Source organism: Athene noctua, chromosome 8, assembly GCF_965140245.1.
Source record: "Athene noctua chromosome 8, bAthNoc1.hap1.1, whole genome shotgun sequence".
Lineage (NCBI taxonomy): Eukaryota > Metazoa > Chordata > Aves > Strigiformes > Strigidae > Athene > Athene noctua.
The window spans coordinates 16,882,873-16,943,820 of NC_134044.1; the positions used below are offsets into that span (position 1 = coordinate 16,882,873).

Sequence of the window (60,948 nt, forward strand, 5' to 3'; positions counted from 1 at the left end):
TAGAGAACACCGGATGGAGAGACCCAACCTGGCAAACGCCTTTTGGCACTAACAGAGTTATTAACCATCAGTGATTTACACCACAGGGATCTCAAACATGCTTCCACTCCTCCTGCCCCTGCAAGCATGCTTTTCTATGCCCTCTCAGGATCTTACCTTTACCTTGGCTCTGGCCTAATTCCCTGTTCCTCAAGCTTCTAAGCGCAGGGTCAGTCTTCTCACCCAGCCTGCTCTGCCCTGCTCTTCGCTCTGCCTAGTCAGTCTCTCAAGAAGATTGATTAGATCACACAGAAGGAGATAATCCTGTTTCCTAATGGGCTCTTCACCCCAGTTTACCTGGCCAGCGTCAGTACTTGCTCTGCCCCAGGTTCACTCCAAGATCTGTCTCCCTTCATTATCCTTTCCGATCCCACTAATTCTCCATCCCAAACCTGCACTCAAATAATTTTCAGAGTCTTTCTACCATGCACTGCAGCTCCATTTCCAGATATCTTACCAGTACCTTGTACAGGGGCATTAGAACATCACTAAGTCACCCGCCTAATACACCTGGATTGTGTACTTACATTGGCACAGTACAGCCACCCTATGACCACCAATATTTGAACATCCAAGGCTGCACCACTGATGTTTCAGTTCATTTAAAAAATGAGAATTTGTTAAAAACTCAACCACATATAAATGATTGCATAAAGATTCTTTTCATACTCCTTTTTCACTCCTTCCCATAAGTTCACTACAGTGGCAAGGTTTCTGATATGGACACCAGCCCTTTGAATAAAACTTGGCACCACTCATTTCTCTTAGTCCAGCACAGTACTGCATGATATTAACAGCTTCCAGCCATACCACTGACAAGAGGAAAATAATTCCTTCTGTTAGCAATGACCTTCCAAGGTAGTGTGCTTACAAAGCACACTAAGTGCTAACAGCCTTTCTTTACTCCATTGATTTTTTCCCAAATCATTGTCAGAATTTCTCGTAATAGGTTCATTAGTCTCACAACAAAGAAATGATGAACATATCCACTAAAAAGTAATCACGAGGAACTGCAAAGAACTCACAGGACCTGAGAATGGTGTGATGTAAATGATAGATCAGCTTGGGGCACAGATGATGCTGCACAGCATTGCTCTCCCCTCTGTGCTGTTAGGAATTGGGATGCAGTCAGGTTCACTCTGGTCTAACTGCCTAGACCCCAGTCTGGTCATGGACACTGTCCATTTCTGGGGTCTGTGCACAGAATCTATTCTTGAAGATCTCATGGTTTTATCACTTATCTCTACATAGGTCAGCTTTCCGCATGCTGTTGACTTTCACCCAAGCAAGCTCAGTTACTTTTATTGTCCACACTCATCTCTACTGATCAGTACTGTCTTTACCACAACTCATTCATACCAAAGAGAAAAATGCTCTAGGATGTTGGAGGCACGTCCATGTGGGGCTACACAGCTGCACAGTAGATGCCCCTGAATGTGGAATAAGACATCAGGGCTCTAGTTCACTTGGGCACAGCAGTACTTCTGAAAGATATGAAGCAGCCCACTGCAGGGCCAGGCTAACGTGGCAGAGCGACAGGCTCCATGTGACACTGTGCTGTGTGATACAGGTGTAATAGGTCATTCAGAACTAGCTCGGGTCTCTCTAACTTGGCACTACTCCACATGGTACACACTAACCCATGCAGGTGCTTGGTAGTATCCTCCAGTACTAGGGATGTTACGGGAATGATCTATTTTGACTCAAATTCCCTATGTGGCTAAGTTCTCTCTCTCGTTCTGGGTAATCACCAGGAAACGGACATAAAGGCAACTGAAAACTTGCCAGCCTTCGCATTATCTGAAGTCACTATTTTACCATTTTTGTCAACTCCATGTCATTTCCCCCCATCCTTAAGTGGCTATACTAGGAGAGGAGAAATGTCTTTTGATCAAGATACTTGCTTATAATGTAGAACAGTAAAAGCACATGTTTGTAGAAATTGTCTTACATTCTCAAGTAAAGAGATAAAAATTTAACTACAGTTACTGTCAACAAAAAAGACAATAAAAATGGTACCATAATAACAATTGCTCATATCACTGTATTATAATATCTTTAAGACCTAGACTGTCTAATACTTGGAATTTGTATGGAACCAACCTCATCTAACCATGCTTTAATTCTTGCATATTTCTTGTTTCACTCCCCTGTAACTATCTTACTGGACTGTGAAGCTTCAAGTGTTATTTTTCAATTTCTCTTACATAATTGTAGAAAACATGAATTACAACAAACTCCACTCTTTATCTCAAAACCAGAAGAGGCAGGAGTGTATCTAGAGTAATAGAGCCCACGTTCAGGGGATTCAGCAGTAGCTAGACCATCTGTGCTACTCTCTTCTCATGTTTAATGCTTTTGTGAAACTACACCTGCATATCAAACTGGACAAATTCACATCCTCATGACCAGAGAGAAGCACAGTTTTAACACTCTCGTGCAATATTCTCTGGCTTGCTTTTGCTATTTGTAGTATCACTAAGGAAACCGAACGTGAGACTGGTGATCTTAATTCAACATGTGCCTTCCCCAGACGTGATCTCAGCTAACTTATGTATCACTTAACTCCAGCCTATTCTTTCCTATACAAATACTCATGAAATCAGGTTGAACTGGAAGGTAAGCGATGATAACTATGACTGAGTAGATGTTTATGTCCAGTACATGAAGAGCTACAGTGACCTCTAATGGCAGGCTGCCAAGCCTTTAGAACTACAGTACCTGTGATGCTGAGCAGAGCACATTGTATATTTGCTATAAAGATAATGAATCACATCCAGCACTCCCTGGAAGGTCTCACAGCACTTTACAACGGTAGAATGTAATTACCTACTGGACACGGAGGCAGAGGGATATGATGTGACTCACCTAAGATCATGCACCCGCCCTAGAACAGCCACTAAGGATATTCAGGGCTTCTGTATCCCAATCCAATGCTTCTTCCAGGTGAACCTGACAATAAACCATACTGGACTAGATACAAATAAAGCCAATTCTGTCTCAAATATAGGTTCTGCTCTACCCTTCTGTGGCAGCTAGCACTCCCTTTTCAAAGCATTCACTTTCATTTCTGAATAAAATGATCACTGTGTGCCAGTGCTTGCTGTTGGATAGTATCTGTGGAAAGGAAGAGTTTTAGTTATAGAAAAATCAGGAGGGGGTAAAAAAAAATAAATTAAAACTCTTTACTTTTGATCCAAATTACTCCAGGCGTGACCCTGGTTTCCTCCTTAGCATACAAGCCAACATGGGTATGGGATGAATTTTTCATTACAATAACAACAGGGTATGACTAGCAGTTCTCTGATCTTGATTTTTTATGCACTTATTTATCCTCACAACTCAGCTGTTTTCTCAGAATATGTGACCTTCCTCAATTTAGAGGTGGAAAACTGACGCAAGGTTTCACACTCAAAGCCAAGCTCCATGATCAGCCACACAGCTACAACTCACACTGGATGCAGTTTGAAGTTAACCGATTCACACAGGCAGCGAAACATGAGGCACAGGAGCAAGACAGCTTAGCATGCAATAAAGGAAGTTTCACTAGGGCAGCATGACCTGACATGAAGAGAGAGCAGTGCACCTGCATTGAGACAATCACCATGACTCAGATGACATGCAGTAATTTGTTGAGCCACAGACAATGTGAGCGTTCATTCAAATCCAAGCAATTTTCCCATAGTCACAAAAGAACCACAAAGCACAACAGAATCCAGAATTTAACAGTTTCCCAGAACCTCAAATACTAAGCCCATGTTCCCCTCTCTCACTTGATAATGAAAAATAACATTCAGAATGGCAGTATTTCTCTAATTGCTGCAACATGACATGTTTTAAAGTATTATTCATTTAAACAGCTCCTGAAAGAATCAAATCTGTACTAATACAGATTAATAGAAGATTTGCAATAACAGAGCTTGGAAAGATGTTATTTTCTTAAAAGTATTCTTAACAAAAATTAATTTTCAGCTGTGTGTAGCTAATTCCAGGGCTGTTCACCGCAGGATTTCTTGGACTTCAGAAGTAAATATATTGTAGGCCACAGTGTACAGGACTAGACAGGACCTCAGTCTGGCAGTTCCTACACAAGGCAAAACTTCCCCATCATAGGATTTTCTGTTGTATCAAAGTACTTATTCAATCTCTTGAAAGGGAAATATAGAAGAGCTTTACACAACTGAGAATCATTATTCAACCTTGCAGCATAAAGCTGTTCTGCACAGGTAAGTGATCAATGGGAAGAAAGCAAGCCTGAGATTTCTGGTGACATTTGGGTTCATAATGCTCATTCCATAGCATATGTACATCAAAGCAGGAGATTGTCAGTCTGAGCTCTATGTCAAGCACTAAGAGAGCTGTGATTTATATCAGTCAGAAGTCAGATGCTTTCATCACAAAATTATGTGAGGCCATGGATTGTCTGGTGCCATGAATTGTCTGGTGCCAGCATTTAGAGCACACTCTAAATAGTATGCTACACCTTGTTATTTACGTACAGTCCTTAGTGTTTGCAGGAATTTAGCACTTAAGAACTCCCAGTGAAATTCAGCCATACTGCAGAGTGTGTCTGCCCTTCCTATGAGTCAATTCCCTGGTCAAAGCCGAATATTAGATGTTTTCTCAGCCAAAATATAGCCATCACTGTTGAATCTTCCAGAAATCAGAACCTGCAAGTTTCCACAGATCTTGCAGAAAGTAAAAAGAACGATGGTAGCAATCCCAGCATTTGCCAGTTCCAGCATTCATCCATACTGCTTTCCAGTTTGCTCTAGCCCAGCAAATGTGTGTACAGTGCAGTCTGGTTTGAGTCAGCCCTCAGCCTTTGCTAGGAATAGGCAGCCATACTGTCAAAATATCATTCTGCAGGCAACATCAGAGCATGCTCCAGTTAAAAGCTCAATCTTACTTTCCCTATATGCAAAGCTAGTGGGTCTTGTAGCAAACTGTTACCCTGAGCAGTAGGTAGCGAGTGGCTAGCAAGGACAGAGTGGAATTAGTGCAAGTTTCTATAAAATGTGTTTCTGTTAATATAGTTTTTTGTGTGCCTAGAGATGTCACAATTTAATCCCCAGGAAGCTCTGCCTCAGTGTCAGGTAGTAAACCCTACACAGCTGAGAAAGGACCTGTGACAGTGGAAGGACAGGATCCTTAGCTTTACAGAAAGGGGTAAGCAACTTTAGTTCAACAGCACTACAAGGGAACGGGGTGACTTGGACCAGAAAGTACCCATTCCACTTTACACTGCACACCCAGAGCAGCTACTGCATGTGATCATGCAGCCACATAGTGAAAGACAATACTCAGAGAAGCCTACCTCTGGGTTTCAAGTGTGCTCTAACTACAGAGATCCTACACAAAGCAACAACTGCACAGTTAACACCCTTTCAGGTATTCTGCTCAAGAAATCCAGGTACAAATTTTGAGATACAGCCTGAAAAAACAAAGAACCCCTAGATATTAAAGGTGGAAGCTGATTTCCCTCCATTTCTCTTGTTACAGGGGACAACTCCTTTCCAACAACAATTTCTCCCACATCTTGTTCTTGGTCTGGCTGACACTTGCATCACTTGGCAAGTACCCACAGCTGAAGAGGTGCATCAGATTCCATGGTTATCAATAGGCATACAATCATTTTCACAACAGTGAGGCTGACAAAACGCCCTTAGTAACTTCTGGAGTACATGTGCGTTGATGGCACTCTGACACTTTTAGGCAGTATTAAATATCTCATAGAATTGGGCCAATAGCCAGGGCACAGATCTGGCACATGGAAAATAATAAGTGGAATATCTCCTTGTTACCACAGCAACTTGAGAAACACCGTGAAAACAATGCATATCCCTGCAGAATTACTGAGGATAAACAGACATACGCTTTTGAAATATTGAAACAAATATTATGATGCTCCAGAACTGAAGAATAAATCCTACTTCATGCAGATGTGAATGTCAGAAAGCCAGATGTTGTCTACTGATACTGAAACTTCTTATAATTCCCTAAAATATGCTGGATAACATACATGGAACTGATTGTGCCAAAGCTTAAAAGAACAGCACTGAGAGTTACACACTAAACATGGGGAAATACTGACTGTATTTCATATCTTATTCTTAACCAAGCTTTTGTACTTTTTTTTATTAGGTGTATTTATTTACTTCTATGGATTGTGTGGTAGAGACCTCATCCTACCATCTTAGCAGGCTTGATTCAAAGGTCATTAAAGCCAAAAGAAAGAACTCCATTAACTCTGGTGAGTTTTGGCTCTAGGCTTCAGGTAAGATCACAGTTGAGCCAAGGGAGTCAATGAATCCCTTCTATCTGAAGTCAAAGAAGGATCAAAGACAGTAGTTTGACAACCTCTTCAGCTGCACTCTTCATGGTCCAGACTTAAGTGACAGTACTCTTTGTGGAAGACCAGAGTCTTGCAGCCTCTGCATTTATGAGAGATATTACACAAACTTGCATAGGATCTAGGGGGTTTTCATATGTTGATATCTGCCTTCTCTTTTACTATAAGATATTCCAGAAGTAATTTGTTTATCTATAAAATGATCTTTCCCTTAAATAAAAATACTTTTCATGCCCATTGAAACTTTATGATAAAACTGGCTAGTATTGTAGACCTCCCTCTGATACCTACCACAGAGGACCAAGGTTTCAGACTCTTAGTTAAGAACAAATTTTTTTTTCCTTTGGTCTTGGAGCACCAGCCCTATTCTCTGGAATTTAGCAACAATCACAAGAAATCACATTTCCCAGTTTAAAAATAAAATAAGGCTAATTACTTATAGAGAAAAGATCTTAAAACTAGAGATGCATTTTATTAATATTGACATAGTATCAGATTAGATTTTCTTGCATTACAGAGGTTGTAGAAGAAAACATCTGAAGACTATGAACAAGAACAGGCTATGTTCACACAGCTCCACATTACTATGTATGAAACAAAAAGCTCCTAATTTCTTGGTGCAAAGATGTTATTATCCATGCTCTAAACATGCTATCCCTCCTTATTCATATTACGAGAGCTTGCATCAAGATAGATATGGATTTGTAATGTAATACCAAGAGAGAGAGGTAGTTGAGTGTCTGGAGATAGCAGCTGTGATGCAGAAAATCTGAAATTAATACGCACTCCAGCAAGTTCATCACAATGACTGCAAAGTAGAAACTATAAACTAACTCTTGGAGGTAAAAAAATATAACCGTAGTAAAAAATACAGTAAGAACAAGAATATCTATGGTCAGAACCAAAGTGATGATGTATAGTGCAAGACTTTTGGCTCTTGCCTCCACCCAGTGATGAGGCCAGCTTCATTTTCTGGATCAATAGATACTACAGCAATAACAAATTCAGTCTACCAAAAATTCTCCACTGAGATAATCTGACTTTTATGTCATAGTCAGGGTGGGGGCACATTCAATTAGAGGGCAGAGCAGAATCGCTACCCAAAACTTGAAACAAAGCTCTGGGAGTTCATGGACTATCCATTAATATTTTCTTCCCCAATAGCTAAAATTGCTGTTTGCATTTGACTGACTTCAGGTATTGTTGTTATTAAAGGTAGCTATTACCCAAAATCCAGGATATAAATAATATCAAGCTGTGAAGAAGTCTGTGGCCCTAAAGAGTTCTTAAACCTGTGGCTATCCCCAGTGATTGAAAGGAGTCTCAAATAAGCATAAAAAACTAATGATGATAAATAACCTGCGACAGGTTCCGTTTACAAGAAGAAAAGCCAATATTTCAAGGCAATCCATCTATGAACTGTTTCATGGTAATGGTAAGAGAACCTGATGGCATAGCATCATTGTGCTTATTGCTATTTGTCTTGATTTCATAGAATCCAAAATTAAACAAGGGCCAGAAAGGATCCTAGGAGGTCAGCTCCATCCAGACAAACACAATGCTTCAGATCCCAGACCATTCTTGTTTAATCCATATCTGGGCTTTGCTGCCTTTCCGTAAGAAACCTTTGCTGGGAATTGCAGTTAGGCACAGAACAGCTGTTCCCACATACTCTTTGCTGTTTCACACTGGTGAATCCATTCCAATCTCCCCAGATGCTTCCCAGAGGCTAACAAAAGAGGATGGAGATCACTGCAATAAGTGGAAGTGCAATAAGGGGAAGTGGACCACTGAGAGATCAAGTGAGATGCCCAAAAGCAAACACACAGTCTGCAGCAGAGCCAGAAAAAGAGTCATTGAATCTAAGCGTTGTCAGGTGCATATTGAAAAACTGCAGTTGTGTTTCCCACTGGAGAGCTTCTGATCATAAACCAGTGATCTAAGAGGAACGTAAATGCCACATGCTGTTAACAAGGTCTGTTGCCATCACAAACATACATTTATCTAATCACCCTTACTCTCAGACCTGGATTTTTTCACTGTATGTCAGTAACATGTCACAACAATTACCAGAATTGATGCCAAAGAAAGTGTTGCTTGGGATTGCTTTGAATAGCTCAAAGCTCTGCCTTGCTTTTTCTTTTATTATTTTTTTTTTTTTTTAAATAGCCTTTACCTGGTAGCTTTTGCCTTAGACTTAGCAGTTCAGTAAGAAAATACACTAAAAAGAGTTTATTCTAAGATACACAATGAAGTCCTTTTTAATTTAAATATACTGATTCTTTAAGCAAAATAGCAGAGAAGAAAAAAAATATTTGTTTTTGTCATAGACGAAAACTGTGGTGACAGTCACACACCTCAGGGGAGTAACTCTGAGACAGGTCTTGGTTTCTTGCAGAAGCACCTGAGCTGGGAACGGGGAGTGCCTGGTACACAACATTCTTTCTCTGCCTCCAAGGAAAGAAAGCCAGGACAAGGTTTCACTCTAGACTTCCAACAAGACTCCACTTCTTCCCACTGGTGTTGGAGAAAGTTCTGGGCCTCCAAGACACTGACCCTACTGCATTCAAGGGTCCCGGGAGCACAGCATCACCCTCACCTCAGATCATCAGAGCTTCCTCACCAGCAGGGATCTGTCAGTAGAGCTCACTGTAATGAGTTAAACCTGAGAGCAGAACAGCACGGGACATGCTCAACACATCAGGGGGGGTTTTAAAGCAAAAGAAAATAAAGCAGATGGTGAACAAGGAGGGATAACTGTGACCAATAGAAGGAGTTCAAGTTGGCACAATAGGCACAAGGAGCAGCTTCATGCAATGGAGAGTAGCAGTTTTTCCCAAACTAGTACTAAGTGAGCAGCCCCTGGTGCCAGATCTAGTCAAGCCACAGTCTCAAAGTGAAGTCCCTGAACCTCTTGCTCAGAAAGAGGATGTCTAGCTTTGGGCTGCACATCAGAGATAAGACCAGGTAACTGGCTCGAGCCAGCACTAACTGCAGCTCCTGAGCTCCACCATACAGCGCAAAACATCCAACCTGAAGAAAGGGATTTAGTGAACACAGTAAAGGGAATCAGAGCCATGAACTGAATCCCATGGAGCTGTAGCCAAATGGAGTCAGAGGAAATTGTGCAGCACTTTACATCCACGGATCTCGCAACATTTTGCAAACCTTCATTAACCCTCCACGCTGCTGGGCTATTCACTTTCAGGTATTCGTTCCCCATGAAATTCAGGGGTAAGCAGCCTGCTGTGGGTGGTGCAGAACGAATCACTGGCAGAGCCCAGGAGACAAAACAGCAGCTCAGCTCTGCTGACCAGACACATTAACACATTTTACCTTTCATCGTAATATCACAAGGTAGAATGCAGCTTACTGTCAGCCTGGAAAAGAAGGAAGAAAAGTTTTCAGTGCCTCTGCTGTCTTGAGACAAGCAAACACAAAAGGCCGGTAGAGGCAACCTGTATCAGGCAGCAGGCAGGTGTAGTTAATAGCAAAAAAATCCCTCCATATGGACACAGGCCTGAGCGTGCTCCTTCCTGAGAAAAGGCCAAGAACTGCCTTCAAACATTTCAGCAACAGTTAACAGACTTCCTGTTACCATTTGCCTTTTTTTTTTTTCCTGGCTTATCTTCTTTTAGACTGTAAACTTGTGAGGCAAGAATCAAATTTAAAGTCCATCTGAGGAATTCAGTTTATCGGTAGGGAAAAAAGCCCCGATAAACAATAATCCCACAGAATAGCTTATTTATATTCTAGATAAAATGATACTAGACTAAGCAATGACTATCCAGTAATTTAGAACAAAATGCATCAGAGATATATGGTAACAGTCACCTAACCAGGTACTAAAACAACAGAAAAAGAGTACAGCAGTGATTTAACAGAAAAAACTTCCTGACACATGAAAAGCTGAAAATGTGCAGTTTAGGGGAAAATGCCCCCAAACATACCCATGGTCCTACATTAAATTAAATGGCAACAGAATTGTTATTTTTCCTTTTATTGATGCTGCCATTAAAAAGGCTTGTGGACCAAAGGGGAACTGACTAGTCAGATTTTGGAAACAAAATTGGGTTGAGGCAAACAGACCACAGAGATGGTAAAGACTCAGTGAGGCTTAAAGAGAAAGACCAAAAAGAGTATTAGTAATACAGGTTGGGAATGTTAATACAGATAGATATCTCCAAACTAATATATATAATGATTTTTCATGTTGACAGCATCTGTTTAAAGATGACTTCATGGCTGCTAGCCAAAGGTTTGAAAAAGTGTTATTTGGCCCTGTAAGTCACTATTATGGAGACAAACCACACTCTTTTAGGTTAGTTGGTGTACATGACAGCACAGATGTGATTTTTGCAAGGCTAGCTCTGTCTTTCTAATTAACTCCACTCTCTCCAGTACAAAGCTGACATCTGCCAGTGCCAGGTCTCCTTCTATTTGGTTGAATCCCTCTCAGAGCTGATCTTGGCAAGCAGCAAATTCTCATCTTGCTGATCCCCCCTTAAAGCGTTTCTTTCCTCTGCCTCTCACCTATGAGCAAAAGGGGAAACCTAAACCTTTCAGCTGCCTTAATCTTGCTGATCTGGTGGAGTGCTCCATCACTCCCAAGCACTAGCAGATCTAATAAGCAAAGCAATGCCAGTCCTCTGGTGTGATAGTAATCCTTCCCACATATACATTTTCCAAGACTGATTTTTCCATCAGGTTCTTGATCCCTTTGGCATGAATTGTTCTGCCTTATATGAAATTAAATCTGAAGCACGCTGCCTCTTAAGGAAGAACAAGATTTTGCACACAACACAAATTACTATTGTTGCAAAGTGGTGGCATCTGTACCTTCATGCATGCACCTGTATACATTTCTCTCTGCCAGATGGTAGAAGGAGCATCCAGTAAGGAGCTATATGTCAGAGATCCTGAAGTAGCAATGAGAAATATCCAAGATATCTAGAAACTTTCTGCAGCTGAAGAACCTGTATTTTACTCTCACTATCCCTTTGAAGTTTTAGGTGTTGTATCCGTGTACACAGATGTTCAGAATCAAAGGTATGTTTTGGAGCCTGAGTAGCAGCAGGAGGAAGATCATGAAGGACTGTCCCAGCTCTCTGTAGGTGGGACAGCACAGTCACCCGGAAACTCTGAATTGCATACCTGCTATCTAGCTGTGGTGGGGAAGGACTTGCAACCAGAGCTGAGAGCACAGGCGCAAATAATTACTTTGTGTTGGTACCTTCTGGTAAGGAACACAGGAATTGCCACACCTGATCAGTTCAATGGCTAATATCAACCATGACTAGCAGGCTGGGTCAGGGGCCTCCATTGTGGACAGTAAATCACTAACCAGTCTAGAGATATTTCCTTCCATTATTCAGAAGAAAGCCTGAAGAACATGAGTTTATTCCCCTTCTGTTTTTCATTTTCTCTGTGGTTAGCCTTGAAAAACTAATAAACATTTAGTGTGTCTACCGCATAATTCTATGTTTGCCTGCATGCGTAGTAGCTGTAGGACGCAAAAACTATCACTCACAACAACAGACCTTAAATCAAACAGACAGTCCCTTGTCTGCACTAAAGAAATATTTTTTTCCCCCACTGGTGACACTTTTCAACCCCTAATAAATTAGAAATCCATCATAAAAACCTGAAAACAGAAAAACGAACATTTGCTAAAATATATGTGTGCTTATACACGCAGATTCAATACAGGGTGGAAAATCTTCCCACAATTCATTCATTCTAGATGTTTTCCAGTTTTTAAGAATGCTGCACATCCTCTCCTCCTGCAGCAAGTCCAGCCATGCAGCAGAAGGCTCCTGGAAATACACAAGCCTATTTCTGATCAATTCACACATATTGATACCTGATACTCTTAAATCATTAAGACTCTGCTATTTTTAAGTACTCTGTAGGTCTAATGTCAGCCTAACAGCTTGCCATTCAAGTGATCTATACTTAAACCCATTACCAGCCAAAAGCCCAGGACACAGTTTCCCTTGGCTTAATAACTTTTCACATTTCCAGAACTTCTCTTCCTCCATCACTCATGTGCCTAAATAATACATGACAGCTCACATTAAGCTGCCTTTGTGTGACAGTCCTGAGATGATTTGTCAAGAAGCTGCAACTCCCTTTTTGCAGCAGGTTCTTAATGAGCTTCAGGAAGGGCTTTACAGCCTCTCAGAATCAACCTGAGCCCTTATAAACATTCCTCAATGACCTGCTCTTCAAATAAATTCTTGTGCTTTTTCTTCTAGGAAGCTACAGGCCAGTGGCAGTTATCTAAGCAGTTGCTGCAGACTGAGAAGGAGGCATATAAACTCTGCCCCAGCCTGAGCAGCAGCACCAGGCCAGCTGTGGAGCATGGCACAGAGGGCTCAGTAGGAGACAGAAGCCTGAACAAGGACAGAGCCAGCACACAAGCTCATGAAGGCTAACTGACATCCCAAGATGTTGCCGTTATCTCCAGTTTCTGATGAAGATGTGCTGCGTACATACGGGCTGTGGAATATCCTGAGGTTCTGCCATGTGCCGTGCAGGGAGAGGGGCTGGTGCAGGAGGCAAGTAACAGGATACAGAACAGTTTGTTCTAGAGTCCTGTTTTGTGTCCGTCGCATCTCATTAGAGGTCTTGGGTGAAATTACTTCTTTGCTGACGTCAATGGCAAAACTCCTGCTATTGTTAGCCTGGGTCAGGATTCCCCCACAAGTGTTTCTGGCACATGAGAAAAAATTCATAACCACACAGGTGGGTCTTCTCTCTCATTTGCAGCAGACGGTTCACTGTCACACCCAGCACAACATAACCCTTTGCTAACTGTTATCTGTGTGAGAGGCCGAGGTGTGAGGCTAAAAACTACACAATGGTGCATCAGAGGGGACAGACCCTGGTAAAGTGCGTACACACAGATAAATTGCTCTGTCGCTGCTATTGTGGGGATAGCATTCTCTAGAGCTGCTTAGGGCAGAAATCTGAATGAAGTCTAGTGCCAGCTGAAGGAAAAAAATCATACCAAAAGCAGCTTGGCTGAATAAACATTGAATGAGTATTAGAATTTCACTAAGCACTTATAAAAGATTTTGTTAAAAAAACAAAACAAAACAAAAACCAAAAAAACCCACCAAACAACCAAAGCAACAAAAAACCCCCAAACAAATAAACCCACAACTCAAAAAACCAAAACCAGTGTTTTCTGTGTTTTATGCGCTTGGAAGAACTAGTATCCAAATAATTCCCCAATAAATGAGCTGCCCCCCTCTCTGCTGAGCAATGCCAACCCTCTAAAGCACCTAAGCACATCTGTGCTTTCATCTGATTTTGGGCACTCCTGCAAACATCAGGGACGCAGGTGTCAACAAATGAACCTGCATGGTCCTATGCTGTGCCATGCTGCCTTGCTGGTTGTCCCTCCTCTCATGGAAAGGAGAGCTGCCCGGTGGAAAATCTTGCTTTTGAAAGTGAAGCCAACAAACCGAAACCACTCAAAAAAAATCTGAAAACAAAGCTGTTGTACTTGAGTTTCCACCACTGTAACATTAAGGGCATTTGTCTGCTACTATGTGTTTCAAAGTCTAAGGTATCCACCAAAATAGCAACCTGAACGTTAACACCCATTTGCAATAATTGACCAGGCTTATAGTAAGTCACTCTAACAACCTGAATATTGTTACAGCAATAGAAGGCAATTGTTGCAAATAGTGTTGCACGTTTATCAACTAAGCATGCACCTGCACCCAGTCCCAGTGCCCATCATTCACTGGAGCTGGATGGAGGCAAAGTCTTAATTACAGTGTTAGATTAGAAGGTCTGCAGGTTCCTAACTTGCTGAGAAAACATTATGCTTTGTGTAACTCAAACTGATACAATTGACACACATTACAATAGACTATTGCCATGCAGAGATAAGGGCAAGTTACTCACAGCTGTAACTACTATTCCATTCTGGAGTAGGCTGTCCAGCAAGGCAGCAGGAAAATAGAGCTGGATATTTAACCAGTCCCCAGTTGGATATATTTACAAGGTAAAACATCCAGAATGTTGCTTGCAGTGTTAAAGCCACAGTGTCCTTCCCACAGCTGACAGTTGCTCTGCCTTAACGCACAATAGATGTATGCCCTGCCTCAGTTTCCCTCACGTGAGATATCTAATAATAATGAAGCTTGTTACAGACAAAAGTGCATGTAGTAAGTTATTGCCTGATTTTTGTGTAGGGTTTAACACTGACTATCTATAAAGACTGCATCTGAAATTGGTCCCCAAAACAAACCAGTATGTTTATGCTGCATGTAATTCCTCACTGCCTGGAATTTTGCTTTAGCAGTTATATGTATGCAAAATGAGGACAAGTCAAGCACATAATTTGGGAAGGGTTGTAAAACTCTGATAAACTTTGATCCATATTTCACATAACTGCAGAACTAACTAACATTAAATGTAAAGCAAAATGATCCCTGAAGGATGTTTTTCCTACAGAAGATGTTTACAGAATAAGGACTCAGGTTTGAGTACCAATCACATCTTGCACAATTTAAACCTACGTTTTACTCCAAGTGCTCTCAGCAGACAGCTGAGCAGTGAGAGCTGCATAGGTTTCTCTCTCCACCTCTTTCATGCATACAGACACTTTAACATGGAACTGCACAGCAAACTTCACCCCCTGGATTTCCACTTTCAGAGTTATAATCTGAGATCACTTTAGAAAAAATATACAGAGGAATTAAACTCTAGACTTGTTGGACTGCTCCAGGAATATTTCTTTCCTGACAGCTTCCTGTGAAGTAATTGAAAACCCAGAATAACTGTGTCTTGTATTGTCACGTTAGGATGTGCCTGATTTAAGTATTAGTGCACATGTTGTCATCAGCCGGGAGATGGTGAATCCCAGGGCTCTCCATTTGAATTCTGATGGGCAAGAGCACCTGAATTTGCTACATCCTCTACAGCCTCTCTGGGATTACACAGCTCCTGCACTTTTGATTCCCAAATTACATCAACTGGAAATACACGGATGTCTGTACCCTGCTGCCAGCGAAGAGTAAGCGTCAGAAGGAACACAGCAAGGGCAATCAGCAGGGGACAGGCAGAGCAGGGCAGTCTTTCCCCTTCCATCAGACAGTTCTCCCACTAAACTGGTATCTTGTTCCACTGCAGCTCTGCCAGTTTCAGAGCACCCTGGTGACGTGTTAGAGTCAAAGGCAATTTAAAACAACAGGCAAAAATTAATGAAATAAGCATGCTTGATGTACAGCACACTGAGGTGAGAACAGCAAAGAACAGGGCCTACATCAATTAGATTTCCAGCTCCCAAACACATTTGTTCTGCCCTACTACATTAAACAATTACACTTTGTAGCACTCCAGCAAGAAGGCTTCAGTTTTCCACAACTGTTACTGTGTCCACTAGCACTTACATGTGGTATTTCTGTCATTTCTGTTGATACTTAAGGATCCAGCATCCCACAGACTGCTTCCAGGAAACATGTGTTTCTGTCTGTCTGTCTGCAAATTAAAAGGGGGTCCCAGAACAAAAGAAACCTGATCTCTGAGGAAATTCAGATCCGGATTTGGATTCAGGTCCAAACATTACATATGGTTTAAAAAAAAAAAAAAAAAGAAAAAAAGAATTATCACGCACACAGAAATCTGCACTCCCCTGGGGTTCCACACCAGTGGCTAGAATCTATTTTACCTTTACCTGATAGTCTTCCTAGATAATATATTTTCTCTTAATTCCTTTCTTTACCCACCATGGTTTCAAAGAAACCAGGACGTGTGTTCCTGGGGAAATCAGGAAAAAGCCATGGGAGTTTATACACTACAGAAAGGACTGCCCCCCTCCACCTGCTGCTGCAGGGGTCCAAGGCTGTGCCTTCAGAGCTCCTGAAGGGGTTTCCTTTCCCCAGGACTTTCGCCAGGCTTGCTCATTCCTCCTACGGCCACGTAAGACAAAAGCGTTGTTCCCCCGAAACCCGCTCGCCCCTGGCCATAGCCCGCGGACCATGGTGGCTGCCGAGCCCCGCGCCGGGCTGGCCCGTGTCGCGCCGCGAGATGGGGCTCTCGGCCCACTGACCGGGCAAGCACGAAGCCTCCCAAAGGACACACAGAGGCTGGTGGCAAGGCATAACAGTGCTGAGGCTCACATCCCACATACACAGACAGACTACCCTGAGCACCTTCAAAACTGCCCGAGGACGCATAGAGGTGGCAGTGCGTTGTGCATGCCAACTGTGCAGCCTCACTGCCCAAGAAATAGGAATCCAGGGTCAGACCTGTAGCTGGGAGACTGGCAAACACCAGTTTTCCTGCTGAAGTTGTAACCAGGAAGGGAAGATTCACCTGGGAGGAGAGGTAGACAGAAGCTGGCTACTAATGCTGAGACCTTCCAGCTGAGCCCTGTCAGGAGATGGGACAGATGCTGAGCAGGCCGGGGTGTCCGAGGTGTGTGCTTTAGTCAGTGAGCCACAGCATAAAGTGGAGGATGAACATTTCCTGGCTGTGTTTTGAAACAAAAGAGAGCATCTCGCTTTAGAAACAGAAGAGCACATCAACCAGTAGCAAATGCTGGAGACAGAACCTCTGGATGGGACAGCCACAGCTCAGAGAGTTGGGACTCAAGACCTGCTCAGCAAAGGGGAACAGTGGGTCTTGCCCAGCTGGGATTCTACATTGATGCATGCCATGGAAAGCAGTCTGATCTAAAAGCTGCTTTTTGCATAACGGAGGGAGCAGGATATAAGTTATGCTCTTTCCTATTTTAAAAGGACTTGGCATAGTTGGAAGGATACATAAAAAGAAAAAATAAAATGCTGTTAAACCCAGAAGGCTACAGAGGCACTTTCATTGGTGTCCCTGGGGGCTTGTGTACAGGATACTCCTCAGCTGTCCCGGAAAAAAGAAATGTGAGTAAAATACACAGTAAATACTCCACAAGAGAGGCAAGACTGGAGGAGATGTCTCCTGGTCCTTGCACAGGCTCCTGTGGCAGAGGCAGGGCCGTGAGCAGCTCCCCTGTAAAGCAGCCACTTCAAATCCCTCCAGTCTGCTGTGGATAGCACCCATGCCCTGCAACCTGCTTCCTCCTGGGTGCACCACTGGCTCCTCTCTTGATGGTTGCTCACATTCCAGGTATCTTCAGAGGAAGGAAGAGCTGAGCTCAGATGATCTGCTACCAGACTGAGCCGTGGTGCACCCAGCCCAGCATGTGCCCCTGCCCCACTGGAGCAAGCATGGGTCTTCCAGACAGTGCCTGAGTGTTTGCAGGTACACAGCGCAGGCTTGTGGTTTACTGACCGTATAGACATCCAACCAGCCCAGACATCCAGGACTACTCACAGAAGGCAGAGTCCCACCTGGATTTGGATCTTATGCACTGGTGATTTCACATGAAGGGTCTGGTCTACATGGAACAGCTCCGCATTGACAGTGATGCGCAGGTGAGGCATTAGAAGGCATTTTCCTACATGCTGTGATTCTGCACTGCTAAGCAGACTGGAGAAGCTCTCCTTAGCAATCTCAGAGTTGCCTATAGATATGTGCATCCACCTTTGAGAGCCAGTGAGGGTGCAGCTGGAGTAAAAACAGATAGAGACTGAAGATCTCTGCAAGAAACAGGTGCACAAAATAAGCTTCAGCAGGGGAGAGACAATAATTTCTCTTGCACCTAGGCTGAGCCAGTAAGTGCCTCCCAAGGAGAGAGGGCAGGACTGTTCAGGGTGCTCCTTTTCCCTTGGCAGTAGAGCAGTGCATCTGCTAATGAATAGGACCCTTAGAAAAGGCAAAGAATTCCCCCCCCCCCCCCCCCCCCCCATATTCAGAGAAGCGGAGAAGTTTTTTTGTTGTTTTCGCTTCCCCCCCCTCTTCAGGATTCTTTCATTTGTGATTTCTAATCATCATTCTGCTCTTCTTTCCCCCCTTTTCTTCACTCCCCATTTGTGAGTCACCCCCCGGGCCTGGCACCGTTCCAGACCCAATGAACTCCAGGAAGGTTTTTTTCCTCTCCTTTCCCCACCACCACCACCTTCTCCTCCCTATTCAAACTGAACTTGTGGACAAAATAAACGCTGGCACTAGGTCATTGTCCTTCCCCTCCCCATCAGAGGATTCTGAGAGGATTAAACTAATCTCATACATTGACTCGCTCCTGGGTGCTAGCCTGGACTCTTGCCATGCAACGAGATGGCATAAAGTGCAATGTCCCGGCAACATGTTTCTGCAGAAACTTCCTATACAAAGGCAGCGAAAGGACCCAATACAGGAGCGGGTGGTTCTATATTGTGCAATGTCAACACAGTCACCACATTTAACACACTGCCTTAATTTGAAAGGAGAAAAAAAAAAAAAAAAAGAGCATAGAAGATTCAAGGGAATGGACAATTCTCCCAAGCTGATCATTTAAGTGCTTCTGGATTAGCTCGTTTGTTAATTAATACTTAAGCAAAGAGTACCAGAAGTTGTGCTGTGATGGGAAGGAAGCTACCCCGAGCAGGACTGCCTGGGATTTCTTGGACTCTCCTTCTGTCTCCGATCTATGCAGATGATCAGTACCCACAGGGACCTCCTGGGAGCCAGCAGCACCTGCCTGCAGGGAGCCCAGCATCAGCAGTTTCTGAGTGCTTCACAAAGGAAGACAACTGTCACTGCTGCCATTTGGCAGATGAGGAAACTGAGGTACTGAAAGATAACAGTGATTTCTGCGAGCCTGCACTAGTGAACAAAGGGGTTACTTTGGTGCTTTAGTTGCTGAAAATACCATCTCACCCCTAACACCTCTGAGAATTTTCTGCTAAGACTCATCTGCTTGGATAGCCCTAATGAAATAAAGTTGCTGAGCTGTGCATGCAACTCCACCATCCTTCACTGACTTGCACAAAGCTACTCCTGTCCAACGATGTCAAAACATTCTGCAAACACCAAGGCCCCAACTCAGCAGAGTGCTGAAATACGCCTTTGTGTCCTATGAGACAACATGACGACTTTGATGTAGCATTTTTTTTAAGTGTTGGTGGTTTTTAATTGGTAAAATTAACTCAGTCTCATGACTTCTGAAAAGGCAGGTAAGAATTGAAGACAGAAATGCACAGATGATTGAGGATCATAGTTTGCCATCAATGGTGAGCATATGTAACACTTCTGGCATGTAGTGACATTCATTCAAGGCTTAGAACACCAAGGTGTACGGATATATATGAGCTATTCTCAAATAGCTGCAGTGGATGTGGTAACAGCATAATCCACAGGGACACAGAGTGAGAGCAAGCTATAGAGCTCTGGCAAGCAGGCAGTGTTGTGGCTGTGCTGCCGCAAAGCCAGCTAGCGTAAAGCTCATCTGCACAGCCAAGTCATCCTGGTGGCTCCGAATCAGGAACTATGGCTATTCCTCATTCTGTCACAGATTATCTCTGCATCTTTCAACAAGAAGTTTAACCTCTCCATGCTACAGCTTCTCATTTCTAGGTGAAGCTAATACAACCAAGTACATCTTTATATCCATTCACCATCACCCTTTGTGAGCAAGCTAGCAGAAGGGGAAAGGTTGCTGGGAAGAAATAACTGGAGAAAAATGGAAGAGGCAAGACATGACTGGAGGGTAAAACCCTTACTGACCCATCTCAGACAGCAAATGCTAAGGGAACAAATTCTCATTCCTGCCTCAGACTCTCAGTTGATGACTGAACAGCTCTGAAACAATACAGATAGCAAACAATTCCAGTCACAAACACCCAGGCACAAATGTCTAGGTGGGTTGTCAGTGAGCAATTAAATGCTGTGCTGAATAAAAATGTTAAAAATGCATCACATTGTGGCTTTAAATAGCCTCTTGTTGGAGAGATTGGTCTCACTGCCAACTCGCGCTTGGGTAAACTCTGTTTTTGCCACTGCTGGGATTCTCTGAATGTCCATCAGGCAGTTGCATCACACACTGAATAGTTTGGCATTACTTCATGCCTTAAGGGAAAGGCAGAAGAAAATGAACTAGAAGCCTGTTTTCTCTGTCTACTTATTTATTTACTTTGGTGAGGGGCTTTTTTATTTGCTTTTGTTTGGGGAGTATTTTTCAGTCCTTTTTCCTCATGCGCTAAGGGTAACTTGAGTGCATGGTAATAATAATTAAAAAAAAAAAAAAAAAGGTGAGGAAAGTACTTTGGGAAGTGTAAGTGGCAATGTGGAAGGCAGGAGAGAGAAGGAAAAACGTGAGTCAAAGGATTAAATCCAAATTCCAGTCTGGGACTTTTTAACGAAGATGGAATACTGACTAGTTGGGCAAATTAAGCTTTCTCAAGGGGGTCTGGGGAAGTGATTGGTTTCTATCCAAGCAGAAAATGTCATTCTTCCTATCGGTACCAGTGAAAATAAGAAAAGAGAGACAAAACACCCCCAACCCTGCTCTGAGAAACCTGAAAGAATGGGAGAGTAGACAAGGACAAACAAGCAATTAAAAGGAAATTGCTTCTCCCTCCTCCCTCAACCTTTTATTTCTTCACAAATGAAAGTGGAAAAAATTGATTACAGGGTCAAAAAGAGGAAGGACTGAAGAACTGCATCACATGCAGTGCCATGTGAAACAGCCACTCTGCTCCACTAGGGTGTGGGCAAAAATATGCTGCAGTGATGGGGCCAAAGACCTGCAGGAATGGACAAAAACTCACTTCTCAAGCTGTTTGGTTGAAGCTTCTTTCTGCCTCTGAACCTTACTTTGACAGTTACAGTTTCTCTGCCTAAATCAACCATGTGAAATCACTGAAAACTGAAATATTTTCATATATGTTGCTACTGTCTCATCAAGCCACCAGGCCAGTATTTTATTCTTCCTCCTCCACCATCTTTCTCACTGTGGTTTCCCAGAGGACAGCTGCTGTCCCAGCAGAGATAGCACACACTGACCAGGGGCTACTCAGATCTTCTTCTGGAAGTCACTCCCTGCATAGCAAGTCAGCAACGGGCAAACATGCCCTTATCTCTGCCACTGCAATAGGTAGTCAGGTATCTTACTCAGATCTGTCTTAATCAGTGGACTAATTAATATTAGGCTGTCTAAAAGAAATGCTCAACATTTGTCATCTACTGACCTTCTAGGGCACAGAACTTTGTTAACTGTTGCTGTAGGATTCATATAAGGAGCCTAAAGCATAGCAATCATGCAGGAGAGGTGGCATAATTCATGGGACACTAAGAACAAACATTATTTTTTGCACTGGTACAGTACTCTTGAAGGAAGTAAGAACTTTGCATTAAATCTAGATTCACTTGTATGCCCAGTGGTCTGCAGCTTCAAAGGATTCATTAAGCTCTGGACAGAAATATCTCAAGCCATACCAAATCATCTGAGAATTCAGTATTCACTGAAACTAGGGTATAATGTTATCAGAAAAATAGAAATAAGTCTTATATAAACCCATAATAATGTTTGTTGCATTGGATCAGAATGAATGGCTACCTAAGCAAGCACCCCAGTCTCAACAGTGACCACAGCAGTTGCTAGACAGAGCAGACAAATGTATGATACTTCTCCCTTAAATTCTTCCTGTCTCCAACTATTATATCTTCAGCCCAGGAACTTCCTGAGTCAGAGGGAAGTTTGCTGTGGTTAGTAACCCTGGCTGGATTTCTCTTTCCTGAACTTCTCCAGTCTTCCCTTGAATAGTTTAGCCTCTACAACATCTTTTGACAAGATGACCCTCAGTCTCTAATATGTAAGGTCTTTCAGGTGCTATTTATAATACCAGGTAGCGATGTACATAATCATGTGGTGGTTTGTAGGGCCTGAAAAATTCTCAGCTCATCTCTGTTGAGAACAGTCTTTAACACTTTACATGTGGGGAAATCAGAACTGACTTTCCTGCACACCCAAGCTGTCTCATACAATACACTGTGGCAACACATATTAGGCAGGTCAGCTAAGCAAAACACAATACAGGAGCTCACAGAGTGTGTTTTGCTGGAGGAGCTGGAAACCCTCTTCAGACACCCACTAATTTTACCTTACACCAAAATATATACCTATTCAGAGCTTGACTGATGATACCCATACAATCAAGACAACTGTGAATCTTTCAGCAAAACACTACAAGAAATCATATCAAACCCACCAGACTTCTCGAGATGCTTGAAGCCAGCACGTTTGTAAGCAATTGCTAGAGGTCAGCACATTTCCAAGGAAACCTGAGAGAAAGTATCGTTGATTTGAAATACAACCACTCAGAATTTTGATGAAAGTGAGAAATTTAAGACCTTTTGTCAAGCTCCTCTTCAATATTTCAAACTCGTGTGTGAATCCAAAAAGTGACAAATTTGTTATAAGAAACACATGGGTAGTGCAAAGGGAAAAGCCAGATGAATTTCTACAAAGTGTGAACGATGTTTCCAGCATCTTTCCCCTGTTTGACATATATAACCAGAAAAGCTTTCTATGGTAATTTAAACGGAGCCAGAAGACCTACAGTCAGCAGCAGGCCCCCATCCTTCTGACCTTTGTTTCACCACACTCTCTCTACACACTCTGGCGCTGGGAGATTTATCCTGAGAAATTCACAGACATAAGACATTACTGACACCAAATGTTTAGGGGAGTTCTTGCACATAATAAAATAAGAATGTATTTTTATATTAGACAAAACAAGCAGCTAAAAAGACCTAACCCACTGTGTATCACAGAACAGGCTGAGCACTAATTACCTCCAATTGAAACTTCCCTGAGGATGTTTGAGACTGTATTTTTTTTTTTTCTTTCATTCTTAACTGAAGCATTTGTTATTGATCTTTGCTGGAGTTAATGCAATTGTCCACGTGAGATATTCACCTGTTAGATTATTGATTTGCATAATTAATTGATGTTATTATATACAAGTGACTTCATAATCCGTTTGCAACTGCCATGCAGACATCCCTGGGCAAGTTTGAGGAGAGGTAGGTCAGTCAGTCTACACTTGGCTTTCATTTTGCCCTGCGAGTCTTCCGCCACTTTCAGTAATCCAGAGGTCCTGGGTAACCCAGAACAACGATGCTTCACTCGTATGTCCCAGGCTTTGACTGGTACTACGGCAACAGCTAAGCCTGGCTGGGACATTTTCATTATACTCTCAGTGCTTGAAAACAAACAAATTTGTACAACGCACACAAACAGCCTTTTCTAATCTCTTTTAATGGCACTCTGAAGACCAGACCGTCAATTGTCTACTGTGTTCTCAACAATTTGCTAATGATAATTAAAGATGCCCAAAGTTTGCCAACTATTTTGGCTCTCTATTTAACCAAGAAGATAAGGGTTCAGGAAGAAAGCAAACAAAATGAACTTGATCCAAGAGGAGGAGTTACCTACAGAGGAACCCGTAAGGGCATAAAGATAGCAAAGGCAGAGTAAAATGTTTTCTAAACTGCGCAACAGATACTCGGAGAGATGATGCCAAAACCTTGAAATGAGATTACAAAAGTGGGAGAGAGAGTGCATTCTTTTTTCCTTTATTTCTATAGGATTCCATCCCACAGAAGTTGCCTAGTCAACGGCAACCCCCTACCATGTAATCTGTGTATGAGGAAAAACAAATCTGTGCTGTAGTAAAACTGGAAGATCAAAACCTGTTTTTATCAGCTGAGAGAAATGAAATACTCCTTGAGTGTCCATTTCTACAGGAAAGGACCATATTTTCTCCACGGGCTGTGAGATAGCAGGCATGCAGCACCCAGGAAACAGAGAGGAAGAGAAAGGAAGAGGACAACTGTAGCTGGAAACCCAACTTCTGCTGCTCTGAAGTTCTGATGAATTAAGAGCCCTGTATAGAGTCTTGATTCCAGAGAAGCATGCAAGATCATTCAGTTGACAACTACAGCTATGAATTTGCATAGGGGTTTTTTTTACAGGTTCTGTTGTGGCAATATAAAAAGTTGATGGACACCAACCTATGGTGCATTTTCCCTATGTCAACACATGTAGAAGGTATTGGAGTGCATTCCTGTCCCATTGTGAGACTGAATTTACTGTTCAGTCAGGAACACACATCCTGCAGAGAACATATCTTTTCTTCCTGAAGGTCACCATCTGTTTCAGAAGTTCCTCTGCCATGATCCAGTGTGATCACATGCCTGCTCCCAAAAGTTTAATAGACTTTCATCAAATTCATACTTTCTGCAACCTCCATGCATGCAAAATCGTAGCTGTGACGTCTTGGTACCCTTCAGTATTAGGCTCTTTGTATTTCTATTCTTGTTATATCATTTTTAAAACCTGTTTATTATCCGAGTGTGCCTGAGGTTGTTTAGAACAGCATACCAACATCCCTAACAGAAAATAATATGGAGAACCACCTTTGTACCAAAGGTGAGGAAGTCTTTATTGGGAAGAACAGTCTTGCCTCATACTTTAAGAAGTTTTATCTGTCCATCCTTTTTCAGGCATATCACATTCAACTTCTGTTTATTGCAGTAGGTTCCAATGTCTCCAGCACCACCCACTTGGCAGGTTTATGTCTCCTTTCTGTGAGGAAAATAGTAATTGGTCTTCCAACAGATTGCCCTTCACATCATTCTCAACTACAAACTCAGGGAAAACACTGTTGATTCACTGCCATTTTTCACCCAGTGAATGGTCAACATCAGCGAAACAAACAGCTGCATCTGAAAAGTTTCCCAAGTCTGTAACAAAATAACATGCAAGCAGAAAGGCTTCTCCATACAGCAAGAACCAATAAAGCAAAACCATTCTCACAAGTCACTCTTGTATAAATAGGTACAATTTTTTCCTACGTTTCACTTGTACTCATAGCTGTAAGATTGATTGCTCAGTAAGGAAAGAGAACGCCAAATAAACTCACACCTGAGTGTGCATCTAAACACACTATCAGGGACACATTAGAAAACTGAAACAAACACGCCATTTGGTTGTGATTCTGAACAACAACAACAAAAGAAAAGTGTGTGTGGGGAAATAATCCCCAAGAAGGAAAAAAAAACCAAACCACACAACAACAAAAAATACCCCAAAAAGCAACATACAAAAAAACCCCAAACCCACAGAAATTTCCTGGCTGTCAGACAGATGGGTGAATGTTGCAGCTGGCTCTCTGGGGGATCTGGAAGAGGAAAGGTATGCCTACCCTCAAATCCAGTCATTGGTAAAGTCAGATCCAAAGTCTATTCAAGTTACTTGGTGTTTCCACCTCTTTGACTGATATGGATGGTGCTATAGAACAATTCAGCACCCACGTGTCTTCAAACCATTTTCACACAGGTAAACCACATCATCTGTAGAGAAATACTACAAAAGTGTATTCCAGCCTCAGAAGAGAGCAGCCACTAAGATCACATACTGACTGTATGTTTGTAACCCCAAGCTTATATAAACATGTTTACCTAAATTGCATCAATTTACAGTGTAATTATTTATTCTAAAGAAAAAGCCTAGCAAATCCAGAATATTACTGATTTTCTTTAATGCTCGCTTCAGAGCCAATCAGATAAGTGGGCATCTGACCTGTGTTTAGACAAAAGGGCCAATGCTAACTGTCATGCTGGCAGAAAAAATGTAATAAAACATGCCTGTAGAAGTGCACACACAAAAACTTAATTCTTAAATCACACTTTTCTCCCTCCAAATGACTGGGACTACAAACCAATAATCAGAGACTCCTTTTAAATGTTAATTTTAAATCTGGCCATATTAATGCTCAATTAGCTCCTACTACTTGAACAACTACTATAAAATAAATTCCTACTAAATTTCAGATAGTAACTATATTTTCTAAAAAAAATCTCAAGTTTTTGTAGAAAACCCTAATCAAATAGCAGAAATATAAAGCAATAGTCAAAAACAAAGAGAAGTCTAAATTTACATTTCCAAAGCAGTTCCACTTTCAGTGTCATTTATGTTACAAATCTTTTAAATTTGTTGTGCAAATATTCAAATTGGTGACACTTTCCTCACACTCTTCTACATTTATAAAGTTTACCTCAACTACTAATAACCCAGGAAGCGTTTCATGTAAATATACACAGACTTTGCAATATCACATTTAGTGTTTTGGGGCTGAATCGTCCTTTCTCTTTGCTTTGATGCTGCCAAACTCAGCCAAAGTACGAGCCAAATCTCTACCAACACATCAAGCATTTCACATTCATCTTGTATTCTTTCTGACCAAGTGGAAATAACTCCAGAAAGCAGGGGGAACTCAGTCCACAGCACTCCTTGCTCATAAGGCATTTGATTTGAACCAAGTATCAGGCTCGGCAGTGACAAATCAGGACATAAGGTGGCATTATTTCCCTTCCTTAACTGGCTGCAGGGCCGGAGCCCAGATCTGCATGTCAGTAGTGCTACAACTTTGCTACAAACAAGCTGTTTGGTATTCCAGAAACAAAACAAAACAAAAAACAAGGACCAAATCAAGTCTGTACCAAGATGCATTCAGAATACTACACAAAGACAAATCCACACTCCTCCCCAACTTAAAACTTTCCCTGAATACTGTGTGTATAAAGTGGTCTGACTGAAAGCATCTCTATCAGGCTTACAGTGCATTAACTGTAGGGGATTTTTAAAATAACATGTTGAAAATCTGGACTTCATTTGTATCCTTGACTCAGTGTTCAGCTGTGATTGCCCACAGCAGGAACTCCTATCAGATTTATACAGATACTTGGAAAAGAAATGAAAAAACAGTTGCAAAGGATACAGAACTTTGGTTTGCATGTTCATCTACTTTCTGTTCACATGGAGGATTTGAAACTTTATTTTAAGAGAGCACATAGTTGTACATTTCACGTACTGACTTGAAACTACAGAACAGGGAACCAATTTTTCTCATCTTACCCAACATTCATGGTGTATTTAGATTCAGAACTGTCAGGTTTCGTCTAGTATCAGACTTGTAGTATAACTTGACTTAGTTCAAACATAGAAACTAGAGGAATAAGCCTAGAAGAGATAGAAGGAGGCAAAAGGCAGTTCAAGTGCTGACTGCTGGGTCTGCAAAGAACATACCATCCCAAGACCTGGCAACGTACACTTGACTCGAGAACACCCTAGCATCCTGCAGACCTCAGTATCAGTCTAATACTTATCAGCATTTTTATCAATAACCTCATAATAAACATAAAAGCTCCAATAACAAAATGTACAGATTTATCCAAGTAATAAACATTAGAAAGTGGTCTAAACCCCTCTGGGAGCTGGGCCCATTCAAACAGAATTAATTTTACTACCTGCATATGCAAAATTGAGGGAGAGTACAATACTCTGGACAGCAGTGGTGCTTAGAAGGAACACAGTGAGCAAGAGACTCAAATTCCTCCTAGACTCTTGGGACAAAAGGGAAAAAAGTTAAGGATGTATGGAGAGAAGGAGGGTGCTTTGTGTAGAAACAGGGGACCTGTGGTTTGGGGAGACACTGGTGGGTTAAGTAGAAAAGGAATATCACATGGTTAAAGAGGACTGCAACCTGGCAGAGGTGAAGAGAGATCAGTCTGTTCAGTCTACCAGAAAAGACAGCTGGAATGAGACCAACAGCCACATATGAGCATGTTTCCAGTTCCATGTACATACAGGATTTTTCATTCAGCAGTTGGAAGCTACTGCTCACAATGGAAAGAAGGTAAAAACTTTAAATAATAACAGCTGTTCCACATGTCTGTATGAATACAGGTTTAAAGAAGAAAAGCTTTCCAGGTGTAACACAAACAATCATTGTTCTCATCTGCAAATCTTGTGCCACTTGAACACTGAGACAAGGGGTGCCGAAATAAGCAAAAGTGGGAGACATCCAGTGAAAAACCATCAGAAATTCAAGACAGCTCTAAACCAGGCTTGTCTGTGTTTGGTTACCGTGGGGGTGGCAGTTGGGGTAAGCTCTAATGGCATCTGACCCATTTCACCACTTCACTGAAAAGAGGCTCATCACAGTCCAAGAGAGGCCAAGCACAAAGGCAGACAAACACCTATCCCTGGTTAGTTCCTGCTTCCATGAATCATGAGCTCCTGACAACTTTTGGATGCCACTCTCCTTTTCCCCCATGTTGCTGCAACTCTGAAGGGCCTCTTATCAGGCCCATTCAGTCAGGACCACCATCTCCATGAAAGTACCCTGTGTGGCACTGACTCGCTGTCAGACACGGCTTGACTTCAATTCATTCCATCACCAAGAGTCCCCTGACATGGTTATTAATCATGGCCTCACTGACAGGGTGCTGAACTGTCTGGAGATAAAACTTCACATTCCCATCCAGGGCTCCCCAGGTAGGACATGGAATTTGTTTCATCTTTGTGTAATCAAGAAAGGGAGCACATTAGGGGAGTGAATTAACCTCAACTTCAGGTTCATAGAGGTGTCCCTGCTCTGTTTAATTAAATCTGTCTTAAAACCTCCTAATCCCAAACTAAAGACTTAATAATGTTCAGGAACCTCTTTTTCCTTACAATATATTGCTATAATCTGCTGACGGCTTAATATTGAAATAAACATGCTGCTCCTCTACCTGACCTGGCCAGCACAAAGAGCAAAAACCACATGACTAAGGCCAGTTTCTCCTAGAACGGCAAGCACACGGTGTACCAGAGATGTTGTATGCCATTAATTTTAAAAACTTCTAATTTAATGCCACAAAGTGTCAAAGATTGTCCAAATCATTAAAAAAAAAAACTAAAATCAGGAGTGGAAGTAAAAACAGAGTGTGAAGGTTTTATTCTTTCTCTGAACATGCAGAGACCTGTCCTTTTAGACTGAGGATGGCAAACCCTTACCCATGGATTTTGGGTATTACACATTCCTTTGAGAGAGTCTTGAGGCACTGTATATCACCCCAGACCCGTGTTTCACAGTGGCCAGAGAGCAGCTCTGCTCAGGCTCTTCAAATGTAGTGGGAAATCCGATTCTGCAATTTCTTCTTGAAAATAAGTGAGGCACATTAGTTTCAGATTATGATCAGCAAACTCAGACCTAGATCAGAGCTTCCTTCCCTCCACTAAAACACAGGTGGCTGGATTTGGGATTTTGATACCAGAACAGAAGTATCCTGGAATATTGATCTCAGCATCCATTTAGTCCCAAGAGGTACAAAACCATCATCAGAACTTTAGAGGACAGCTTGTGGAAAGCAGAGTGACTCCACATGAGATCTTTAAGGAGGCAACCATATCAAGAGAAAAGCAGCGTGATCCAGCATTGAAGACGACAGACAGGACAAATAAAGCACAGATGGGACAGCAAGGCAAGCTGTAAGGACTGCCAGTCCATACTTTAAGGGGAGACAGACCAATTCCTATTGCTCTCCTTCTCGTATCTGTGGATACATCCAGATCCAAAGGAGGAAGGCAACAACTTCCAGTGTTCTTCCCTTCCTAAGATCTCCTGCTATGCCTCAGAGACAGAAAGAAGTGTAGAAGACTTGGACACAGCAAACACTACATCCAAAGAGAACATGCAGCAGATGGAAACGCTTTCTACTCTTTCTTTCCCTAAGAGGATTAATTCAGCAGGGCCTGGCTGGCGTCTGCACCAGAGCTAAGCACCAGTGACCACGCCAGCCAGCGTTACCCTCCTGTCAAAGGGTTTCATTAAGACTTTTGTTCCCTGTTGCTCTCATGGCGGCTTACACGTGCTCACTAAATATCCTGCATCCACTTCCAAGGTATTTGCTGATACAGAAATCTATTCCTCCCCCCTTGCCCCTCCTCCCAAGGACCCAGGGCCACAACACAAGTCACCATCCTGCTGAGAAATTTTCATTACACAAGGATGGGACAGAGAACTCAAGCTGAACGTGTATTATCAGAGGGGCAAAGACCTTACAACTGTACATCAGGTCTACTCCTCTGACCATGCTATCCGTCAGCTAAGTACATGTAAGAGCACAGCAAACCCCTTCTCCTCATGCACTGATCATGTTGTAGAATAACCTGATGAATCGCTGCTCCCGACCAGCTCTGGGTGCTCCCGCACCGGTTGCAGAGCCACCTCACCGGTTGGCACCTTGGGGCCCTGTCTGTTTCTCTCCTTGCTAAAGACCTATTTCAAGCCTTAGAACAAAATTAAAATTCCCATATCCCCAAGACTAAAGACAGACATTTGTATTGCCTCTTTCCCAACGTATCTGGCCCTCAGGCCTGCCTCTACCCTGCTTTCTCACACAGCCAGAGCAACCATGCAGACCCAAGGGAGTGAGATCCCTTTGGCTCACGACAAGGAAGTCAAAGTACAGTCCCACCCATTTTAAATAACACCACAAATGTTTAACCTAGTTTTGAGATGAAAGTGAGGGATTTTTATCATTAAGATCAGAGGGAGAAAAGTCAGGATCCTTCTCTTCAGTTACACAAGTAAACCCATCCAGCTGCAGAGAATGACATAGTGTTATCATATTTGATTATGATATAATGTCATAATATCATGATATTTGGAAAGAATTTTTTTCTAAAAAGAAACACTAGAAATCTTTTGATGAAAACCCCTCAAACATTTGGAAAATAAAAACTTTCTATTCTTTAGTGTCTTCCTTTTTTTTTTTTATTCTATCCAAGTTTGCATTCTGTCACTGGAGAAGCCACACTTCATGGCTCTTTATTTTAAGAACTACTTTTTTCTCCCCTCTTTCCAAAGATTGAAAAATTTGGAGAACCCAAGAAATGTTAGCAAAACTGTTAATTTCGGGGAGGGATGAGGAAAAACGGTTGGCTGGATCTAGGTCTAATAAGATAAATTTCAATCTCTATGGTGCAATACACATGAGAAAGTCAAAGAAACTGTAAAAATATTTATATTTCATATTTAAAAGCCAGGTAATGTTGCAGGAAAAAAAAAAATATACTTCCATTTTAAACTGTTTATATTATATTGTATTTCTCACTTGAGTCTTCCTAAAGCTTTAATTGTCTTACTTGCCAAAGTGTCCAAAGATTAAACCCCCCCAGAAGCACTTAGGAAAGTACAATTTGTAAACCCAGCACTGTTAGAACTGTCACAGCAGTTACACCAATTATACTGTTGCATATCTATCGGCTAATTTAAGTCCTCCTTGTTTCCATAACCATGAAGTCCTTTAGCAAAGGAACGTAAAGACTATATAAACTAATGCTTGCAAGCTATGATGCAAAGTCTTAACTCTAGGGTTAAATTAAGGATTGAACTTTTAGCAAAAACAAATACCTAAGCAACAGTAGTACACATGATAATCTGACATATTTATACGTATCAGATTACCTGTACATGAATGCACATACACTAACTGCCAATATAAACTGTAATCCACAGGTGACTGGTTGCACTATACCTGTAATCTAAATCTTAAATACAAGAGTACCTCAGTGACAGAGGAGTAGTGACTAGTGAGCACCTGAGGTGGCTTAAGACACGTTTCACTTGCATCTCAGACCACGGGGCACATTTTCAAGAGCACAGACTAATGCTACCATCTCTTTAGGATGTCCTCATCTGCCCCCACAGCAAGAAGCCCAAGCAGAGTCAGTCAGGACTCCATCTTGATGCACACTCAGTCTGGACAGGATCCATAAGCACAAAAGGCCCAGCCACAGGGTAGGGGCAAGGCACACCACTAATGTTTGCTAATGCTGGCCCTGAGCACTTCTGAGACTCAGCCCAGTAATTCCTGAGCATCCTGGCTCCCCAAGTCTAAAACACAGATAGTAAATAATATTTAGAGAGGGCACCCTAAAGACAGCACTTGGCATTAAAAGGTTCAGTTTTCTGATAAAAATCTCGAGATGCAACACTAGTAACGTAATGCAGATCTTCTATACCTCTCCTTATTTATGTCACAGCATCTTAACTTCCTGAAAAAACTTTTTCTGGCTTCACATCCATGCCTCCCCAAATATGTAACTCACTGTGAAAACATGGTCTGCCCATCTAAGAATGCTTAAGAAACAACCATGAGAGTCACTACTGATTAAAGCGCAATGGCACAATGGGGATCTTTTTAAGAATATAAACTTATATATGGTTATGTGTGTGAAATGTATGCACAATGCCTCTGTTTGTGTTCAATTTCATTGTGTTTTGAACAAGTACCTATGCCATAAGGGAAAGTCACCAGCATGAATCCGCATTGCGCACAGCACCATGTTCTGCTTTATATGCACAAATCCCAGCGTAAAGGCAGATGGAGGGGCCAGTTGTGTTAAGCTCAGGTGATTATGTCACAGGTTTGGGGTTTTGTTTTACGTTTTCTTTACCAGCAAACTGTCCATTAACTTTTCTGAGAGCAGAAAGCAAAAGGAGAGGAATTTGTGAAGTCGGTAGTCCATATGGCTGGTAGTGAGTTAATCTGCGTCTAAGCAGCAGGTAGCATGAGCCAGGCTGTCTGTTGGGGTTGTTAGTAACCTAGGGGCAGATCATGGAACAGCAGGGAAGAGGATAAACTCAGCCTACAAATACAGACAGGAATGTGGCAGGAAATTATTTTTGAAAACATACTCTGAAGCATAATAGCAACAATCAGACGGTCAGACCATGTGTATGAAATCTATCTGGACTCAGGGCACACAACAGGAGTGCACACAAGTGTGTGATAAAACAGATTGTGCATATACGCCTGTGTCCATAGACAGATATTAAAAACATACACTGTTCAAATAAAAAGTACACGCAGATCTAAACAAACAGTGCTTTCCCCTACAATTCTAAGCAAAACAAGAATAATTTACTTGCTCATGCTTCATACAAACCATCTGTCAAATAGCTCTATACAATTATTAATTATGTCAACACCAAAGAACAAAAGGTGGAATTAGCAAAACCTGAGAGGTTTATTTTAAATTTAATTATTTTAAAAGGAAAAAAATGAGGAAACAAGCCACAGGTCATAAGAACAGTACAGAAGAAAGCCTTTGCACCTCCAGTACAGACTGTGCCACTGGGCAGGGAGTAACATGCAACAGATAGACAATAACCAGGTGGCACAGACAGTCACAGCCTATAGACAACCTGGAGCAGATTTGTAGAGTAGACCAAAATGAGAGCAAATATAGTTACATTTTCTAATTTAATTTTGAAAATGTTACTCAGTAAAAATTTTGGTATTTTAAGTTTTTTCACTGTTTGAAATAAGACAGCAAACAATTGTCTAGGCTGGAAAATTTTGTTTTAGTCATCTAACTCATCACGGGCAAAATCCCAGATGACATTAACCCTCCAGCTATCACCACCTTTACAATGAGAAGTGGCAAACATTGGACAAATTAGGCAACACAACACCACACAGATGAATAATGAGTCCTTATTTTGAGAAGAGGTGAAGGTGAATCAATCTTTATGAATATGTAGATACAACAGTGCCAATGGACCATTTAGCTCTACAACCTATTTTCTTCTGTGGCCAGTAGAGAATGCCCAGGAAAGAATGCAAGAGCAGGGCAATACTTCAGCCATATACTTTTCTAGTCACAAGGAATTTGCAGTTCAGGAACTTCTAGAAGCGTTGCCTTTGTATTTAGTACTAACAATTAGTGCATTAGTAGGAGTTCTATTTTAGCCTCAGCAAAAAGCAGCCATCTTTATTGACTGTAACAAATTACAAGACACTTCACCACTGAGATACTCAAAACTTCCCGTCACAAGTGAGAGCTACGCTTCCCTAAACTTAAGCACCAGAACAAATCAAACATGATAGATGTCATTTGTATTACATATTAGTGCCCTACAGGAAAGCCAGAGCCACTACTAATGCGTGCTTTATTAAAAGTTCCAGCACGGACTGCATATTTAATAGAAAAGGAAGCAATAATGAATTATTTTCATCCAATGATTCCAATCTTCTGCACAGCCAGTTGAAAACACAAAATTTTTCTGCAAGTGGCAAAATTTTGAAATCTGGGTGCAAAAGAAGGCTGCTCTTTTAAATAGGAAAAGTAGTGTCATCTCATCTACAAGGTACCTGACCTCCCAAAACCAGATGCTTCTGTCTCAGGTGAGCACTAGAATGCTGTTCAGGTCCACACACAAAGTATGCAGCAGTGAAATTTTGACAGACATAACATTTCTTGAGGTTAATGCCTGTCCCCAAAATTGCAGGATGACAGCAAAAACAGAGAAAGAAGAGCCTCTCTTTAGAATACAGATGGTCTTTGGAAGGGCATTAGGCATAAACCAAACCTTAAGGGGAAAACCAGGTCAACCTAAGTGTGAAATAATCTCTAAAGGGCTCCTCCCATCAGAGTCCTGCAGTTATGAATTGACCATATTTCACTTCCAGCAAACCAGAGGAATAAAAAATCAGTGGCTGCGCAGAAGTGCTGCAAGCTACTCTGGATAATCTCTGTATCTGGCTACCAAGTTTCAGAGGTGCTCATCCTAGCACAGAAAGACCCAGTCAGACATTTTACTGCATCTCAGCCATCTCTCCTCTCTTAAGAAGGGCAATTCTGCTTAGTGGGAAAGCATCTTATCACAGGTATCCTAGGAAAATACAAGAGGAGAAATCAGTCTTTAGTGGATAAATGGAGTAGATCCAAGGTCTGTATACCTTAAACCCCAGCAACCACAGGGCACTGCCTTGTCCTTCACTGCCACAGATGTGGGACAGGGCTGGCAGTGTGTGCAAAGATCAGCAGCACTAGTGATGCAAGTAAGTCTCCTAAGTGTAGTACCTCAGTAGCTAATTAGCACAGCTACACACTGCCTGAGCTGAAGGTAAATACAAATATTTTTCCTCATCCTTAACTATCAGACTCCACCTTAGTCACATAAATATTGTGCCCACAGAAGACTATGTGTTAAGTCTCATCTGAATTTTAATTTGCATGTGGGACTCAAACTGCTGTTGAACATTCTTTGCCTCCAAAGGGCTTTCCAAAGTTCTGTTTTTCTCCCCTTCTTCAGGTTTAGATGTCCAACCTCTGCAGCTTGTTACCTTTAGTTTGTACAATCTTTCTCCAGCTCTATCCAAGACCTGCAGAGTGATCTCAAAGATGTCAGCTCACAGATCATAACTACTGCCATATTGGTCTTAAATTCAATGCAAGATTTCTTCTAACACTTTAGCTGATGCATGAAAAAACTCCTTTCCTCCTTCTTCATTTGCTTCTCTCCCATAAGTCTCAGGTCCTGCAACAAGTCAAAATATTTCTCTGCACTGAGATGCACTTGTTTCAAGTGAGTGAGGAGGAGAAAAATAAGCAGTAGCTCTTCAAAGGGCTGGTTGCAACTCTGTGTGCCAGTCCTGGTATCACTCAGGCATGCATAGTGCAGAGGCAGAGTCTGACCTTGTAGGTAAATTATTTTGTCAGGTATCCCAGTTGACTAGCTGGCACTGCCCAAGCTGTCCAAAGGAAGACAGCATAAAGATGCCTGACACTTCCATACTGTGCGCAGGTCCCATCTCTGATGGGCCGAGAGTGCTTTGCACTGTTCAATTCTTTAAAGTACAAATGGAAAACTGTTGAGTTAATGGGGAGGTTTTGTGCATGCTAATTATAGCACACAAAACCCCATTGTCTGTGTCCAAGGCTGGGTCACACTCTGTTGTTACAAAGCTTTTGTAACTCTACTAATGCCTTTAATATAAGCTCCTATTAATTGTATATTCAACTTAATTCCTAAACTCAGTGCTACTGGATTGCACTAGCCAGGCAGCTGCGCGTAATTACAGTGTGCTTATAGTGTGCTTAACCCGCATTTATAAAGCATGTTAATTCTCATGATTCTGTTTTAATTTGGTGCAGGATTGACAGCCTTTTGATTCTGCTCCACACATCAGATCTAGCATGAGTGGCAGCCAGGTAAATACTATCCAGCTAATGTGACTCTCTCTTGCTCTAGAAGGAGGTGGCAGTGCTTCATCCTTCCGTGGGTAACTACAACTACACTATCCTCCCAGCTCTGTGCAAGCCGTCTTTTCTTGTACATACTGGCTCACTAGAAATCTTTATCTCCAGTCAACTGTGTTAGAAGGCATAAACATGAGTCCAGGGCAAACAGGAGTCCCCGTGACTGCCACAACCACTGAAGGATCTACACCCTTCAAAACAGTTTCCCTATCCATGAAGTCCCACAGTTCCAGGCCACTATGCAGTACCCTTTACGAGGGGTAATGAGTACAAGTTGCTCCTGGAGAGATTCCAATTGGACACAAGAGGAAAATTTTTCACAGTGAGAACAATCAGACATTGGAATAACTCAGGAAAGTGGTGGATTCCCCAACATTGGATGCTTTTAAGATTCAGCTGGACAGGGTGCTGAGCCATCTTGTCTAGACTGTGCTTTTGGCAAGAAAGGTTGGACCATATGATCCTTGATGTCCCTTCCAACCCGCTATTGTATGATTTCATCAATTCTATAAACTAGATGAAGTATTTTCTCAACTGTTTCAGAACACTTTTGGATTGTATCTACAGATGACTGTAGATCAAGGGAAACATCACTTTGCCTATTTGCTTTTTTGCCTATACTGAAAACCTCAGAGAAACACCAATAAAATCCAGCACGTTGCATAAATCTGGAGAGAAGCCAATACCTCATTTACTCAGTTGGCTGTCAGCCCATATGAATTGCCATTTTTGAATGACTTAAAAGCACTGAGGCATACAGGTCTTCCTGGTGCTATTGCCATGAGTTATAATAGGATCAGGGTGCACACTACTTATGTGCTATAGAGGACAAGATGAGGGTGGGCCACACAGAACTGAGACATGTTGAAACTTTAGGATGACAACTGTGGCTTGGCTGTATCCAGCATCATCTCCACTTTCCTGGTACTCCAATTAGCAGGTAGCTCCTATCTACAGAAGTTCTCCTAGCTAACAAATTCTCTTTGCAGCAGATCCTGTTTTACCTTCCCCCCGCCCCTTCTCTTGGCTATTCAGGAAATAATAAATAAGAAATAGAGGAAGTCCTGTGGGGAAACACTAGAAAGATCAGCAATCTGGATACTGTGAAAGAAGAAGAAAATAATGTGGTGTTTGCTCTGAAGATCTAAGGAAAGTATCAAATATGGAAAAGGTTGCTGAAAAAGGAAAGAGTATTAATTTTATATTCAAGGAGCACAGAAGATTAAGCAATGGACTTAAATTGCAACAATGATGGTTAAACATCAAGAAAAATCTCTGCAGGTAACAACAGTGGCATGCTGGAATTAGTTGGCAAGGGATCTTCCATTCTTCTCTTTAAGAGCTGGCTAGGCAAACACCCATCAGGCACAGCTTAGGTAAAGAGCAGCTCATTTTAGGGCATACAGACAGGCCTAATGACTTCCCAGGACTTCTTATAGCCACCTTTTCTACAATTGTTTTAACCTTTATATTACCTTTCTTTGTGTGTCTGACTATTTATCTCTTATTAGCTTTTCCTTTGGCAAAAATAGTTTTAAATGCCAACATAAAATTTAGTGCCAATATCCAATCTTCATCTCATTTGTGTTTCCCCTTTTGAAAAAGATATACATAAAAATACCTCTGTTTATTCATGTAACTACACTGATAAATAGTTTCAATCAAAATGTTATTTGAAATAAAATTAACTTACACTTCAAAAAAATTCACTTTTTTAAATGTTAGGTTCTCAATTTAAAAAAAACCCCCATCATTTTAGAAGACAGTTTTCAGCAAAAAGGACTTAATCTTTGACTTAGCTTTTCACAAAAAAGTAGTAACTTCCTAACTTGAAGTAATTATTGCAATGTTCCTTTTATTGTTCCTTTTTGCTATTTCCTGCATAAAACTCTCCATCAACATATCATTTTGATTTCTTTAAAGACTATTATGTATTTTTCAGAAACAAAAGGCAATCAAAATACTGGACTGAAAGTGTTTATATTGAATACGAGACCATTGCCCATGCATATGAGCACATGTTTAAACACACGCACCAGTAATAATATCTCAACTTTACAAATTCAGAACCTGCTTAATCTCCGTTTAACAATATCCAAACAGGGAAGCTCTCTGTCCCCAAATGCTGTTCTGCCTTTATCCCAACAGGTGGGCTCTGGGCTTCCCTGTAGATGTGATTATTGCTGTCCAATTCTTTGCCTTTCTCTCAGGGCCATTCTCTTTACAGGACGACTCATTAGCCTCCAGCCCCGGCAGGGAGCTGACATCCAATTAACCAGCTGACAGTTCTCTAGTGGCTCCCACTACTCCTCTAAGGCTCTGTTTACAAACACAGGCTGTTGGGTCCATAAGGGAGGGGAAGTTGAATGTCCCCCTGCCAGGCCAGTTTGTTCAAAATCTTCAGAGCCCTTTAAACAATACCTTTGTAGGGTAAAGATCGGACATATTGCTTGCAGCAGGATGCAAGTCATCCTAATGGCTACATCTGCGTTTGGCGGGAAAGGGAGCAGCAATCAGTATCAAAACAGGAGCATCATGACACAGATCTGGGTTTCAGGTGGGAAGCGAAAGGAAATTAGCAGACAGGGAAATATCGAATTTTGCATGGGAATGCACCTAAAGAGTTTGTCCATAGTGATGTAAAGCTCTCTCAAAAAAATAGGCTTTTGAGCATAAAACTGCAGGTGTAGCAATGTTTGTGCAACATCTGTACCAGGGGACAAGTCATTTTATTAACTCATAGTAAAGAATCTCCAAGTTCTCCACACGCTTGAGCAGGAACATGGTGTTACTTGCAGAAAATACAGGCTTTCACTTTTCAGGGACTCACTACAGAGCAACTCTGCCTTTGATCTGTATGTACTGGTCTAATTTGTTGACACTAGGAGTGCTGCTTAGATTTTTTTCCCCCCTGTTGACCAACTTCAGAGATAATAAGGTGCCCAGAAAACTATGATCACTACCACCCAATTTCCATTTGGCACCAAAGGACTGTTCCTAGTCAGATACAGGCCTGCCCTGGAGCAACAACTTCAAACTGAAGTCAGAAAAGCTCCTCCTAACAATGGCAGCCAGGACAGCTTCCTGGCAGCAAGTCTAAAATTGGACTTCAAATTTACATGTTCCTGAGTATTTACAGGATTTTTGAATCATAAACTAAATCCTAATTTTTACCTCCCACCCCCTTTCCAAGTTTGGTAAAAAAACCACCGGCTGATCCAGACACTTTCAAATCTGAGCCTGATTCCTTTGAATTTTCATGAACACGGTCTCACCTTTTGAGGAATTGATGACACTGCCTTATGGTGGCCTCCACTGTCCCATGCTGCTTTGCTGAGTAAACAGCAGAGCGAAGATGGATCCGGAGAGAAACAGAGAAGCACAAAGTGAGAAGTTGAAGTGATTATTAGGGGTTATGCTGGGTTTAAGTGCCACTTCCTTCAGATCTCTCTCTCACCATTTGCATTGATACAAATGAGAATTTAAGGCTGAACATTTAGTTTCAGTTCTTTGCCTAATGTATTTATATATCGTAACAGAGATGCTGACATAGGGATCTCAATAAGAAGTAATTATTCCTATTTGGTTACATAGCAGTCAAAGCTTTCAGCCAGAGAAGGTCCCCACAGGCAAACACAAAGCCAGGTTTTGGTCAGAAATCCACTGTAAGAGCAGCTTTAATAGCCTGAGAATTTATCCCTCCACCTCCTCTAGATGACTTAACTAGAGATTAACATCTCAATACCCTGAATCTGTAGTACATCAGTGCTTCCAACCTGCAGCAGTGCAGTGAGCCAGATGAACTCAAACCACCTTCAGCAGCAGCACGAGCTCTCACCACGGCCTCTCACATTCTGGTCCCCAACTCACCTACAGCTGCAGCATCCTCTCACAGGAGATGATAAGAAACAGCTGAGGGACAGGCACTTTAGCAGCCTCAAAAGTAATTTCTGGTCTAACCAGCTAACCGAAGTTTAAAGCACAGCCTCTGCTAAGAAAAACTACTGCTGTATCTGGGTGAATTATATTCCAGACTGTTGTGTACAGATCAGCTTTAGCCACTAATTAACTGTTCTAACTCATTACATTATAGGAGTGACAATGATAATTGCCATGTGCATCGTGGTATGACACTGGAGCCATGAGCCAGCCAGCACAGCAGTGCGTGACAGAATGTGAGCCATGTCACGCTGTCCCAGGCCCTGGGCTGTGCTCCAGCTGCAGCCTGGTGATAGAAAAATTAAGAGCCCTTTTCAAATTTAGATCATGTTGCCCAGGACCTGGCCCAGGCAAGTTATAAAAACCTCCAGGAACAGCAATTCCATAGCCCCTCTAGTTTATTATGTTTGGTTGGGGTTTTTTTTTTGTTTCCTCCCCTCAGACTAGTTGGAATATAATTTGTCCCAGCTTTGACGACTCCAAGTCTTTCACTGAGCATGCCTGAGAAGAGTTGGCCTCTGTCTTCTCTGTACTCCTCCATGGGAGTGGAAAACTGATAAGACTCTCTTAGTTCTCCAAGCTAAGAAAACCCAGCTCCCTCACCCTCCTGTGATCCAGCCTCCTGAACAGCTTAAGGGTCTCCAGTTTGTCAACATCCTCCTTGCATTGTGGAGACCTAAACTAGATGCAGTACTTCAGATGCCTACCAGTACCGAGTAGAGGTCACTAACCATGTCCCTCAACCTGCTGACTGGGGCCCTGCTAATGCATCCCAGCATACAGATATTCTCTCTGCCCTTTTCCACTTTGTCTAGATAGTCATAGAATAACCCATTTGTTGGCTGTGTCAAATCATTCATCCCTGGAGTTCTTTCTGCTATTATTAAAATTGCTACCTTTCTGTGCTCAGCATTTCCATTTAAGCAAACTATAAGAACCCTAAAGTTGTTTTAAAAGTCCAGACAGCGATAAGCCCACTCTTCCTGGAGACCATGTATGCCTGTGTACAAAAAATAGCCTCTAACTACAGTTTTAAATCCTGTGGCATAGACCAAATCACTTGTGAAAGACCAACAGATGGACAGAGACACCCTCCTCCCCCTTTAGCTGGTATCCTGTGTCCAGACTATACATGCTGACCACTCAATGCAGACGAAATCGCAATCCACCTTGATGAGCTTCCTAACAAGTTCTGTGTGTCTCTCTCCTTGTTCCTCTACCAGTCACACTCTCTCTCTAAATTTCCCTCTAATTAATTCCATATTAAGCACTGAAAATCTGCAGGGACCTCTCAGAGATCCCTTGTCCCTTTCTGTATGGGCCCTCCGGGTCCCCAGTGGTAAGCCCACTGGTAAAAAGCTGACATCTGTGCAGCAGCTCACAGGCTGCAATTTCAGGTATAGCATGTGTTGCACCTTGAACTACCATCTCATTTCAGACCCCACCATTGAGACCAATTAAACACAGAGCATGCAAGGAGCCGACCGAGTGTCGCGTGCTGACTATAACCGCAAGGACTTAGAGGCCACAAATCTGTTATTACCAAGCTGTTCCTGACAGCAGCATGCTGCTGCCTAACAAAAAGAATAGATTAGGATCAATCAAGTCTCCCTCTGACTTGACAGTGGGACTAGACCACACCTTCCACCCAAAACTTTCCTCTTCTCCTGCTTCTGAACACCTAGCCAGCTCCAGGCTAACAAGGTGGCTGCTGAATCAAGCATGAGCTGAACCATATGTTCATAATTAGTTAACTTCTTGCTTTGTCGCTAGAGGCACTATCAATAAATCAGCGACAGCCCGTAGTGGCCTTAGGAGATGCAATGAGCCACCCCCAGCCAGCACGGAGCCCTCCCCTCCACACGGGCGACTGGCCGTATTTCATTCCAGCTGCGGCATTGTGTGGTGAATTAACTTTATCCTCAATTTAAAAAGCCAGCATGAAATCAAGAGAGACTTGAGAAAAAGAATAAAGAGAAAGAAAGAAAGAGAAGAGGAAGGGGTGGGAGAAGAAGGAAAAACCCTATCAGGTCAACTCAGAAAAAAAGTCTGGTGAGTGACAATCTACAGGGATGGCACCACTTAACCCATTGCTGCAAGGCTGGTTGTTGGCAGCACTTTAACTTTCAAAGCCATTCTGCCTCTTATTCCCCAGGGCTGTGGTTGAAGGTTTCTTGTTACACACTGAAGGGTGGACCCAGTGATATAATTGTTTTTAAACCAGTCAAACATATTGTTAAGTAACAGCCTAGATAGTGGGTAAAGCGGAGCAAAAGCCAACAGTTCTCACCTGTCAGGGTGAGACAGGCTGGCTGGAAACACTGTCTCGAGGCAAGTGTGCTGCACAGAGCACTGCATCCAACTGCATACTTGAGAAAATAATGGCGTGACAAGGGTGTATCTTGCAAACAACCCAGACTCCAGCAGGGTACATGATGGTCATCTGCTCACCATGCCACTCAATCTCAGGAAATGCAGTTATTAAAAACAAAACCACCAACACCACCACAAAAACCCAGCTGGGATTTCTGTATGTGGCATGTTGAGTTTATTTGTTTGAGGTTCTTTTTTTGGGGGGTGGGGGTGTTGTTTTTTTTTAAACATGAGTGAAAAGAGCTAGTTAGAATAGGTCCAGTGATGGTCCAGACCTACGTATATCACGCTAAAAAAGTTCCTGTGTTTTCAGTCTGTTGATACCAGATTGAGATCAGATATTCCTCTTGACCTGGGAAAACACATAGCAATAGTCACACTGCCTGGTGTAAGCCAGACTCCCTACAGGCAATGGAGAGTGCTGGAGACTTCTAGAAAGTTGAATCTGGAGCCTGCATATCCTAAGGTCCTCACACCTCCACAGAGCTACTCAGGCAACCTGAACATCACCCACAACTAAATGCTTAAATACTAGTAGTTAACTGCTAGTGCAATCATCCTGCCTGCCTGGAGGTTTATCTGAAGCAAAGCCTGAACTTGCAGTGCTCCCACTAGCAACTTCTATTTGGTCAGAGATGCACTTGAAGAGCTTGTTGCTGTAAGGCAGAGGAAGTGCCAGCACCCCTCCAGAGCTGATGGAGCCAATGAAGATGCCGCTGTGAAATAACTTCTTTCCCCTGTTTCTGCTCTTTTTTCACCAGTCTCTCATCTCTGACAGGCCTGCCCCTTCAGCAGTCTTCCCAGGCTGCTTCACTGCTGTGCTGATCTCACCTGCCTCCTGGCCCCTCTAGTCTCCTTTGCAGGAGAAAGTGGCTGCTCTTGCTAGCAGGCTTCTCCTCCTCTCAGCCTACTCTCCATCACCAAGGGAGGCACTTCGCCGCCACCTCCTCCTCTGCAACACAGCTGCTCAGATATGTCAGTTCTCTACTGCACGCACAAATCCTACAAAAACAAAACATCCCTGAGGGACAACTGAGGCTCAGGCAAACCCCAGAAAAGTCTGTATACAGGCTGGGATGACATGTCCAGCCTAGTTCTGAAAAGCCTTGGAAGCTGCTGCCTAATCTTGGAAAGGCTCAACTCCATAACCACTTTGGGGTTTTTTTTTTCCCCCCTTTTTCTTTCTTTCTAAAGGAAAGTCCCTGGAAGTTCCCCAGGTGCCTGTGCATACCCAGAAATACCTCCCCTCCCCACACACCAGCACTTCTCCCCCATTCAGATCCAGGATCTGGCACTGTCTTTCAGGCAATCTCAGAGCAAATCTGACAGTCCCCAGCTGGACAGGTCTCTTCACTGACATGGAATTCTGTTATCTTCTCCCCTTTGAATACCTGTGGGGAGCACTAACTGAATCCCCAGCCCCAATCCTACTCTCAACACCTTATTTTCAAAGATTGCAGCAGGACTGACTCTGGTCTTCTGAAATACCAGATGAGAAATCATTACAGCGCTGTAACCTCCTGGTCTTCCTAGTTTATTCCACTATAGAAGCGGCCTGACTGGTTACCTAGGCTCGTCCCTTTCTATATTGGTCGATTCAGGAGTGCTCCTAGCCACAAAGCCATAGGCATGCAGCAGGTCTCTTGCAAAGGATGTGGAGAAAGGAATTCAAGACTTTTCACAGCACAAAGAAAGCAAGAATAACTTCATAGTCCAGTGATTAGGATACAATACCCAGTAAAAACAAACCCACAAACAAACAACAAACACTCATGTCCTGCTTCCAGCACTGTTTTGGATTTTACAGTACACACTTCACACCCGTGAACTGCTGCTAGTGCAGAAATGAGAGCTCAGTCCCTCTTTTCCAGACAGGTGCTTTAACTGATAGGCCAAGTCCTGTATTGTTTGCGTATTCCCTCTTTACTAGGAGACTTTGACTTTATTTTGATGCTTAAGCAAAAGAAACCCACAAACCTATGCATGTGTCCTATATAATTTTAGAAGAACTTTAAATTTTAGGTCATCTTTGAAAGCTATTAACTGAAATTTCTGGTTCAGTCCAAGAATGGTGAATTATTTTAGATTTTTTCCCCCCCTCACTGCTTCCCATCGCCACATTACCAACACCAATTCTCTAACACGCTATTTTCTGTCACTGACACACCTGAATCCAAACCAAACAGAAAAATATTGTTCTGAAACAAGTTCAGTTTTAAAAACCCAGACATAATTAAAAATCAGACCTTTAAAAGAAACAAAAATATAAAGAGACACCATTGATTTTAACAGAGTTCCTTGATCTTTTTGTTTCACAACAAGTAGTTTTGTCACAGGCCCCTCACCCCTTCAAGAAAAAAAAAAAAAGACACACCCAAAAACCAAACCAAAACCCAAACCAAAATCAACAACCAAGAAGGATGTTAAACCTGAATACCATAGTGAAACTCCCATGCTCAAGAAGTTGCATTCAGCTTACAGACATGGACATTTCAAACACAAATGTTCTGCTTCCCTGTCTTGCGGTATGGTGTCTGGCTGCTTGTCGGTGATAAACACAACTTTATTCTTCCCCAGAGAAAAACAAAATTCATCTATCCCACAGAGTTTGGAAAGCATGTGGAAATATGGATGCTGGTATCTCAAGAGTACCTGACCACTGATGAACCCCTTTCAGGAAGGGATGGCTTGGCATCTACATCCTGCTCAGTTTGTATGACAGCTCAGCAGGTGTATCGGGGTAAGACTATATTAATACAACAGCTGTATATGGGTAATATTAACACAACACTCGCAAAGAAAGAGTAATCACTAACTTCACAACCTAAGAAAATGATTAAATGGAAGCCATGATCCCAATATAAAACTGCAAAATCTAACTCTATCACTCAATTTATAAATGCATTGAAAAAATAAACCATTAGATTAAGGCTTTAATAGTAACTAGCCTTTAATAGTAACTGCTAGAAGCTTTGGAAGACGGTTCAGTGAAAAGCAGAAACAGACTTTCATGTTGTTTTTCAGAACATGACAGAGAGGAAGCTCCTAAACCTTTAATCATTATCAAAATATACACTTCAGAACCTAATTTTAGAAATCGAGTCTGCAGAATCAGAATACACAGCTCTGTGCTACCTTCATGATGTTTTTTTTCTATAGTAGAGATATTCCAGAATATTAGAGAGTTGTCTTAAGGCTCAAGTTTCTAGGACTATATTTACACAGTTACCTAAGAATGTCACTTAAAAGGTCTCAGAGATGCAAAAAAACCTCCCACCTTTTAAAATTTAAACTTTAGTAAATCTAACAGTGAGAGGCAAAAATGTAAAAAATAAAATTCTATAGTTTGTCTCAAGACTTGGGGAATATGACTTACACTATTTTAACTCTTTATATAGACAATACTGATTTTATTATCAAAAAAAGCTTTTTTTGTTTTGATTCAAAACAGGCAGATGGCAACACTGGTCCAGTGAGAGCAAATACACAGGTTTATGTCAGTAGACAAAATGAATGAATTCTTTTGGATTTGGAAAATGCTGGTGGAAGAATTAGCTGTTGGGAGGAAAAAAAACACCACACACCAAACAAAACCAGCAAACCAACACAAGGAAAAAAAACCCACACCTGGACTTATTAAGGGCAGCAATCTGGTGAATAACTGTGGTCAGTGAAGAAACGGATGATAATTTGCTTGCTGCTCCCAGGCTGTCCCCAAAACAAACTAGCCTTTTGCCCAGCTTTAGTATTTGGGAATATCAGCATTTCTTACACAGTGCCATCTGAGATGGAGAGTGAACAGAGCCTTATGCCTCTATATTGCTCAGCTCCCCCCTTCAAAACTTAAATCCAACTGTAAGAACCTGAGTGAAGGATCCCTGATTTATGCTGCTGAACAACCTCCTTGCTCTGCACCGGTGGGACAAGAGGGAGGGATGCTAGCGAGTCCTCTAGCGTCGACCTACTGCATGCCTCTATAAAACACACTGACATCCAGGACCGCATGAAAACCAAAACGTTTTGAGCAATAACAATCCCTCCAAATCCATGGTACTAAACCACATCTTTGAAAAAATAAAGTCTTCCAAAGCACTACTCCTGAAAATAAAACTGCCACTAACATAGTATCTTCCTCATCACACATTTGGCATAAAGATAGCAAAGTGAATTATTGAAGGCCACTTTGCAGGCCAGCAGCCAACCCAGAAATCAGCATTGTAGTGCCTTTCAGTTTCGCAGTGAAGTATTTTGTTCTGTGGGGCTACAGCTCCTTTGTGCCTGAAGCACCAGGTGTGCTTGCCCAGACTCTTCCTTGGAGATTTAGATCTCCTGAGCGCTGGAGATTACAGGCAGGTCTAAACCCTGTCACTGAACACAAGCTCCCTTGAAATTTGAGGAACCACAAAACAACAGCCAACAGTTAATAGTAACATCCCAGATTAAATTAGTTTATTTCAGATGAACCTGCTGCTTTTCGAACAGAAGCACATCTTTCCACATCTAGGAGGGAAGTCAGTGAATGTTGACCTGAGTCAACAAGGGTCCCAGTGTGCATGTCAGGAGGCTGCTGAGCTTCAGTGCTAGCCATGGATGACAGACCTGTCACTGGGGACTCTGCAGATGGCAAGGGGTCTCACTTCTGCCTGACTAGAAAAAGAAAGCCGAAACGGAACCTACAGGAGTTCTGGGCAGCTCAATAGCTGCTGTTTAAGTCTCTGTTCCTAACAGTGACATCAGGAGACTAGGACACAAAAGTCTTGAGACAAAAGAAAGAGTCTCCTCTCCAAAACCTGCTCTGTTCCACTGTGCTTAACCTCTTATTTCTTTCCCTGATGTACTATTACAGTTTGCAATGTTGAAAAATTACAGTAAGGCATCGATGAATCCTGCTCTCATCCAGGGGCAGTTAAAAACCAAAGATTTCTCTTGTTTTTTATTCCGTCCGAGGCCTTTTTACACTGCTTTGGCACAGTACAGTGCTGCCAAGTGGATGCAAACCTCCCCCCCACCCCTTTCACCTCCAGGATAGCATAAAGTATAACTGGACACAAAAAAAAGAAAAAATCCCGTTTGCAGTTATTCTCCACTGCACATCATTGCTAGAAGAGAACCCATGCTGCCACTGTAGTGTAAACTTTTGTTTAAAATTAAATTTCAGCAAAAATTCAGGGGAGAAAACAACTCTGATGTGTTTTGAATGGAATTCTTTTAAAAGGCTTTGGGATTTGGAAGACATTTACTCTTTTAATCCATTATATCAAAATCATTGACAAAATCACAATGAAACATTTTGTTCCTTCCTAAAAACAAAAACCAAAGAGGGGAGAAAAAAAATCTCTCACAGAGAATTAAAAAGCATTCAGGTTTCATTCCAACGAGCTGGGCGTCAGGACCTCAGCATTCTTCGAGAAAAGAGATTATTGTCTCCAGCCAGCTCTGGTGTAAGCCTGTAAAATCCTCTGCCAATCTTTTAGATGAATTACCAGCCAACTAATTCCTTTTCATCACCAGTTCATCGAACACTACCTGCACGGACTAGGAGCTGGAAATTTTATGTACACAGACAGAGCTGTTTTACTAGAGTATCTCCCTAGTGACTTACTGTTTTAACTCAGCCTTTGAATAGCGTGCACAAAAACCCTGACATCTTTCTCAGCTCATGACAACAACATCCTTCACCTTCTGACCCCTGACACATTTCCACACATCCTAGGATCTTTCTTTCATTATTGATTAGGGAAGGCAATGCCATACAGCTCTGCAATGAAGAGATGCCCTCACATATATTTACTCAGATCAGATCTCTGCCAAACTTCCCAACTGCCAGCCAAGAATGGAAAGTGCCCAGCTATACACCCAAGGAGAGATGGAGGCGAGCCAGACTGCCAACTCCTAAGCACCAGCCAAGAGGAAAAGCACTATTAAATAGGTGAAGCCTGGTACATAGGTACTGGCAGCACGGTGCACACTGGAGGACTGCACAGGCCAGGTTATGAATCAGGCAGATGCATGCATCAGTGACTGATTAGACACAGGGCCCCAATTCAGCTCTGCATCTGGTCCCATGAAAACTCATCCTAATTTGGATGAAACCCACGAGCTAAGCTTTTCTGGCAGGTCTCCCTGCAAAATAGTTTGACTTCAGTAGAAAACACCATGGAGAAAAACATGGCTTTTCAGCACATTGGTATTTCTCTTGTAGACTCAGCAATTTCCCCCAAACCACGATGGTCAAAACTCATAACACAGTCAAGAGAAACTGTTTCTATTACCTGTTGTTTAACCATGGGACTACCTCGGTGCATTTGTTTCCACCACTGAATCATTCTTCTGTGATGAAAAGGTTACTTAGCTGCAGCATGGCAACACAGTTCAGTGGTAACCTTTGGATGGACGAACATCAACACAGAAGTAGTGTGCTACTTATGCCAGACCAAGAATCAGCTTCAGTTCCAAAACTACAAGGTTTATGTTAAAAATCCCATCCAATTAGCCCCCAAAACTCATGAAAAGTTTTCTGTTCACAATTAATATTGCTCTTGTGGAGCCCAGTGGTCAAAGCCAAGAACAGAAGGACTCATTTGGCCAGGGGCTACATGAGTACATTTTTGATTTCAGAAATGTAAAAATCTAAGCAGACACACCACTCCTGATTGATAGATGAGGAACAAAACCACAAAGATGCAGATACTGGCTGGGTCTATACAGTAAATGCATGATGCTCTGAGGTTTCAGGCCTCACATTTAAGTGCTGCTATAAAACTGTTTAACATCAGACCCAGAACATATTTCTCTTCCATCCACCAATCAGACTGGCAACAGTAACAGATTTCCACCTGTAGTTTTCAGGAGACCCCATCAGCTTGTCACAAGCCATACCTGAGATCTGTATCTCTTCATGACCTCATTTTTTATGATACAATTGCAGCTGCTCAAAAGGAAAGGGCAAGACATATGCAATGCATAGGGACTGAGATCCATTCTGAGATAACATACCCATAGGGCACTAAACCAGTGCAATCAGCATCCTCTTCAGACAGAAGATCAATATACCCAGTAAAGTTAATGAAAATATTCAAAAGAAAACTCCAGAATGATACAAAGCATAATCGTATTTATTTTAATACCACAATGCTCTCACTCTCAATGACATTCTGCAGTAGTAAATTCTATAAATATCCTCTGTGCTACACAAAATCAGCACTTTTTCCATTTGCCTTTCCATTTCAGGAGATGATACCTGTACCTGGGGGTGTAATGAACTGCAATATAAAGGCTGTGAAAAAATAAGCGGTCACCCGCCCTGATGAAAGACAAGGTCTATCTACTAGAGGTGTGTTAAGTGCTTCTCAGATGGTCAGGAAAATAGAAAAAAGATTACACAAAACCAGCACAGATTATTGTTTATAAGTACATCAAAAAGGCAAGCACACAGGATGAAAATGAAAAAGCTGAAGTCCAAATATGGCACAAAAGCCACAAATCTCCATGACTAAATTTAAAACAGATATTAGAGTAACATTTTGAACAGTCAAAGAGTGAGAAGCAGTACCAGTGTCGCAAGAGAAAGCACTCCAGGGCTGGCATTGAAGTTTTATGAACTGGCTGCCTAACTAAAGCAGGAGATGGGACAAGATGACTCAGAAATCCCTTCTAGACCAAGATCTTCATGAGTAGTCAACTGTGCTTTAGCTAACAAATCTGTCTTTGAAGCAGGGATCTTCTGTCCCTTGTGAAGTAACAGGATCCTTCATAGGAGAGGACCAAGATTAGTTGGTAACAGAACAGGGATGATGATAAATGAGTGAGCACTAGCGCACACAACACATGGCACACATACATGCCACACACATTATACATCATACTCATTACATATTTCATCTGCAAGGATATTCTATACATAAAGGATCACTACCTATGTATAAAAACTTCAACTTTTTCAGATAATCCCAAAGAATGGCTGCAAATCTATGGAACTATTTTTACAAGAAAACATAATGCGATTGTAATGTGATATTCCAGTTGAAAATTAATTATGCCTATTAAGGAATATCCCTTCAAAATCTTAATGTCTGCATAGAGAGATAATGAGTTCCTTGGACAGTTGATACCCAGAGGATAAATGTGGAAGAAGACTGCAAATTTGGAGGAATATAATTTCTCAGCACCTTGAGCACCTTAAGACACTTTATAGAAGTCCACAAATTGTTTCAAAGCAATTCAAGATTAACTGAATGTGATAGATATTCATCTGGATTTTCATTATTTGATTTAAGCCTAGATAGTACCACAGACATACAAATCCATCAGATGATATCCATTACTCAAGTTAAGTTTCTACATCACTATAAAATGTTATCTTTTTCCATACAGCTGCTAAAATACAACTTATTTCCTTGAAAAAAACCCAACCCTTTTCTCAACACAGACAATTAGGCATGAGCAATACCAAATTCCCTTCTAAAGATCTATCTGGGATAAATCTCATCCAGTGTGTACCAGAAAACACAGAAACAAAATCACATATACTTAAGCGCAGAGCACACCTTCATTTCAAACCAGAAGAAAACACTAAACCCAGCATGGGAATTGTGCCTGGATAGGATACCCTCTATCCATTGACTTACCACTCCTGCTGTGAGAACTGCAGGTAAACCCAGAAAGGTCTATTACAGTTTTTCCATCTTGAAGTAATCTTTTTGTTTATCCATAAATATTCATGAAGCTCCACAGTACTAGACAGTATCAACACAGGGGAGCTAGAGCCCAACAGTAATGAAGATTCACTTTGACTAACTACATAAAATGCAGTAAATGAAGTCCACAGGTGTATTCACTGACAGCTGACAATGACTTCAAAACCAGTAACTGGTGTGAGAGAGTGATGGAAAAGGTAAATATTACCCTAAAATGTACCAGAAAGAGATAAAGGAGATAAAGATTTATCAGTGCTTTTTCTACAACATTGGTGTATTACACAGCAGACTGAGTAATTTTGGCCATCCATCTGAAAAACAGGTTAATGTCATCTTGAATATTCTCTGAGATGGGTTCCCTGCAGTGTTTTTATGTTAGGGAAGATTGTAAAAGAACCTACCTTCTTTGACCTAAAAAGCAAAGGAAAAGACAATACGTGACAACCCTCAGCAAAGACATCAAGGCTAAACACTACTGAGGGAGAAGAAGTGTCTAAACTAAAGCAAGAGTTTGGCACAAGGACAAAAGGGATTATACCTGCTACGAATACATTGAGACTAGAAACTAGAAAGTGTCTATCCATCAGAGCTCAGAGTATGGTGTAGCCTCACAGTGGGAATAACATAAGGAAAATAACCTAATTAGTTTTAAGAGGGAGATTGAAAAGTTTAAGAATGTCTCAACAGCAGGGGACTGGATTTGGGAAGTGCCTTTTCGTCCTGTGTTCAAAGGGGAAGACTGATCAGAGAACAGAACCTGTATCTGCATAAATTTCCACTCAGAAGCATTCTTGCAGGTTAGTCTCATGAGGTTTAACTAATCACACCTTTAGTTCGCAAAAACATCAGTAGTTCATGCAAGTGCCAGATACCTGTGTGCACCTAACTACAGGTTAATGTCTGGAGTTATTGAGTCTCTATTTTGCCACTGATATACTAACCATTCTTAAGAGGGATAAAAAGCACCATAGCAGCAACATGGCAGAATCAGTGAAAAGGATTTGGGGTGGGTTTGGACACCCATGCAAGTGTTAGCATGAAAAGTAACACACAGTGTAGTAAGTCTGGTATAAAAGTCGAATGAAACCCTTCGTAAATATTATTATTTTTCTTCTGTATACCATCTTTTCTGAGAGCCAGTTCACAATGGTCCAAATGCAATTATAGGGCCATTTCCACATATAAATGAGTTAAAAACCAGAAAAATCCAAGTTTGTTGTTTTTTGATCTGAAAGATCAGCTTCATCACTGTCATTTAAACAGGAAAAATCACTGAAATTACAAAAGAAATTACAGGTACAAAGAACACATAGGAATTAACACACTGCAATACATGTTAGTGTGTTCTCAAAACTTCAGAAAAGAGCTGCTCTGACATTGAAAGTTAAATCCTATCTCCACTGAAGGAATACTGTAGTCTTGATAAACACTTAATGCCTGAACTTTATTCCAATGAAAGAAGGGCATCATTAACTACAAGTAGTAAGAGCTGTGAGAGGGGTGGCCTCAGATGAACAGAATTAGCAGATGATTGTTACTTAGTTTTGTTTTACACTACATATCCATGTGTAAATGCTACCATGACTTGAAGCTCTTCTATCATCATGTGTGACATCCATGCACAATTTTGCAACATTAACTCTTTCTCTCTTACACTGACAGCATTTTGCCTTTCCTTATCACTCAGAAGTTATCTCCCCAAACCTATGAGGCTCCTGGGCTCTGATTTGGTGGTACCCATGTACCATCTTTCACTCCCCAACACAGAAACCATGGTACTCTGAGTTGACATGAATTCCTTCAGCTCAGAAAGCAAAGCACTGTCAAAACCCAAATCAACATGATACCAGCTGTGCAGAAGCAACAATAGAGCGACCACAGGTTTTCTTCATACCTGCTTTTCACTCCAAGAGCATGTCTATACTCCTCCCACCACTTCTCAGAGGCAAATAGCATGCCTGAGCATACAGAGCTCTGCCAAGAGGAAGCAGAGACAGAGCCACCAGCATTGTGTCAGGCAAAGGGCCCTGTGTAGGAACAGCCGTGAGCCAGCAATGCCTCTACCCACACCCACATAAAATGGGAAGGAAATTTTGCCCACTTATTGTCCCTCCCTAGACAAGCTGTTCACTCAACTCCCCTCTCTCTGCATCTGCCCTCTGTCCCCTGAGAGACGAGCTATGAGGTGACCCAGGGGCACTGCAAGGGGCAGCCTGGCACCCCCTGCCCAGGGGATCCCGTCCCTTCACCCACCAGGCCTCGCCACTGCAGGCTCCTCTACACCTGCCTCCACCCCGCCCAGGGCCAGGCAGGCACTTGCCCAGGCTGCCCGCAGACGCCAGGAGCGGGGCCCCGTGCCCCGGAAGGAAAGCGCGGGGCAGCCTCGCCCCACGCAGCCGGGCGGACCGAAGCCCCATTCCCCCTGCGGGGGGTGCAGGCGCGGAGTGATGACGTCACCGGGACCGCTCGCCTCCCCCAATGGCCGGGCCCGCGGCTCCCGCGCCTCCGAGGCAGCCCCAAGATGGCCGCTGTCTGGGGCGGCCGCAGCCGAGGCCGCGCGGTCCGGAGGGGCTGCCGGGGCCGGGCGGGTTCCGTGGGGCCCTTGCGCCTCGCACGGGGTTGCTCCAGGCCCTGAGGGCTCCTCCAGCCTGCCCCGGGGTTGCTCACCTCGCCGTCCGGCCCTGCGGAGGCTGCCCGGCCCAGAGTCTCTGCTGCCAGGTGACGGTGGCCTCGGGGCTGCGGCCTGTCCTGGCTTTACCTTCTTCCCCCGGGCCCTTCCACGGCATGTTACTGACCGGCTGGGCCCCAGGTAGCAGTGTTGGCCTGGGTTGAGGGAGTCACCGCTGCCACAGCACCCCGGGAAGCACCCTGAGGCAGCCCAGTAAAGGGCAGAGAGACTACAGCAAACCAAGGAGGGCTGCGCTGGGCCTTGGTGCTTGTTGGAAGTTGTTTCATAGAGTTCAGGTTGCTTGTTAGCTAACTGATGACCCCCACACACTCCACACAGCCACACAGGAGAGGGGTTGGCACCTGAAGAGTGTGGGTTATCACAGCCGTTATCTAATGTACTGTGCAGAGCTGGGGTTTATGAAACCTGAAGGGTCACCCACGGGTGGATTTGGAGCGTGAGCCCTTTTTATAATATCTCTTGGGAAAAACAAAATTAGGCGGGAGATGGCAGTGATTTAGTTTTGTGTAGCTACCAGTTTACCTTGGGCAGCAACCTAGAAAAATATGCCAGTAATAAAAGAATGGAAGGCAAAAGGCCATCTTGGTTTGTATTGTCCCTGAGCCTTGCTAATGGGGTAACAGCACTGAACGTTCTCCGGGGGAGAAATGAAAGATCATCCCATATGCCAGCCTGGCCTGCCTTTGGCCCAGCCTCACCCTTGACTGGCTGCAGATTGTGTCCGCAGGCAGGTCGGATTACCTCCTTGAATAGCCCTTGCCATGGCAGGATCCTGTCTGAACAACTGCTCTGCTATTAGCTTTATTCCCACCATCCCCTATGCTATTCAAAGACAGACCCTCAGTGAAGAGTTGTTTGGTTTGATTTTTTTTCCCTGGGAAAAACTCAAGCCTACCTATGGATTTTAATTGACACAGAAATCTGATGTGAATTAGAGGTGACTATATGCTGACAATCTCTGCCTTTCACACACCTGCATATGGCTTTTAAAAGATCACTCTTTATGATGGTAAATCTTATACCACTGTCACAGCATTTATATCCTGAGATCTTCTTCTGGAAGCCTGGGGCTTGATAGAAAACTAATTCCCAATACAGTGAAACATTTGCAGGAGCTTGCCATTGCAGACTGTATTCTGAAACCTTCACTTCCTTCCTCAGAGCTGTCCACAGAAGTGCTCTGAATCATATTTGCTTCTACACACTCCTGGAAAGCTGTGGAAAACCCACTCCCTCAGCCAGGCATGTTGGACAAGCTTGCTTCTTCCTGCTGGATTTTACAACTGCAAACAAGGCTTGAAAATAAAACAAAACAAAACGAAACAAACTCACCAGGAACACCAGCAGCCCTGCTCTGAACATGTGGGATGCTTCCCTGGATCCCTGCTCATTTCCTGGAGTGAAACTCAGACACACCAGTTCAGCGCTGTCCTGAAGTGTGTGGAGGCTTTTTTTTTTTTCCTCTCTCTCCTTCTTTTCTTTTCCCTCCTTCCTTGTGTTGATTTGTGGGGCCAGAATGACTTTGATTTCAGCAAGTTTGCTGTTTATTCACGTCACAAGTTTGACAGCTTTACACCAAATCAGATTGCTGGGTTTCAGGAGAGCTCTGAGGCGTCACTGGGAGCTCCTTTAGATTAAACTCGCCTCCCCGGTTTCCCCCCTCTCCCCCTCCTTCAGAGCCATTTAAACCCTCTCTGGGGCTTTAACAGAAACGTGCTCCCAAGACCTGCATTTCATTCTGCCACTAACATGGTAAGTGCTCTTTGCATTTCTCTCGACCTGAAGGCAGAAAAGGAGAAGCTAGTCTCTTTGCCTTGGGGGCTTGCAGTAGGTTTTGTGCCCTCTTTAAGATGGGGAAGGAAGAGGGCTCTCCTCTACCTGCAAGAGCAATCTCTGCTGCTGTGCCTTCCCATGGGTGAGCAGTTTCCCTCCTTGAGACTCCCAGCTCTGCCGTTGCCTTACAGAGATTTAGAACTGCTGCATATGGGACTTATTTGGAGGGGAGAAAAGGGGTGAATCCAGAGACAACCCCAGGCTTTGCTACCGTGCGGGCTGGGACTCCTGCAGAACTGCAGGGGCAGAAGAGAGTGCGAGCAGCCTGGAGGTGACTCTCCTGGCTTTGTGCTGCCTTAGAGCTTAATCAAGTCCCCAAGGTGGGAGCAACGGACCCGCCAAGGACAGCCTGGGTCCTCCCCGCACCTTAAACCCACTCAGGACCGCAGTATTTCCCAGGGGATTGCAGGAAACTCAGCCACCTCCTCGACATACCGCTGCTCGGAGCCCCTCTGCCGCGGGGGGCTGCGGCGGGGGCGGCACTGCCCAGCGCTCGGCGGAGGTAGCGGCGCGGTGCGGTGCCACCGGGCGGGGCGGGGGGGGGGGACGCGGCCACCCGGGTCAGGACTAGGAGCTCCCACGGGGACAGGCGGTGCCTGGCCGTGGCCGCGGGGCAATCCTGCGACAGGCACCTGAGCAAACCCCGGCCGGGACAGGAGCGGGCGGGGAACGCTCCCCCGCGGAGCCGGGACCAACCCGTAGCTCTTGGGATGCTCCTCGCCGGGATGCGGCGGGCCCGGAGCAGGGCTGACACCGCCTCCCCTCGGGGCCCGCCGCAGCCCGGGGGCTGGGAGGGGGTGTGGGGGGGGACACTGTCCGCCGAGCGCCCCACCGCCACGACCCCTTCCCTCCGCAGAGCACCGGCCGGCCGTGCCCGCAGCCGGACTTCGCCGGGGGCCCGGGCTGCGCCTGCCCCTGGCCCGCCCCCGCCGGGGTTTCCAAGGAGACTTGGGCTGCCGTCTGCGCCGCGGAGCCGCCGCCGCCCAGCCAGGGCCGGTGGGAGGCTCGGCCGCCGGGTAAGTGGGCTCCCGCCGCCGCAGTCGCGGGGGGTGTGGGCCCCGCCACGGTCCCGCAGCCGGGCCGGGCCAGGAGGTGGGAGCGGACTAACGCCGCGGGTCTGTTTCCCCCCCTCTCAGGCCACTTCTGCAGCCCGCAGCTCGGTGCCCAGGACGCGGCGTGGCAGGGAGACCAGCTGTCATCCCAGCTTTACAGAAACAAGCAGGTAAAGGCTCTGCGCCCCCCGCCCCCCCAGCAACCTCGGTGTCTCCCCCCGAGGTTCCTGAACCTTATATCATGTTATCACACCTTCTGGGTTGGTTTATGGCACCAATGAGACCCCTCCTCCTGGCACGGATGTGGGAAATTGTGGCAAACCGCTTTATTTGGGTGGATTTTGTTCCTTGCTTGAAGTATTTGTCTCCCCCATGTTGTCCCGTGAAGCTGGAACAACTATTGTGGGGTTCCCTATTCATCCCTCCCCTCTCACAGCATATTGCACCAGCTTTCTTCGCGCTGGAGGCCAGGGGTGCGACCAGGGAGTCTCTCAGGCTCTGATGATGCGGAGCCCCATGCTGTTGACTAAAAATAACCCAGTGTGTGTCCTCCTGAGACCACCAGAATTAACTTCGTAAGAAATGATTCCGACAGAATTATCTACTTACCTGATGGATCAACCATTTTGACTAACACGCATTTCCTTATTCTTTTATTTTGTCTCTTCTTTTTTTTGTAAATCCCATCAAGGGGTAGGAGAAACTGAACAGTCTAAGATGAAGGAATCCCAGACAAATCACTCTGATCAAATACTTGCAATGATATTTTGACCCAGTGAAGTCAATTGAAATTAATTTACTAACTTCAGAGTCCCTGGAATCAAACTCTAGTTTCAGACATCAATGTACTTCATTCTTTGGCTCTACCTCCATCATTTAAATCTGTGCTTTTCAGCCTGTGGTCAGCAGATGCCCGGGGTACTTGGCAGAAGGTCTTTTGTACTCCTAAAGAAGTCTCCAGAGCTACGATCGGGAAGCAAAAATCTCTCTGCAAATATATAGATTTCCCATGAAAAAGTGTTAGGCATCTGCAAATCAAAACATACCTGTTCAGCTCTTGGCACCAGTGATTATCTCAGCTCTGTATGTGTACTGGGACTGGCACAGTAGGGTCCAGGATTGAAGGGATCACTGAGTACTACTGAGTACCACTACAAAGAATAGCAGCTGCATCTTCCTTCTGCACTCTATCACCCTAAATTGTTAGTCTGCAGTTCCTCCTTCTCCTTTTCCCCACCAACCAACTATAAACAGGACTGAGAGGTGTCCAGAGGGATGCTTACTTAGGAGGAGATCTGTCAGCTGCTGTCATGCATGCCCATGACTGTTTCTGGCTGTTCACAGGCCTACCTGTAATTCTTTTCTGTTATTATTCCACAGTTACAGGTTTTTTCAGAGTAATCTTCTCAAACACTTGCTAAAGAATAAAGGAAGTCAAAGTGAAAACTGAACAGTCATGCCACTTAGATTTACAGAGACAAGAGGCTGGAGGGGGTGGGTTGAGCTCACAAAGCAAACACCCAGATCATCAAATCCAAGCAGCCTGTACCATAGGGCAATTGATATTATGTTACAGAGTCAACACCTATTCATCAATATCTCTATTCCACAGCTTCAAGATACTTTGCTTCAGAAGGAAGAGGAACTTGCTAGGTTACATGAAGAAAATAATAACCTTCGACAATACCTGAATTCTGCCCTGATTAAATGTTTAGAAGAAAAAGCCAAGGTATTGTGTTCAAACCTGTTGTATAGACATGTGTGGAAGAAACAGGTTAAATCGGTACACGCCATTAAAATATATGGAAAGTCTGAGTGTGTAGACAACCTGCAGTGTGAGATCTATTTAATTTCACAGAGCTGCCAAATTGCTGGTTATGGATCTAAGGGGACAGTTTCCCCCAGAAATTACATCCTATCAGGTTCTGATTGTGGAGACAGTATAGCCCATGGCATAATTAAGTGTAGTGTAAAAGTAAGTTAGCTATAAGTAAGTTTATAGGCAAGGTAAAATTACTCCATGTAATGCTTTTTTTCAGTGAAAAGTTCAAATTTGAACATACAGTCTTGAATTATCCCTTTTGATAAGGATTAATTTTTCCTTTTTTTATGTTTTGGTTGTTTTCTTGTTTATGTTTTGTTATCTTCCATTGATACATTTTATTCATGTACATTAGAATACTGATCTTCTATTTTTCTTCAAATTTATTAATTAAAAGCTGTGTGGTTTTTTATAAAGGTGAAATACAAAATTAAACACTTCAGGTTGGATGAAACATTCTGTTAAACTAAGTGTAAGGTGGATTTTTTTTAATGAAATATTTTGATTCTCTGTCTCTCATCCAAAGGAAAGATAATTGTTTCTGGTCAGCTTAAAGACATTTTTAACTGTTTCAGCCTTGCCCATGAAAGTGAACCATTAGTTATTTACTCAGCTCTGTGGAATTGGGCATGAGGTAAAAAAGCCTGTAAGAAATAGCAGACTTTCCTTTTACATTCTATTCTGAGTTGACAGTGTAGCATGTCCCCCCTCCCATGCCAAGACCTGGCTCCTGGCAGTAGAAAAGGTCTCCTTCACTGGGCACAGCAGGGAGACATGGCCACCCCTCTGTGTCATGCGGAGGAGGGTCCAGTGTGAAACCATCACAGGAGGTGTCTGAGCAGTGAATTCATGACGTGATGGGGAGCTTCCTTGTTATTACTGCCTTCCTTTGACCATCCGTGGATGCCTGAAGGGCCTTCGTCCTGGGATAATGACAACTGAGGTGGGTTAACAAGCTCAAAGCCACTGCCTGCTGCTCTGAGCAGTCCCTAGCTAGAATCACACCTGCTCCAGTATAACTTACCTTCATTTACTCCCTCTTTGTCAGGCTGCCACATTCCCCCCCATACCCCACTCACCTGCCAAATGCTTCTGGCAGCAACAGCACAGAGGAGTGCCCTACAGCCAGGCAGGAGCTCTCATTTCACGCCGTACTGAGAATGCGATCAAAGCACAGGCCTTATTGACATTGTCAAATTCTTCTCTTTCAGGGAGTGGGTTGTTGCAGAGACTGTAAAGACACAAAATAGTTATATAGATATGTTTAAGCACAGTGTAGAAGAAAAAGTATCTTTTATAAGGACAGTAGTAACCATTTTGCCCATCTAAAATCTGAGATCAGAAATACATTGCTTCCAGGTAACTAAAAATTCAGATTTTAATCTTCTCTCTCCACCTTTTTTTTTTTTTTTTTTAAATAGAAATTGCTATCCTGCCACGGCCAAAAAAACTGTGCTATTCTCAAAAGCACCAAGAGGAGATTGAAAGAGGACCACTGCTTTGTTCCTCAGGAAACTCCTCATGCTTCCAAAGCTAGAAGGAACCTCTTTAATGAATTCACTGCCTGTGAAGAGCAAGCCAGCCCTGCTGTGGACAGCTGGGTCTTGCAGACTTTAGGATTAAAAGATGTCAACACCATTGATGAAACTTCAGCTAACTACAGTGCCCTGTCCTCAGACCTTGGAAAAGACATGTACTGCCTGAGCCCTGGTGAAACAATAGACTATGAGCAGAGCAAAGGAGCGGCAGCAGCGTATAGCTGCAGCCATGTGCCTCCCGCTAACAGCAGTACCCATCCATGCTGTGAGGACTCTTCCCTCCTTCCTCAGTTTTCTTCAGCACCATGTGTCTCCTCATCAGTACCAAGCGTTTCCTCCCTCCCAGCCTACGGGTTGCCTTATTTGACTGGTGATTTGTCGCCCAACAAAACAGATGTGGCCTTCACAACATCTCTAAGTCCTCACCGCAATGTGAGAACGCACACCTTCCACCAAGGACAAGCCTTTGTGCGCAGGGATGATGATGGAGGCTGGAGATTCACCTGGGTGCCCAAGCAAGCTGAGTAATGCACCTGCATCAAGGGTCAGCCATAAGGGATATAGGAGATGGACACTTCATCCTGTGCTTGAGACAGATTCAGGCATCAAAAATGAGCCCTTCTGGGCTCTGTTAAATGCTCCTCTGTCACCTGCCCACTCCTCACTCCCTGGCAGATTTTCACAGGTGTGGCTCCAGATTGCACTTGAACAATTATCTACCCCAGACCAGATGTATAAATTGGATCCACTCCTCTTGTGCCTTTGTTGAGATACCTGCTTTTATTTGTTTCCTGGTTTTTCTATCATCGGCTATTCCTTGTTAACTGGTAGTTTCCAGGCTGGAGTGCTTTCAG

At 43.1% G+C, this 60,948-nt stretch overlaps 1 protein-coding gene across 1 annotated transcript; it reads left to right on the forward strand.

The window, feature by feature from the left end:
* Positions 1 to 17,790: 17,790 nt before the first annotated feature.
* Positions 17,791 to 60,622, forward strand: GMNC (geminin coiled-coil domain containing). The gene is made up of 5 exons (XM_074912484.1): positions 17,791 to 17,823; positions 56,539 to 56,698; positions 56,819 to 56,904; positions 58,347 to 58,517; positions 60,032 to 60,622. The coding sequence occupies exons 1-5, from the start codon at positions 17,791 to 17,793 to the stop codon at positions 60,620 to 60,622; spliced, it is 1,041 nt and encodes a 346-aa protein (XP_074768585.1).
* Positions 60,623 to 60,948: the final 326 nt, after the last annotated feature.

Coding starts and splice junctions, on each gene's coding strand:
- GMNC (XM_074912484.1), top strand. CDS start 17,791: ATGGAACAGCTCCGCATTGACAGTGATGCGCAG. Junction 17,824..56,538: donor GCATTGACAGTGATGCGCAG/GTGAGGCATTAG, acceptor TTCCCTCCGCAG/AGCACCGGCCGGCCGTGCCC. Junction 56,905..58,346: donor AGCTTTACAGAAACAAGCAG/GTAAAGGCTCTG, acceptor TCTATTCCACAG/CTTCAAGATACTTTGCTTCA.